The sequence below is a fragment of the Eucalyptus grandis genome, chromosome 11 (genome assembly GCF_016545825.1).
Source record: "Eucalyptus grandis isolate ANBG69807.140 chromosome 11, ASM1654582v1, whole genome shotgun sequence".
NCBI lineage: Eukaryota > Viridiplantae > Streptophyta > Magnoliopsida > Myrtales > Myrtaceae > Eucalyptus > Eucalyptus grandis.
In genome coordinates this window covers 8,345,800-8,417,888 of record NC_052622.1, presented here as the reverse complement: position 1 = coordinate 8,417,888, position 72,089 = coordinate 8,345,800, and the positions used below count along the sequence as shown (strand labels likewise).

At 40.0% G+C, this 72,089-nt stretch overlaps 4 protein-coding genes across 4 annotated transcripts in view; all 4 read right to left on the bottom strand.

Moving 5' to 3' along the window:
* The window catches only part of LOC104427137 (protein ACCELERATED CELL DEATH 6), a 17,459-nt gene extending 11,644 nt beyond the window's left edge, over positions 1-5,815 (bottom strand). Inside the window, exons 1-2 of the mRNA XM_018865661.2 lie at positions 5,688-5,815; positions 2,609-3,375 (exon numbers count right to left, since the gene is read on the bottom strand). Coding sequence (XP_018721206.2) covers positions 2,609-3,245 — 637 coding nt within the window. The 5' untranslated portion in view covers positions 3,246-3,375; positions 5,688-5,815. The remainder of the gene's footprint in view (positions 1-2,608; positions 3,376-5,687) is intronic.
* A 28,194-nt stretch (positions 5,816-34,009) lies between these two features.
* Positions 34,010-35,939, bottom strand: LOC120289711 (protein ACCELERATED CELL DEATH 6-like). The gene is made up of 2 exons (XM_039305036.1): positions 35,391-35,939; positions 34,010-34,753 (listed from the first exon to the last, which is right to left on the bottom strand). The coding sequence occupies exons 1-2, from the start codon at positions 35,937-35,939 to the stop codon at positions 34,010-34,012; spliced, it is 1,293 nt and encodes a 430-aa protein (XP_039160970.1).
* A 2,321-nt stretch (positions 35,940-38,260) lies between these two features.
* On the bottom strand, positions 38,261-38,977 carry LOC120289710 (NF-kappa-B inhibitor alpha-like). The gene has a single exon (XM_039305035.1). The coding sequence runs from the start codon at positions 38,975-38,977 to the stop codon at positions 38,261-38,263; it is 717 nt and encodes a 238-aa protein (XP_039160969.1).
* Positions 38,978-52,189: 13,212 nt separating this feature from the next.
* On the bottom strand, positions 52,190-53,474 carry LOC104427124. The gene is made up of 4 exons (XM_039305034.1): positions 52,923-53,474; positions 52,757-52,807; positions 52,358-52,599; positions 52,190-52,253 (listed from the first exon to the last, which is right to left on the bottom strand). Exons 1-4 carry the CDS (start codon positions 53,472-53,474, stop codon positions 52,190-52,192), a joined length of 909 nt encoding a protein of 302 aa, XP_039160968.1.
* Positions 53,475-72,089: the final 18,615 nt, after the last annotated feature.

Sequence of the window (72,089 nt, the reverse complement as noted above, 5' to 3'; positions counted from 1 at the left end):
CAACCAGAATGGGTGCTGCGAAGGTGAAGGGGAAAAGGATGGATTTGTTTAAATCGAAGGAACAGGAGAACTGCTCTTTCGGTGACCGCTGAAACGAGGGTGATAAACCCAGGAGTGTTGATTTCGATTTCTTGATGCCATTAATGTGAACTTAAGGGAGAAGTTCAATTCGCTTCAACTTGAGCAATTTTGCTCGATACCACGTGACGGTTATGCACTGAGGCATACTTCATTCTAATCTTAGCTTTTAGACGCGAATGTAATATCCTTCAAACAGTTCAAGACCAAGTCTACGAGGTAGATGTGGACATGTTACAGACATAATTGAGTTGAAAGAGTGACGATATAAACCAATCAAGGTTTCCACCGCTCGTACAACACTGAACTTGTCAAACATGAGTACGTAAAGAGTTACCTTTAAGAATGCATGCCATCAACATCTTGCTTCATTGTGATCAATCAGAAAAAGTCTACATCCAAGACTTACGTGTCTAAGGCGAAATTGATGTACGCGAATTCCGAAAGAAGTTCTCTCCCTCACACCATTCTCTTTCACATGTATGTTGAAGGATATGGCCAATTGCCTTATCCAGTACCAAGATTTTCATATTTTGTGATACGTCAGTTTTAAGATTCAATTATATTTTAATGATATCAAGTGTTGTTGAATGGTCTTACTCATGAAAGACTAACCGATTTTCTCTCGAAATCATTTATTAATCTTTATGAGATAGCCATTTTGCTTGAGTAATGTTTTAGAACATCTTGGCTGGATAAAAATAACGGATTCTTTTATTCGTAATCAAGATCGTTTGAAGATCCGATGGCCGACGAAATATTCTTGGAAGGTTCTATTCTTGGAAACCAAGATCCCGATATGGGTTATCCCTTTTTGGAGGAAAGGGGGATTCAATTATATTTTAATGATAAGTTTTAGAACATCTTGCACATATGCCCCTTTTGGGATTTCTAATACATGTCCAAGATTAAAATATGATTCGCTTATGTAAGCTGATCATTACATGCGTAAAATAAAAGAGACTGCAAGATTACTTCACAACTTGCATTTCTGCTAAACGTGATAATCATAGCTAAGGAAAACTATATAATATACTAATTCTAATAATCTAAAAATGTGCAATCATTTTTTGTGATGAAATCATGTATGTGCGAACATAGTCAGTCATGGGTTAACTGATTACTTGCAAAATATAAATGACCCTACACAGTCTGTATGGCTCTCATTCAATAATTAAAGGGATTCACATGAGTGGTCCTTTAATTTTTCTCCAGTATTTAATATGATCCCCGAATTTGTCTATTCAATCTAATTCCTGAAATTTTATAATTCGCTCAATGTAGCCCTTCTTTAAAGCTTATCACCACATCACATGAATTATTCTGACGTAAATTTTTTACGTCAGCGTTTATCAAGCCAAACTATGGATGTGGACTATCATGTCATATTTTTAGTTTAGCAAATCATTTTTTCCTTTTTTGGGGCTAAAATAACGACACGCGCACACACACACATATATATAAAACATATATATACAAAGACACATATATATGACATGGAAGTCACATCTAAACCACATGAATGCTAACATGAAAAATCTAATAAAGTCAAGTTAATAGAAAATTACCGTCGTATTAGCTAATGGTGTTATATTTTTAATGGAAGGACTACGTTGAGTGGATTTTTGAAAGTTTGAGCACTAGATTGAACAAAAGAAATTAGGGACCACATTGAACATTGAAGAATTTAGAGACCATCCACATTATTATCCCAATAATTAATAAAAAAAAAATTATTCATATTATCATTTAGATGACTAATAAATGAAAAATAATCAACTAAAAACTTTTCAATGGCCAATTTAACTTGTTTAACGTCTCTTGTAGCATGCTTTATCTAAATTAACAAATTAAATAAATTAATGTTAAAAGTTTCCTCAGATACATTTTCTGTGGACCGAATGGTAAAATTAAGTATTTTTCTGTTTTAATTAATTTGGAAAATTCCTTGATATTTCTTAGATTTTTCAATTAGTGAGGATGCATATTCTGACTCTACTAGGATTTGAATGGTTCTGAGATTAAACTGACAGGTAAATCCAAAACCAGAATATGGTAAATCATTTACCAAACTAAATATACTATGTTCCAAAACTAAAGATATAATTTTGTGAAACCTTCAACGAGATTAACTATAATCTAACATTATCATCAACAATGATCATTTCAAGCCGATCTTTCTCCTTTTATCAATGTTAGATTCTAGATTTTTATGGATCTTAAATATTTACACTCAGTAGTTTTTCTGGTTGAAGATCAATAATACATGAGTTCTAGTAAAATGGCGGCGTTTGTAAGTTTAAGCTGATCTATTATGTTTTAATGGGAAATAATATATTTATTAAGAGAATTATATGGCTAGTTGCGAGTACTCCCAAGTGTATCCAACTACTTTAATAAGCAGGGTTTGGAATTTTACGCGAAAACCCGTATTAGATTTGGGTAAGTGTGGAAAGTTATTGCACAGATTTGAGACGAGTTTAGTCTACGTATAGATAGACACTTCCCATAAGCAGATTTAGCTACATACCATATTGACCACGCACAACGGCACCATGAACGGGTGACAACCCTTGTATCGACGATGGTTCGAGCGAAGATGAAAATAATTCCTGAAGTATCTCAGAGTTGCCGGTGTCGAGGGCCAGGTATAGGGGAGATTTCCGTTCCGCGTTCTCCAAATACATGGGCTCCGAATCTTCTTTCCACAAAAGGCACGCCATTTCGACGTTTCTTATAAGCACGGCCTCGTGCAAAGCGGTGTTTCCACGTTTGTTTTTCATCCTCAGGATCTGGTTCTTGTCTTTTGCCTGGCGAATCAACATTCCGGCAGCTCCACATGCCCCGGCCTTGGCGGCCATGTGGAGGGGGGTATCTCCCCAATCATTTTTGCTGGCTATGCGGTGGTCGGCTACATGATCAAGCAGGAGTCTTAGGATGTTGTCCTGGCGTCTCTCAGCTGCAATGTGGAGTAGTGAACCCCTCGACGACACCTGGGAATTGAAAATGACCCATGGATCTGTTTGATCATCAAGCTTTTCAATCACGGAAATGAACTCTTCCACATCGGCGTCTTCGATAATAGCCGTCAGTTTGCTGGCAGCTGCATACAAATCTTTTGGCTCTTGCCGCACCGCGGTTTTTGGAGCCGCCAGAGCATTATTCATTCTCTCCGTCGACTCCTCCAGATTTCTTCTTCCTTCAAAGAGTCCATTTCATCCTTCTTGACCTCCTCCTTGATCGGGTTGCTCGTGCCAACGTCCTCCTCCCCTATAGATAGCTTAACGTCCATTGAGCCTAAGCCACGCAAGTAATGTACTTATTGCAATGGAACAAGGGTTGTGTAAGGAGACGTTCTATCATCTAATGCTTTCTTATTTAAATTTTTATAATAATTAATATTTTGTCCAACAAAATTTTATATAGCATCAGAACAGAAAATTGTGAGTACTTGAACAGCTCAATCACCCACTTTATCTCCTAAAGACAGAAATTGAATTCCCATATGTGAACTTAAATTAATAACAACATCCTGTCCTTGAGAGATGCCGCATTGGCTAATCAGTCGGCACATGTCTTCCCCTCAACAACTCTAGAATCTTGCAAACTAGTGGTGGAGCTCGGAGATTTTTTCAGTGGGGGCAACGAGGAAATGAAGATCTTTTTTAAGGCGGAGAAATTCTGTTTGCGGCCCTAAAGTAATAATCTCTTAAAATTGAGATTTTGCTCATCCAATCTAATGTTATGTGGTTTCGTCCAGACTTCTGCTTGTGTCAGATATCGATCCGAACTTTTTCCATGTAATTGAGTGACTTTATAACATACTTATAGCTACATAATTGACAAACCAAAAATGTCATGTGAGAATATTATTAAGTTTAAATCATGCGCAATAAGGGTAACTTAGACTCAATAAATGTGAGAAAAGTACAATTGCGCGATAGTTCCAATCATAGATATTGGGCATGATTCAATGGAAACACGATATGATTATGTAATGAAAATAGATAGTCCAAAAGTAATCCGTAAAGGTTGTTAAATTTTGCAACGCAAATGCATTTAAGAGACTGTTGTAACGTGATGTAAAGGTTTATGGATAGATATTGAAAATAATTAGGTCTTTATTGGAACACGTAACAATGTAAGTGTGTTTACATGTTAGATTTTTGAGTTCTGTAACTCAAGAATATTAATTCTAAATCAAAGACTCAGCTCAGAGTAATAAAATATGATGTTCCAAAATTATTTATATGACGGACCATTTGCTCAAGAGATTCGTCAGATGATGTGATCAAAACCTACACTAACAGAAGATTTAATCAACAGCCCAGATTGTTAGCAATGAGAAAATCGAATGGTGTGAGGAAGCGGAAAAATCTGAAAGTCGGAACGAAAAGTTGAAGCTTCGAAGTGGGTATCGGCAGTTGAAGCGTTGTTTATACTTTGACTTTTAAGCCCACAATTACAATAACAATAATATGCATTCACCTTCATCTTCAATTGGTTAACACAATCTTAAGTTGCTTTTCTTGCTCTCTCTCCAATGTAAGTTTTATATTGTAATTTTACTCCGAAGTCCTTAGACATGAGTTTAGGGTTAGAAGAAGAGACTCAACTTGTTCCCAATTTGTTAATTTGGGGCAAACAAGAGTTAGATGATGTCGTTTAGGTCAAAAAATGTTAAGTTCACATTGTTAGTGAGCCACGTCAGACTATTTATATTAAAAGATTACCTTGCCTAAATTTTCAACAATTCTTATCGGAGACGGTATTGAAGTAATTTTTTTTCCAAAGTGACATATAAGTGATCACTTGAAAATTTTTGACATAAAAGAGAGTGCCGTATGAAAGTTATGAAACTTCTAATGTCCTTTTCAAGCTAATTTTACTATTACAAAGATATAAGCTAAAAACACAATTGAATGAATATTTAGAGCTTAGAGGGAAAAAAATAATGGTTTGGTGCTAGAGGGACTGTCGTGGCTAAAAGCAAAAAATGGATTGCATTAGCTCCACACGAACTGCTCTAAGCTTGGAAACTAATACGCAGAAACTTATGAATTGCTCTTTGCAGGTTTTGTTATAATGAAAGCCCTAGTTCTTCTTGACACATTAAAAAAAAAAAAAAAAATCAACTGCAACACAATCTAACGTAAGAAGATGCCCACAAAATCAAAAAGAAAAATATAACTTTTCAAAAGAAATCACCAACTGACAATGAGAAAATCGAATGGCTTGAGGAAAAATCAGAAAATCAGAAAGTCGATATGAAATGTTGAAGCTTCGAAGTGGGTATCCACAGTTGAAGTGTGGTCTTTAAGCGCACAATTGCAATAATATTCACTTTCATCTTCAGTTGGTTGACACGATCTTGAGTCGCTTTTCCTACTCTTGCTTCCCATTGCAGTAGGAAACAAAACCTATTATATTGATATGCTAGTAACATCATCGAATAAGAGTGAACCAATTAAGAAAGAATATAATGAAAAGCGTGTGATCCAGCATCAAAGATTGAAGACGATTGACATTAACAAAGGAAATATTGGCCAATAGCAAATGAAAGAGGAAAGAAAATATCAATTATTAAATAAATAAATAAAATACATTACCTTTCAATACGAAAACTTGCTTCTTCAACGATCTAAAGGCAATGTCGACAGCGGTCGAGCGTTCGTTAATCGCAACTCCCTACCCAACTTGTTTATACAACGAAAGATGAACCGAAGCCGCGAGTTGGGCGTCCCTCGCGGTTGCCATCTTATAACACGTTAAAGGGCTCAACTTCGTGGCGAATAAATTCTCGCACACGGCTCCTTTTAGAGTTGATTCGTTTGGACTGATCCTATTCTTTGCGTAGCTTTAACGCGAATAAGCAAAATGGAATCACGTCCCAGATATTTATATAGGCCTTATGCAGCAAGCTTTGGTAATTATGTAAAGTATCATCCTTCATTTCTAGTACTATCACATACTAAAGTTTAGTAGCTATGGACGAATTATTCCGTAGTTCAGTTTAGGAAACTGACACTTATAGTTCCCATATTTTGGCCCTATGTTCAATGTTATTATTGAAAATTTAATTCATTTAATGTGGTACTTGAACTATTTCTAAATATCTAATGTAGTTCTTAAACTTTGAATTTATTTACTATAACTCCTCAATTTTTCATGGCAAAATCAAATCAATCTTTGTTACAATAATTCTATTTACGTGTAAATTAGCTCATGATTTTTGTAATAGTAAAAGTAGTTATCTCATCTACAATTGTATCGGGTTGATATTCCTACTATTTTAAATATAAGTGTTTTCATAAGGACCACTAGAAAGATAAAAAATTATTTATAAAAATATGCACTTATAATGTAAATCTTGTTCCTATTTAGATAGATAAACCTTTCAAGCTGTTGTGTTTCTTACTTTGTTAATTAAATTTGTAAATTAGGAAAACAAACACGAAAATCAATTCAATACAACTCTAAAGAAGTTTTAATTTCTAATGAAAATGCCACTAGAAGTATCATAACTTTTGTATAACACTCATTTCGTGCCAAAACTTTCCGAGCGATCACTTGAGTGCCGCATTGATAGAGCAAAATAATTATTTGCCTCTGGCGATAAATTCCGGCAATTCATCCCAAGTGACTTTTTTTAATAAAATTTATATTCTCACGTAGCTTTTCTTATGATATTAAAAAAAAAAAAAAGGAGTAGTTCAACGTGGCAATGGTTTGGCTCTTCTTGACAAAACAACGCCACTTATAAAGATCTCTCTCTCTCTCTTCCTTTTTTTCACACTGCAGACATAATGTAGGTGTGGGAAAAGGCGAGAGTTTAGAGGGGAAAAAAAAATATGGTTCGGTGCTAGAGGGACTATCATGGCTAAGAGCATAAAATGGTTCGCATTAGCTCCACACGAATGGATCTAATCCTGGAAATTAATACGCAGAAACTTATGTATTGCTATCTGCAGGTTTTATTGTCATGAAAACCCTAGTTCTCTTGTTCCCGCATAAAAGAATCAATTGCAACACAATCTGATGATTGAGCATCACGGACAAAGAAGATGCCCAAAAATTTGAAAAAGAGAATATGACTTTTCAAAAGAAAACACCAACTAGCGATGAGAAAAGCAAATGGCTAGAGGAAAAAGCGAAAAAAACTGAAAGTGGTTGTGAAAGGTTAATTTGGGTATCCACAGTTGAAGTGTTCTCCATGCTTTCACTTTTATGCCCACAATTGCAATAATATTGACCTTCATCATCAATTGATTGACATGATCTTGAGTCATTTTTCCTACTCTTGTTCTCCATTGCAAGTTTCATACGGTAATTTTGCTCCTAATTCCTTGGATACGAGTTTAGGGTAAGAAGAAGAGACTCAGTGCGTTCCCAATTTGTCAATTTGAGGTAAACATGAGTTAGACGACGTCATTTAGGTCAAATGATATTGAGTTCACTTTACCAGTGAGCCACGTCAAACTATTTATATTAAAAAAATTACCTCATCTGAATTTTCAACAATTCACATCGACGATGGTATTGAAGTAATTTTTTTCACATGTAAGTGATTGCTCAAAAACTTTTGACATTAAAGAATGCGTTGTATGAAAATTATGGTACTTCTCTTGTCCTTTTTACACTAATTATTCTACTATAGAGATATACACTAAAAACACAGGTAAATGAATATTTATAAAGACCAAAATTAAAATAATCAATGATGAGTAGATTTGTATGCTTCTATCAGTTCATCGGTAACTCAGAAATCGGGTTGGAATAGGCTAATTCAATTCCCAATTCTAAAATTTTGGATCCAAGAATTAAAGGGTCAATTCCTGACCGGCCCACTTGGGAACCGATCACCCTTACCCTCCCTCCATCCTTCCCTCCCCCATTTTCATCCTTATTTCACATTGCAGAAATAGTGAAGACGGGGGACAAGGCGAGAGCTTAGAGGAATAAAATTATGGGTCGGTGCTAGAGGGGCTATCACGGCTAAAAGCACAAAATGGGTCGCATTAGCTCCACACGAATTACTCTAATCCTGAAAACTAATACATAGAAATTTATGAATTGCTATTGGTTTTGTTATCATGAAAACCTTAGTTCTCTTCTTCCCACATAAAAGAGTCAATTGCAACACAATCTGACAATTAAGCATCACCAACTAAGAAGATACCCACAAAATTGAAGAGAACATAACTTTTCAAAAGAATTCACCAACTAGCAAGGAGAAAATCGAATGGCGTGAGGAAAAAGTGGAAAAATCTGAAAGTCGGTATGAAAAGTTGAAGATTCGAAGTGGATATCAGCAGTTGACGTGTTGTTTATACTTTGACTTTTAAGCCCAAAATTAGAATAATATATATTCACCTTCATCTTCAATTGGTTAACACAATCTTGAGTTGCTTTCCCACTCTCTCTCCAATGTAAGTTTCATATTGTAATTTTACTCCAAAATCCTTGGACAGGAGTTTAGGGTTAGAAGAAGAGACTCAACTTGTTAATTTGGGGCAAACATGAGTTAAAGGATGTCATTTAGGTCAAATAATGTTGAGTTCACTTTGCCAGTGAACCATGTCAAACTATTTATATTAAAAGATTACTTTGTCTAAATTCTTAGGAATTCAAATCGGTGATAGCATTGAAGTAATTTTTTTTTTTTTTTTTTTTAGAATGACATTTAAGTGATCACTTTAAAAGTTTTGACACTAAAGAGAGTGCTGTATAAAAGTTATGGCACTCCTAGTGTCATTTTCAAGCTAATTTTACTATTACAAAGATAAAAGCTAAAAACACAGTTAAATGAAGTAATTAATAAAGACAAAAATTTAAAACCCAATATTGAGTCGGATCTACATGCTTTTATCGGTTCACGGGTAACCCAAGAACAAGATTGGATGGGAACCATAATCGGCAGTTCAGGAACCGGCCAATCTGATCGGGAGTTACAGGGTCAGCTCCCAATTCTATGTCAGAAAATGGCCCTCCGGAGAACTGATCACCCATTCTTTCTCTCGTCCTTTTTTCACCCTACAGACATAGTGAAGGCGCTGGAAAAGACGAAACTTAAAAGGATAAAAATTATAGTTCGGTGCTAGAGGAACTGTTGCGGCTAAAAGTGAAAAATGGGTCGCATTAGCTCCGCATGAACTGCTCTAATCTTGGAAACTAATACGCAGAAACTTATCAATTGCTATTTGCAGGTTTTGTTGTGATGAAAGCCCTAGTTCTTCTTGCCACATAAAAAAAAGTCAATTGCAACACAATCTGACGTAAGAAGATAACCCACAAAATAAAAAAGAAGAATATAACTTTTCAAAAGAAATCACCAACTAGAAATGAGAAAATCGAATGGCTTGAGGGAAAATTGAAAAATCAGAAAGTCGATATGAAAGGTTGAAGCTTCGAAGTGGGTATACACAGTTGAAGTGTGGTCTTTAAGTCCACAATTGCAATAATATTCACCTTCATCTTCAATTAGTTGATACGATCTTGAGTCGCCTTTTCTACCCTTGCTTTCCATTGCAAGTTTCATTTTCATCCTCAGGATCCAGTTATTGTCCTCAACATTGGGCGCCCGCCTGATGCACCACAGCCACCCGCGTCTCATGAACGATTGAATAGGGTGGCTCTTTGAACCATAAATAAGAAGAATCTTTCCATATCCCTTATTTACCTTATGATTATACATTTTCATGCTTTAACTTTAGGTCATATCTTAATTTAAGTGTGAAGATGAGTACTATTGGAAACAATGTGACAGTGATCCTACAAAGTTTGGGAGGTTATTTGGAGTTAAATCCTCTAAATATATGCGTGTGTGTATATATATCCACAACTATAATTTATCAGACTTCTACAAAAAGTCCCTAATATCATCTTTTAATGATCCAACTAACTATATGTTTTTACATTAAGCTATCCATTTTTATTTATTCCCTGTTGATCCCGACACACTATGATTCCCAACTGCCCATAAGCTCTCACATAAAAGAAACAATTTTCGTCTTTTCCTCCAAAATTTGAGCGATCAAATAAATCCAACTTAGACAAATCTGGCAACAATAAACCAAATTCGCCTTTTTTTAAAATCTAGGTTTCGTCTTCCCCCAAGAAACGCACAGATTTGTGTTTCTACAAAGTCAACTTCAAATTAAACGTACTGAAAGTATATATAATGCATGAATGTACAACTATCTCACATTGCATCTGCATGCGCACAACCTAATCTTCATGCTGTTCTTGTTATTATAATTAGTAGCTCACAATATTTTACATTTGAACTTAATTGTTATCACAATTTCAGCAATTCAAACTCCAATCAATTAGTGCTAACCCTACCTGTACCCTCTGCTCAACTAAATAGCCAGAGACTTCGGAACACTTATTTTTATGCTGCCCCTGGACCTCACAGGTTTGGTCTCACCCCCAAATCAATGTTTCTATACAACCAACAGATATTCACCGCATAGAGGAATGGATCGCTAATCTGTCTACAAAAAACCAGACCATACCTGGTTTGGAGCTAATCGCCACCCTGTTATGGCAGATTTGGAAGTCTTGTAACCGATCCATCTTCGGTCAACAAAGACCCGATCCCTTTCAAGTTGTTGCTATCGCTCTTGGCCAAGTACGCCTACAGCTGATATAGTCTCAGCTTCGGTCCATGGAGTCGCTTCAAACCGCAGACGTCCAGATCCTAGCACCTTGTGGAGGCCCCCAGATCCAGGAGTCCTAAAGATTAATATTGATGGGGCTTTTCAGCCAGGAAGCACCACTGGATCAGTCGCCTACCTTTGTCGAGATCAAACCGGTACATTGCTTGAAGGGTTCATGAAGACCGTACCTGCGTATTCGGCATTGCAGGTCGAGGTTCAAGCCCTGAATATTTCTCTGACTCATTTGATAAACTCCAACAAGAATAGGGACCTTCTCCTCGAGTCTCACTGCCTTGTGCTGGTTGAAGCGGTTCGAGATCTTGAAGCATCACCATGGGAGATCAGACCCTTGATCGCCGAAGCTGTAGCTCTTCTCTCTCGTTTGCGTATTAGGTTTTGCCCAAGAGATGCCAACTCAGCTGTGGACTGGGCCGCAAAGGCCCAAAACAATGGTTCTTTGCCATCTAATTGGGCTTTGTCTCCCCCTGCTCCCTTGTTTGACATTATAGCTCTCGATGTTTTTCAAGCAGGATGTAAATTTCGTTTCAGCTAATGCAATGCTTCTCTTTCGTCCAAAAAAAAAAACTCCAATCAATTAAAGTATTGTGTATCGAGTATTTAAAGGAATCAAATTCCTCAGAATGATATATATATAATAAAAAAAGGCAAAAAATAATAAAATAATCTCAGTTAAGTTAATGGCCCTTCTTCAGATATAAGGACGTGACATCCTTGAAATAAGGATTTGAAAACACGTTAAGTAATCAGTAATTCTTTCTCTATTCGTTGTTTTTCAGCTGAGGACGAGCACAATTTAACAGTCACGCTGTCCGACAAAAGGCTAATAAGTACTCAGCTGCCAAAACTTTGGATTTCTTATAAAAGATGTAAGCCTACATAATGACTTTTACCATTTAAAAAGGGATAGCTTCCATTTCGGACTCTTGAACTAGGTCAAACTTCAAGAACAGAGACCTTTTCATATGATTATTTTTTCTTTTTAATTATGTAAAGAGAAGAGCAGCCACAGCACAATATGAATCAATGAAATGATTTATAGATTACTCATATTTCAGTTACTATGTGTACGAATTACATTGTTAATTCATTAACAAGATAGTGTGACACCTCTATCGGAGTAAAACAGTAAATAGAATAGCACGTTTATACTGATAGATCAATTAGTGTATCAAAAGCCAACAGAAGAATTTTATTCAGTACAGCAGCTGTGTAGAAAGTTAATTACACAAGTAGGTTTTAGAGAATGGCATGTGTAATTTCTTTTGATCAGTTGAGAATAATAATGCGGAAGACAAATTTGAGGAATTTTTATATATAATTCAATATATTATAATGAAGAGTACATCAGCCTATTTATAGGCTTTATGAGAGATTATCAAATGTAACATATATTAGTCAATATATGTACAATCAAAGGAGATATCGCATAATCCTAAGAAATATTCATAATCAAGTAGATTTCCTAAATATCTCAAGGTATAGTGAAGATGTCAACTTGAGTTTGAATGCAAGTCCAAACAATGTCCTATTGTTGAGACGTAGCAGATGAGGCCGCATCTAGTAGCTATTGATGGCGAAATTTCCAAATTTAGCTAGTCTAAGAGCGGTAAGCGGTGAGAATCTAAGGGAAAACAGTAAGGCACCGATGTGGGTAGCTTGCGAAACAGAAACTAAGCGACGTAGCCTATACGACTAGAGTTGTAGCATCAAGCGGCCTATACAGCTAGCTGGGAAAATAGTTACTGGGATGCAGCCTATGTGGCTAACTTTACTATCAAGATGCTAACTTAAACGTGGCCAATACAAATGGCATGGTTACAGCAAACGAAATAAGCCAAGCTTTGATAAGCGAAAAGTTATTGTGCGAAGACACATCTTTTTGGCAAAGAAAAGCTCAACTTAGCGACGCATTACAAACATCATAACACAACCACCATGGTGCCTACTCAGACGAGAATTGGGGCATTTTGGTGAACATTGTTGAGGGCAAGATGGATTTGTTTTATTAGGGGTGCATTGGGTATAAAGCGGAAAGAAATTTCTAGGTGTGTGAGGTGCACTGAGTGCACCAAGTTGACTTAGGAAAGGAGACTCCAATACCAAGTTGAGAATAAAAATGCGGAAGATAGATTTGATGAATTTCTATATAATTCGATATGTCATAATAAAGAGTATATCAGCCTATTTTTATGTTTTATGAGAGACTATTAAAGATAACATATATCAATCAAGATATATACAATCAAAAGAGATATCACATAGTCCTAAGAAATATTCATAATCAAGTAGATTTCCTAAATATCTTTAACATAATCTTTAGCAAAAGATCTAATCTATAAGCAGGTTTATATTTCCATTTTGAGACTGCCTGTGTAAGAAAAATGTATGAACTGGTTATAGTAAGTCATTTTAGATTGCTTGGGTGTTTTTCCCCCTACCTCATAAGAATAATGCTTTGCATGCATTTGCTAAGCTTGCTAAGAAAGTCCAAAATGAGAATGGGCTTGGCATTTCATGCATTAGAAGTAATCATGACTTTAAATCATTTTGTGATGAGTACAATGAGCACGATCTCCTTACAAACTGTAATAAAATGGTGTTGTTGAAAGGAAAAATAGGACCTTGCAAGAGATAAAAAATTCCTAGGCATTTTTGGGTTGAGACCGTAAACACCTCGTTGGGAACCATGTTTACTCGAGACCTACATTAGGCAAAACTATCAAGGATAACATTAGAGTTCCATTTGACAAGTCAATACCAACCAACATTGAAGTAAAAACAGAGGTCAGAGGAGGAGAACTACATATCTAGTCACTTTTCTACAATTTCCCCTCTCCTAGAGTTACATATTGCAACTCCTTTTTAGCTCCGTCCTGACTAGATTTCAGCGTCCACCACTCCCTAGATTATACATCAACATGAACCAAACACCAAACTCATTTATATGCATAGAAATTTGGTGACAATTGTCAATGTTAATTCGATGGAACACATAATACCACCCCTATCATCACAAAATAGCAACACATATGAAAAGCATGTTCATGCCATTCGATTTAGTGTTTCATTGGACTGCGAGCAGGATCCTTTCACTATCCCTCCGAAGCCAGATTAAGAAGTCGATTCGTCAATTGTTTACATGCACAAAAGTTGTGGTCTTAGAACACCCATCAAGTTCATCCCGGACTGCAGGTTTCATAGAATGATGTGAACACATCTTCATGGCGGCGGAACCGAATATTCACTTTGTTGCAGAACTCCACAAGTCTCGTTACAGAGAGAACGCGAATAGCTAAGACGCAACACTGTCCGAATTGACGGTCCAAGCCATCAGACTTGAGGCTCCAGCTCAATGTCGCGACGGAGCTCAAGCCCTCCAGATTTCGTTGCCGCAACATGTGTCAAGCCCTCCAGATCTTGAACTCGAGCTTGACGACGCGGCGGAGCTTAAGATCCTTAGCTTGCTGTGAATTGGGAGCCGTTGACCTGAACGGCAAATAAAGCAGGGTGATGAAATATCGAAGCAAAAAATTAAGCAGATGATGAACCGTGAAGATAGGAAGAAGGAGATGATTCATCTCAAAGAAAAATGACAAAAAAAAATAGAAAATTCAGAAAATTTACTCAGAATGACGTCGAGTAAATTTGTCCACCCTAGACATTGGAAGGTCCTTGGCATGACCTTAAACCGCAGCGCTCCGGGGGACAACCCGATAACAAGGCCCCGCGCACAGGTTGGTGCGTGCCCCCCCCTCCCCCCTCCATTGGGGACCCCGAGGGCCACACGAGGGGTATTGCCATTTCCCGGCAAGAAAAAGATAGGGTTGGGAGGCAAAATCCTGGCCTCCCGGAAAAACACATAAGAACCCGGTTCGGTCCCGAGCATGACCTTAAAAGGCCCAAGGGGACAGGAGGGAGAACCTCCCGGGGTGAGAGCCCCCACGTCCCCGTATAGCTAGGAGGTTCCGGAAAACGACCTCCCTGCGGCGGGCGCGCCTGTGGGGCTCTTGGAGTTTCCTCCCTGCCATGCTGGATGGGCAAGTCCCTCGTGTGGAGATCACACTGGAATTCTACCCAAATGAAAGTGCCGGGGTCTCGAAGGGCCCGGTGGCGCCCAACCGCAGCGCTCCGGGGGACAACTCGATAACAAGGCCCCCGCGCACGGGTCGGTGCGTGCCCCCCCCTCATTGGGGACCCCAAGGGCCACATGAAGGGTATTGCCATTTCCCCAGCAAAAAAAAGATAGGGTCGGGAGGCAAAATCCTGGCCTCCCGGAAAAACACATAAGAACTGGTCCTCGGCATGACCTTAAACTGCAGCGCTCCAGGGGGGACAACCCCGATAACAAGGCCCCCGCGCATGGGTCGGTGCGTGCCCCCCCTCATTAGGGACCCCAAGGGCCACACGAGGGGTATTGCCATTTCCCCGGCAAGAAAAAGATAGGGTTAGGAGGCAAAATCCTGGCCTCCCGGAAAAACACATAAGAACCAGGTTTAGGTCCTTGGCATGACCTTAAACTGCAGTGCTCGAGGGGAACAACCCCAATAAAAAGGCCCCGCACACGGTCGGTGCGTGCCCCCCCTCATTGGGGATCCCGAGGCCACACAAGGGGTATTGCCATTTTCCCGGCAAGAAAAAGATAGGGTTGGGAGGCAAAATCCTGGCCTCCCGGAAAAACACATAAGAACCTAGTTTCGGTCCCCGAGCATGACCTTAAAAGGCCCAAGGGGACAGGAGGGAGAACCTCACCCCTGGGAGGGAACTCCAAGAGCCCAAGGGGACAAGAGGGATAACCTCCCAGGGGTAAGAGCCCCCACGTCCCCATACGCTTAGGAGATTCTGGAAAAACGACATCCCTACTAGCAGGGCGCACCAAGGGGCTCTTGGAGTTCCCTACGAGGGACGCGGGCGCACCAAGGGGCTCTTGGAGTTCCCTCACCGCCACACTTTGGATGGGCAAGTCCTCGTAGGGAACTCCAAGAGCCCCTTGGTGCGCCCGCCGGGGAAGGCCGTTTTCCGTAACCTCCTAGCTATACGGGGATGTGGGGGCTCTCACCCCTGAGAGGTTCTCCCTCCTGTCCCCTTGGGCCTTTTAAGGTCATACTTAGGACCAAACCTGGTTCTTATGTGTTTTTTCCGGGAGGCTAGGATTTTGCCTCCCAACCCTATCTTTTTCTTGCCGGGAAATGACACCCTCTTGTGGCCCTCGGGGTCCCCAATGAGGGGGGGCACGCACCGACCCATGTGCGGGGGCCTTGTTATCGGGTTGTCCCCCCCGGGAGCGCTGCAGTTTAAGGTCATGTCGAGGACCAAAAACCTGGTTCTTGTGTGTTTTCCGAGAGGTCAGGATTTTGCCTCCCAACCCTATCTTTTTCTTGCCGGGGAAATGGCAATACCCCTCGTGTGGCCCTCGGGGTCCCCAATGATGGGGGGGCACGCACTGACCTGTGTGCAGGGGCCTTGTTATCGGGGTTGTCCCCCCCGGAGCGCTGCACTTTAAGGTCATGCCGAGGACCAAAACCTAGTTCTTATGTGTTTTTTTTTCATGAGGCTAGGATTTTGCCTCCCAACCCTATCTTTGCTTGCTGGGGAAATAGCAATACCCTTCGTGTGGCCCTTGGGGTCCCCAATGAGGGGGCACGCACCGACCCGTGCGCGGGGGCCTTGTTATCGGGGTTGTCCCCCGAGCGCTGCAATTTAAGGTCATGCCGAGGACCACTAAACCTAGTTCTTATGTGTTTTTCCGGGAGGCCAGGATTTTGCCTCCCAACCCTATCTTCACGTCGAGTAAATTTGTCCACCCTAGACGTTGGGCCACCAGCCATGTCATGGAGGCCCGCCAACTATGACAGGATCGCCACGTAAAACTTTTCAAACTAAAATGAATCGAAACAATTATATTGAAATTTTATAAAAGATTTAGATTACATCGTCAAAATTAAATAATTAAAAAGTGCATTAAAGTCCGTATAATAAATTTCGCCTTCATGCACAACGTCCCACTTCCATGTGGTCGGCGGGAGGCTAGCCACGTGGCATAATCTAATCGGCGAGAGTCACCGCTTGAACAAGCTCGGGTGGGCTCTTGCATGAGTACGGAGGTGGCCCAACCTAATTGCCTCCACCCGATTGAAGCCCCTTCTTTCTTCTCTTCAATAAGAAGCAAAATGCAGAAATCGAGCCAAAAATATTAAAAACTTGAATAAGAATAGGGAAATCACAAATGGGACAAAAGACAATGAACGTGAATATTTTAGCTTTATTAGGAATAATCCAGAAAATCGTCATACTTTGCAAAACACGTGTACCTATTTTCAAATTAAGGACAATTGAGATCATAAAGTTATCGAAGTTTTTCCTTTTAAGAAATTGTTTGATTTAGGGGGAAAAGTTAGCTTTTTCATCATATGGTTCGATGAATAATTTGGAATCTATGTCAAATTGGTTTAATTGATTAAATTGCGATAAACTAATCTACTATAACTTTTATGACTCTCATCTCATGTCTTCCCACTTCCATCTACTCTACCATTAATTAACTCATAAAGCATTAGTTGATTAATTTGTGATTTAATCTAAGAACATGAATTTCGTGCTTAAAAAATACACCAAGTCTCAGTGATAGTAGCTTTGACCTTGGTTGCTAAGCTGGGGAGAGCCTTCATTTAATGCACATGGGCGAACAGATTTGCTTACATTGGTTGAAATTAATTGACTCAAGTATTGGAACGTATCCTAGTATAAAATGGGATTTATCATATAATTTTATTCAAATAATCATTGTTTTTCTTTTTCTTTTGTTGATCTTTGTTGGAAGATAGGTGTGAATCTTCCAGATATTATTTAGATTGAGATTGATATATTGAATCAATCGAGATCAATTTAATATTGGATTTGATTTGTTGATTATATTGCTGTCTTTTTCTTATATACATTTTGTACTATAATATGATAATATGGAGCATGTACATTGAGTCTGTAAGCAATACAAAAATACAAAAAAAAGTTCCCCACATTTTCTCTCTTTTCATTCTCCTTGTCTTCGGCTTCTTGCTTTCTTTCATGGTATAAGAGCAACTTTTCCTGGCCTAGCTTCTGCGATCCTTGAATTGCTCCAGTCTTGTTTCTACTTTGATGTTGCGATCTTGATTTTGCATAACAAATCAGAACCCCGGGTAAGAATTCAAAACCCTCCTTTTGATACCATGTCAAATAACGAGGAAATCAATTCACCTATAAGCCAAGCTTCAGGTCAAAATTAAGGGTGAGCATGGTTCGAGTTGGGTTGGTCCACCCCTTAATCCAATGACTAATCCACACAATGTTGGTCCTCAATTTTTTAGATTAATGACCGATCCTATTAAGCCTAGGACCAAGGACCGGATTGATCCAATGGATTTGGTCCGGTTCCAAGGTCAACCTAGGACCGACTGATAACTTTTTTGTTTCATTTTTTGTACTTCCTGAAAATGCAACCAAGGACTGGACTAACTCAATGGGTTCGACGACAAGCGAGGTTAACGAAGAGAGGCGAGTGGGGCAAGTGTCGAGTGGTGAGTGGCACAAGTGACTAGAAGCAAGGGAGGCGAGTGTCGAGTGACGAGTTCTTTTGATTTTGGCAAATTGAATACTAAGATGATAAAGAAGACATATGTGACATCATTATTTTTGAGTTTGATTTCGATGAGATGAAATGGGCTTTTCATCGACGCTTATGGCCTTATTCTCTGAGAGGACCCCTCACAAGATAACTAGCCTATTAGGTGAAGCCGTTAAGGGATTTTAATGCAATAATCTTAAGAATTCGACTCAAAATCGACTTCTCACCTGTGCTAGTCTATAAGGGTCATTACGGCACCGTCAAAATCGATTAGAGAATGGAGATAGGTTGATTCGATAGAGGTATGTGATTAGTGTGTGGGTGATTCCACTTAATTGCAAAATTTCTATCGAACGGTACTAAACCGATTTTTCTGTCATTTTCGTACCTTGTGCCCATATTTGAAACCTCGAGATTTTCACGACAACCAAAAGTCGCCAATGTGGCTTAAAAATAATCAACCACAGGTCAATTGCACCAAAAATTCCTAAAAGCTACCCGGTAATTTAGGTCTCGCTAAAATCACGCCAAATCGAAATTAACCGCGAAATTGAATCCGATTTCAGAAATTGAAAGTTCTGTATTTTTTGTACTCCTTAAAAGGGCAACCGAAGACCGTACCGACCCAATGAGTTTGATAATGAGCAAGGTTAGCTAAGAAAGGCAAGTGGTGAGGTCAAGTGGGGTGAGCGCCAAATAGAATGAGCATCGAATGTTGAGCGGGGAGCAACAAGCCAAGCAAGCATCAAGCGGCGAGCGGCACAAATGACCTAAAGCGAGCGAGGCGAGTGTCGAGTGGCGAGTAGAGAAGTTTTTTTCGATTGTAGCAAATTGAAATTAAGAGGACAAATGAGATAGAAGAGAACGAATACTAGATAATGATGCCATAAGGTACCGTTTTGGATGCCGTGAGGACTCCTCGCAAAAACATTTTACTTCTTCGTAAATTATGACTATTGACGTCGTAAAAGACATTAAAAACCTAAATTATTAAAGAATAATGTAAAATTACTTGAATTCCTCACTAAATAGCTGTTTAATATTGTTGACATCGTTTATTTTAAGATTTTTCTATATAAAAAAATTACAAATAATATTATATATATAGTTACCATTGATTCGGGTTAGACTGACCTAGAACTCTCAAGACCGAGAACTGACCCGTACAGTGTTGGTTCAAGAATTCTAAGACTAAGGACCAAACCAATCTCCTTGGGAACTGGACCAGGACTGGCAGGGTTGGGCCGGTCTAGGGTTGGTCCACGGTTAACCCTGGACCGATGCTCACCCCTAACATTGACCCTTGGCTTTTTAAGGAAAAAAGAAAAAAAGAAAAAAAGAATGCAACACAACTCCCCGCTTCTATACATGACCGTATTTATAGGCTCAATTAATCAAGATATATAACTATTTATCTATGCATTTGTGAAAGATGTTTAACTTGTTTCCACCCGTGGACATATTCATGGCCACAAGCTTTAACTAGCTCCTATTAAGACTATAGTAGACATTTGTAAAACGTTAACCCTATCGGAGTCTTGGCCATCCTAGAACTTCAACAATGCTATCAACTGGTTGTATACAAGATCTGTGCTTAATCAAGGTATTAGTCCATGGAAATTTCCAGCACATCAATGAATAAAATAGTGACTATTCATGTTATCTACCTTCCGTAATGTAGGCTCCCCTATGGAGAGATTTCGAGCAATGGTAAGAGCAATCAAGCTTTCGTGGTCGACACGGGTGGGATTAATTCTTTTATCCAGCACAAAAGGAGTCAAAGCGGTAGGTTGTGAATACTTCGCTGCCAAGTGTAAAGGTGTATTTCCAGCATCATCTCTATCATGCATCATGATCCACAGTTTTGGATGTCTAAGTACATATCTCACTACTTGAGTTCTTCCATATTTTGCTGCTAAATGAAGAATGGCTTGTCCTCGCCTGTTATACGGAGCTGATATCGGAAGTAGCTTCTCGATTAGATCAACACAACCCCTCTTGCTCGCAATATGAATGGGAAGATCCCCATTCATGTCTTGTTCTCGGGCCAAATATTCAGTTTTTGGTCCTGAGAGTTTAAAAACTGGGGCAACATTCAAAGAAGCTGCTAGATGGAACACGTTACCGTCTCCGGAGTCGGTCATTGCAAATAGCTTCACGTTTTTCTTGAGTATCCTTGTGACTAAATCTGGGGTCAGAAGCTCCGCATTAGGGACCACATCCGCAAAAACATTTTAGGGTGGTTGGGGCTTGGTTGGGCTCAATATAAGGACATCTTCGATGTAACCTTAATCACTGCTAGGATTGATAATTGCGGATTTTAGATAACATTGCAATACTGAAACTAGTCGTGATAATTTTGATTGAATAGGATAAACTTGATCTCGCAAGCATGAATCCGCATTAAAGCCATCTCCTCTCATTTAGGACTGACCAAAATGTAATATAGACTAAATAAATCTTTTAACATTGTCATAATCATTCATCAGCATATGAAACCACCAAATGCATAAAGTTATCAACTTCAAGGAGTGCCAGCCCTACATATTAAAAGGGAAAGGAGAAGAGTCAGCGTGTACATCTTTATCCCCTTGTCCTGCTTTGAATCTCAAATCCTATCTCAAAAATAGCCTTTGACTACATGAATTAACTAAAGAAAATGCCTAAATCAATGGCCGACTGAAAACTCATCGACTCTTTTTCCCATTCCAAATCACGAAGTCTATTCTCAGACTTATATCGTGTAGTACAAAATCCTTATCAGGGAATAACAAGTCTAACTAGTGAACCATTTCAATTTTATTGTCTTCGCGTCTATTTCTCCAGCACTGCACTGTGCCTTTTTCACCATTTCCTGCTTAAACTGATTACCATTCTTAACAGCTTTCATATGCAGCTATATAGAGATTAAGATCATATTTTGCCCTAAAAAATTCATGAACCCTCACTCAAACAAACGGAGTGACTATTAGTAACCCAAAGAAATTCTACGCAGAAAGCATGATCGTAAATAACAAAGGCATTCACAGGTGCAGCCAGTCAACAGATACAAAGCTTTCTTGCAAGTGTCCAACACCACAAAAATGTGAGAAAGAGGACATACTCACATTGTTAGGATGCCAAGCAACACTTGTTACCGATGATTTGTGTCTTTTCCTGATGAGTTTACTGACCCACCTACAACAGAACGTATATTAATAACTGCTCCTGAAGAGCTACCAAAATCAGAAACTAAGTCGACTAATTACCAAAATCAGAAACTAAGTGGACTAATCTCCTGTCTTTTTTATATGTAACCATCTCATTTCTTTATGAAGTTATAGAGCATGTCAAGAACTAGTTAATTTCTATTCGGGTCTTCATTTCCATAATGCTAAATTCTTGGAGTAACTGCAGGAGGGATATTTGATTCATATATGTAGCAACAGCAAGACTCGTCGAAGTCTCCATTGGAGTTTGCACTCCAAACTCGCTGAAGAAATGAGCAAAGACAACAAAGATCAACCCCGCCCGAATACTATTTGTTCCTCTTCAAAGTCCAAGTCTTGTGAACTTCTGCGTTTTGCCATTTATATGTGCTTCCACAACTACATAAGGCTCATCCACAAGTATCACATACTCAGAAACGACCTAGGTCAACTTCAAGCAGACAATGCTTGGCCAATGCCCATACCCGAATTTAAAGGCTTTCACCATAAAAGAATTGAATTCAAATGCAGTGAACACAACTAACTTATCCCCCAAATTTGGAAAACATATCACCCATAAATCCTTGATCAGTCAATGATGACTTACTAAAAAGCACATCAGAAGAATACATGTCCAACCCAACATAAGATTGTGAAAAATAAATTAAAGAAGCAATGAAGAGGAAAAACCCAGAAATAGAAGCTAAAGCCAGTTGTTTTCTTGCTCATAGTAGCATATGCACATTGTCTTAGCCCCACTTCCAACAGCAAATTTGTTTTCTGCAGGGAAAAGAAGAAAACAATGAGAGTATTTATTAGCTCATCATACTCAGTCCATTTGACAAAAGGAAATCAAGCAGAATAAATTAGCAGCCCACAGTGAAAATATCTCGTAACATGTGAAGGAGGAGTAAAGGAAGAGGGAGAGAGGATTAGAAGGATCATTACGAGTTGGAAATATAGGGAGACCTCAAATTTGAAGTACAATCAGAGATTGTAACTAACTCACTAGTTTGGTAAATGAGCATTCTTTTTGCTTTCAGCTCTTTTTATATATAGGTCAGCACCCTTGAAGTCTCATTGTGAATTTGTCTTTACTTATACAGAAAAAAAGAACCATAAACAGCTAAACTGCAAGGTCAGAACAAGTAAGATAAAACTATGTGCAATTTTTTAACTAATTATGAAAGATGAAGAATAAACCTATTAGAGGAATTATAATTCATGCAGAAAGTTATTGGCACTTCACATTTGTAAATGGCTCCCTAGAGTCTAACAGCTCAAGTGCCATTTTAAGAACAACTGACCGAACCAAATTCTCCTAGCAATTTCAACAGAATTTTATTCTTCTTCAATACAATATAAATACTCTAAGAAGTCTTTGACAGGCAACATTCAACATCATCCTGTCTTCAAACTCAATGATGCTGCATACCTTTGGGCTCCATTGAACGCCAAGTGCAGCTCGATAGCCTAAGGATAACTAAGGTAGGTACCCACTCTGATCCTTCATGATTCCATACATATCTACATAAGAAAAAAAATTGCATTAGATACTCGAAAATATGCAGAAAGGAGGTAGAACAGAAGGTGGTGCCAATTAGGTAATTTTACATAAGAAAAAAGACTGCATTAGATACTCACGAATTTCAATCATGGGACACTGTCACTATTCTGTTTGACCCAGCACTCCAGTCTATTCCAGAATCAATTTGGTCATGTTGTGACGATACATTCCCCATTGTGAGCACCAAGAACAAAATTATTCATTTAAACTATTAATTAGCATAACATAGACTTTAGTCATTTAATCTTGTTATGTAGAATGCAAAATTAAATTCTCAAGCATAGATAAGACCAAAAGATAAGACCAAAATGAACCATCATGTACTTATTACATGTTTAAGGCAATGAAACATCAGTGGTGCATGCTAGAATCTTTCATTAAATGCTGTTCTAGAAATTTGTTAGTCGATGAGATAAGCTTTGTTAGCAAGATAAAACAAGCAACATCAAATCTCAAAGGTGCATCATCATTCACCAGTTCATTTCCTTGACATCCAAGGGGAAAGAAGACATTGTAGAGCTCAAGTTAGAATTCCAGCTTGCAGGTGATACGTGGTCATCGAATCACTGTTTAGAAATGACAGTTGACATTGTGGAGAAAGAAGTCATCAATACCATAAACTGGAGAGAGAAAAGAACAATAAAGAGACAAGCAATAGAAAAGTGGGAAAACTAAAATAGAGTGTCTTCTGGTCCTATTTCTTTAGTTTTGGAGAAAAACAAACATGGCAGGAGAATTATCATGCTGAAGACAAGAAATCAGAGAGCTCAACACAAATGCGGTTTTGCTTATCTTTCAATAAATATAGTTTATAGCTTTTATTTCTGTGCTCACATAAATAATGTTTAGTATATCGCCATCCCTGTGTTTCAGTCATTTTAATTCAAAGTCAATTACTCTTTAAGGACGAAGTACTGAAATAATGACCTTTTGGAGAATATGCGCTTGCTCCCACTTGTCTTCTGAAAGTTTGTAAATGTGAACTTCACTATTGTTCGGACAGAATACAACCACTACAATAAAGCAGATGTTATAGTTATCATTAATACAGTCTACTGATATGCAGAGACTCTAGAGGCAGGAGCATATAAAGAGATTTTACAGTTCAAAGAAATTACAGTAGAAGAAGATAAACAGAAAATCCAAAATCAGAAGAATCTCAAGGCCTAGTTTTGCATGTTTGATGACATGATGAGGCAATGAACCACATCCGTTGACATGAAACAAATTCCTCGTTTAAAATGAGACCGTGAAAGGTATGGGCTTGATCTCAAACTGAAAAGGTGCAAGGTGCAGAAGACAGATTAAATACGTAGGATTCTATGTAAAAAAATCCATAAAGATTGGTTGAAAAACATTCTAATTCGAAAAGATCATCAACTAGAAAGAATAGAGTAGGATATTGAGAATACACTAAGAAAGGTATTGACAAGGAGAAAAACTAATACGAGATTTGTCTACAATCAAGAAGCCTGTCAACCATTGACAACAACAATCAAGGCATATACTTGCCAGGTTAACTTTATTTAGATCTAGCCAGAACAGTTTAAGTCTTTAAAGAACGAGCGAGTATTAGTATATGCAAGGCAATAGCGTTAAATATTACTAACATGCATTAAACACCTAATTGACAAAAAAGTAACAATAACCATAAAAAGGGCAATAATTAGCATTAAAAAGTAATGATAACTTTTACTAACTACAAAGTGATTACACATCTTAGTAGAATCACGAAAAGCTGCTGTTCATATTTCATCTGCTCTAAGCAGATTAAGAATAGGAAGTTGTGGTGGATCCCAGGATGAAAATCAAATTAAACATCATCCTTCCGCTGTACCTATTTTTCTTCAAAATTTATTACCTCATACTTCACCACCTGGCACAAAAACCATTGCCTTTGGTCACCCATTCAGAGTTCAATATGCGTCTTACCTGGTCAAGTGGGACATTTCATGGCCCACTATTTATCTATCTAAGGTGGAGATCCTCATGAGCTGTTAGAAGTTAGACCTGCCATTCAAAATGCATTTCATCTATCCATAGTCGTTAGAATGCTTAGCTTATACTTAACTTCTCACACTGCAATTTATTACTTTGTTACTTGTTAGAACTGCCTTCAAAAACCTGAATTTGGAATCCCTTCTTGGCCCGTAACAGTTGATGAATACAAGGACTACAATACCATGATAGACACTGAATGATAGGAAAGACAGGACCACCAGGAAACACACCAGGTGAACATTTGCAGCAATCGGGGGAAAGAGATATAGAGATTTGCACCCCCTAAAATGCGCACTTCGTCATACATTGCCCTCCGTTTCATCGATCATTACCATAGACAAAGGCTTTCGTTGAGTTCGATCGACTATGTAAGCGCCGAGGTCCCAAAAGTACACAAAAAAATCAAAACACTCTCCCTCAAGCAGCCTATCAACTCACCGAGGCGTTCTTTTGCAGATATCGAGTTGCAATCACAGAAAAAAAAACAATAAAGGACTCATCTAATTCCACAGCGCATTTCCAAAACAATCAAACAACCCGAAACGAAATGCAAAATCGAGGGAAGAGCAGGATTACTGGAGCGGTCGGGACTCCAGGCGCGGCAAGTGATGCACGGAGCGAACTGGTGGACGGCGACCGCCGCCATTCTCGCCTCTCGCCTCTCGCCTCTCGTGCGCCATTTTCGGGCTTATTGGGGAATTTAGCAAAACGCACTATCCATAACAACATTTTCTTTAATTTTATTACAAAAGAGGATCTCTAATTTTTCAATGTCCTTGAAATGAAAATGGAGGATATCGAAAGGGGCGGAAAAAATAAATTTAAAAGCATTAACTTTGATATATTTTTTTTAAAAAAGCCTTTTTATTTTCATTCAAAAGAATCAATTAATCTGATTCGATTCAATGGTCATCGCAAAATCAACCATAAGGTTAAATCAAGTGTGTCATGGCACATATCAATTTGTTCAGTCCCAAACTTTTGAGAAATATCAGTCAGCGTCATAAGGCAGATAATTTTTTTTAAAAAGAAAAGAAAAAAAAACAAATTGGCGGTAACGAAACGAAAACTGTCAAATTTTTAAATTTTTGCATACGTCACGAGTGCGCATTGCGCAGGATTGAGTACATTAGCATGACCTCTATCGTTCCGGTTCACAAAATCCTTCGCATTCCCCCTTTTTCCCCCCTAAAGCTCACCGCTCGTGAATTCTTCTTATTCTTCTTCTTTTTGTTCGTGCGACTCCAAGAGAAGATTGAGCGACCCTCCACGAAGTCTCTGTCAGTCGCCATTTCCGATTGGATCGCCGGAGTCCGTACTTGCTGCATCTTCCACCTCCTCGAGCAGTTTAGCTTCTGTTTGTGCATGTCTGAGTTCGTTTATCTTTGCTCGAATCAAGTAATTGGTCGATGTCTCTAATTTTCTTGGGCTTGCAATGAGGCGAATCGGTTTGCCGAGCAAGCTTGGCTGCATCATTTTGTTTCCATCGGCATTGGAGCTACGGAAGTTTGAGAACTGGATCGGATTGTCGAGGAACATCCTCTTGTGTGCTCGTTTGGGAGGTGCATTTTGTGGTCCTGATGATTTGAGGAAATGGCGAAGTTCAAGAGACTTCTTAAATGCGCTTGTGGAATCATTAGCGGTTGTATCTAATAAAAACTTATTTAGATGTCTAGATTCGTCTGAAAAGCCAATCTGAAAAATAGAGAGATGTTGGCATTATCCATGATAAGGAAGGAGGATCAGTGTATTTAAGCATCTGATTCGATTTTCGTTAAAGATTTAGCTTGGTTTCGGCTCGATTTTAGAGATTTTTGTTAGAGATTTTAGGAAGGTCATGTGTAATGTGATTCGTAGCTCCAATGTCAACAACTTAAGTGCAAGAATTTAATGAATTAGAAATCGAATCCAGAATAGTACCTGTGAGATTTGCCTTGGAAATGTTCACCTCTTGGAATAATCGCATGATTTGTTTATATTGCTCACTAGTAAATGGTGGTGGAGATGTGGAAGAGGAGTTCTTAGGATTGGTGGCAAGCTTGCTATCCGAGGGCTTGGTGGGAGGCTGGTCCTGACGCTGTCCCTTATAATTAGCGAGAAATCCATGGATGTGAAAGCAAACATCACGGGAATGGCCTGGGATACCGTAATGGGCACAAAGTTCACGAGCACGTGATGCAGGGCCGCGTTTTACAAGGTGAATAGAAGCGGTCTCGGTGTGCTTATGGGATGGAGCCGAGAGTGGCAAGTCCATTTGAGGCGGGATGTTTCGCATGGAGCCATATGTCAACAGTATGTTTTTTGTGGAGATCCAAGTCGAGTGAATGTGGCATTGAGATTCGTCCTAAAGAATTAGTGAGTAAGCCCACACAACAGTGGCTAATGGATTCATGAGCAAAACTTGAATAACCACGTTAGAATACCTCGGGTTTAAACCCATTAAGAATTGATAAAGACGTCGATTCTCAACTTCCATCACAAACAATGTCTTTGCTTCGCAAGAGCAGTTCAGCGAAGACGTTAGTGATGTCATCTTCTCCTTGTTCAAGAGTGCATAATTTATGCTCGAGGTGGAATATTGGAGGACCATTAGACGGTGAAAAACGTTCACACAGAGCAGCGCAAACGCCCACAATAAATTCCGTGGTCAACACGGTTGGGACAAGATCATGGTGGATGGAATTCAGGACCCATGATAATATCATGTTGTTGACGCGAACCCATGGGGCATATGTGGCAACGGTTGATTCAGGTTTTGGAATATCTCCCATGACAAGACCTATTTTGTTCTTTGCGGATAGAGCAATGGTCATGGCTTGTGACCAGCTGTCATAATTATCACCCGTCAAAACCATGCTGACTAAATTAGAACCAGGGCCATTCGAGGCATGGAGGAAGGACGGATTGTCGGTCCATTCATGAGCCAATGTGTAGCTGGAGGATTCCTCAGTCTGGGAGCTTTGTTCAGACATGATAACCAATGTAAAAGAAAAAAAAGATAGTGCGCAGAAAAATCAATCAAAGCAAACTAATGAAGGACGATGGGTCCAAAGAAGAAGCAAACAGATGGCTAGTGGTCGTCGGCCAAAATCGGATGACCAAAGGCAAGAGACAGGCTCACTGATGACCGTGCTTTGATGCCATGTTTCTGAATAGAACCTAAAAAATATTGGAGAAAATTGTTTTGTGTATATCTTAAATTTTGTACATGCATTACAAGCCTATTTATAATACAAGAAAGATGTACAATAGAAAAGAATATACGAAATAACATTTCCTATTCTATATTCCAAATATCTGATCTTACTGATTAATCGGATCAATTAACTCACGATTAGAATAATTAGAATCAAATCATATCTCCTACTCTAATATGTATTTGGTTATTGGTTTTCATGAGTGTATCAAAAAGGTGACACAAATAAAATACTCCTCGACAACCCAAGATTAGTGAGCCCGAATGTCAAACTTACATATTCTAGTCGACCGCCATGGCTCTATTAGTAAAATGAAAAATCCGAGCATTGGGTCGCACATCAACGAAGGGTGCACTGGCAGAGAAAGGAAGGCCTCTAAAACAATCTAATTAAAGCAAGAGCTTCCGATATTTGCTGAAAACCGTGCGCTAATTAAGGTTTAGCATATATATAATTAAAAAGCTGAGATAATAGAACGTATCCTCTCACATGCATTTCAATTATATGATGAACTAATGACCCATTCTAAAATTTCAAGTATGTCCATTGCAATAAAGAAAATGCAACTATTTCAATTCACTTGATATCAGCATCTAAATACTTTCAGTTGTAGCGAGTGTTTATTTTCCATATTTTATTGGACGATAACAAAGCACGATAATTTATGTATATAATGATTTGACTACAATGAAAGATGAATGGTTGTGAATAAGATTAGATAGAAAGATATGCTCACATGAAAAAAGAAACTTTTACGAGTCGATAAAAAATAAAACGAACTGATTTTGTAAAGTAATTAATTGTTTATCAATGATTTGATCAAGAAAAATAAAATAATTTAATAAGAAAAACTATTTCAATCGAGAAAATCAATTCTACCAAAGTAAGAGCATACTCACAAAATAATATTTTGAATTTATGACTTCATATATATGTGAATACCATTATTAGTTGGGGTCTGGCAAATAAAATGTGAGCATGACATCTTCTTCAAAGACTACGATAATAAAATGCATATAAAATAAGATAGATATTATTGGTACTAATTGTATCATTGGACCATAAAATTATGGAATTCAAATTACTAACCCTAAGTTTGATTTTTATATAATAAAAAAATTGAGAACGATAGAATAAATCATTTAGGTTGGGATTTCATTAAGTAATATTCTCAAAAAAAAATCAAAGAAAAAAAATATAAAATAAAATAAATACATCAGTGGGTTGATTTGGAAATACAAAAGAACCAAAGTACAATTTGAAGCTTTAGAAGATAAGTGGAAAAACAAAAGATAATTCCATTAAAAAAAAAAAAACTGATATTTGTTTAGGAGAAACGGAAATTGATTTTTTTGAAAAAAAAAAAAAAAAAGGAAGAAAACACTAGTGCTGCCTTGGAGAACGTTAAGGGCCCGTTTGTTTTCGTTTCTTTTTTTTGTTTTTAAACAGTTTTTCTGTTTTTCTGTTCTTCAAATAAAAAGAAACAAACGCGTTTGGTCGCGTTTTTGTTCCTATTTTGTTCTTTTATTCCAGAAAACAAATATAGAACAGAAATAAGAAACAAAAAATTTGTGTTTCTTATTTTGAAACACAATTGAAGAACAAAAGAGAAACAAAAGAGAAACACTCGTGTTTCGTTTCTATTTCTTGGTTATTCCTTCGAACACCGCAGCCTCTCCTCCTCCATCTTCTCCACCGCGGTCTTCTCCGGCGCCTCCCACTCTCCGGCGCCGACAGCCGCCTCTGTCTCGAGACCATCCGGCTTCTCTACCGTCGTCCTCTCCGGCGCCGACAGCCGTTGCTCCTTCACCAGGTGAACCTGCTCACTCCTCTTCTTCACCGATTGACAAGGCCCTCGCAGATCTGGGCGATGGCTGGTCGAGCTCGAGTCGCTCGAGCCCGACCAGCCAATGCCCAGATCTAGGCACCGTTGCTCGCCGATTTGCGGCAGCGGCTCGTCCGCTCGCTCGAGATCCGGATGAGCATGCTCGCCCGTGATCCGGCGAGCAACGGTGCCCTAGATCGAAAGCTTGGCCGAGCCCCGCTCCGCTTGCTCGCCGCGAGCAAAGCAGGCTCGCTTGCTTGCCTGCTCGAGCGAGCGGACGGTCCGCGCTCGCTCGCTCACAGCTCGCTCGAGCGTGAGCAGCAACGAGCGTTTGCTCGCTTGCTTCTCTGCTCAAGCGAGTAGAGCAGCAGGCCCTGCTCGAGCTGCCAGCGAGCAGAGCAGCGAGCGTCTGCTCACTCGAGCGTGAGCAGCAGCGAGCGTTTGCTCGCTTGCTACTCTGCTCGAGCGAGCAGAGCAGAGCAGCGAGCCCTGCTCTGCTCGCTCGCTGCTGCTTGTTCATCCACTGAAGTTGCAGATTCAACCGAGGTAAGCAAAACGAAAATCCTTTTAATAGCATCCGATGAGGCGAGGGCTTCTGGTGTCGAAATACACTCTTGACAATGAAAGTTCGGGGCCAGGATGCATTGCAATCTGAAATGATTTTTGAACTTGGATGGGCTTTGTTCTGCAATTTCGTATCTCTGACCTCTTTGCGCATATGCCTGAAAATGAGTTTGTATATGTGCTTTTTGGTGCTTGATGCCTTCATGAGAGTTGAAGATAGTTCGATTAGCTTTCCAACGAGCTATAGTACGTCCCGATCCGAGATCATTAGCTACCTGAAATCCTTTTCGAAAGTTACGAAGGGATTCTGGAAAACTGATACATAACAGTTTACTGTTATACATTGACTCGGCCTTGTCTGTTTTCCGATTCTCTACTGAATTTGTGCTTCAAATTCCTGGATTGGTGCTTCATGAAAGTTGCTTGAACTATCCTTGGCTACAACATACAGATTTTTTTAGATTTTCTGGAGTTGATATGATTAGAAAAATGTTCATTAAATCGTCCTTTTGTCCTGGCTATGGCTTGGTTGTTGTTTGTCTTGGATGAACTGTTAAACATGCTCTTTTAGTCTTGAGATCTCTGTGAAAGTAACTGTATATTCCATGGACTTTTCAATAATATACGGATTGCATCAATTGACCTTTGTTCTCCCTATCAATTGCATACTTGAAACTATGCTGCAATCTGTCAATGTTGCTGAAATATTGATCGCTAGAACAATAGGTTCAGCTTACTGTTTTTTGTGTGTGTGAGTTTCTCTGTATGGATTTTGATTAAGATGTTTGATCCTAACACTCAGACCTAAAATTAGCTGCTTTGTTCCTCTTTTCGGGTCTATCCTATACATACTGTTAATGTGAACTGAGAGTATTTCCATGTGATTGAGTTTCTACTGATATGCTGGAGCTGGTCCCTTCTGTGTAAATCACGTGATATGAACTGGTAGATGATGTTATTAGGACTTAATGTCTTCTAGATAATTGTAATAGGCATCTCAAGCTTTAAAATGACATATTGCATGCCTGAATCGACCATCATTTGCCATGTTTAACATTTTTTTTTTCTAATCCATTCTGAAATCTGGAATTTGCCTTGGTCAGAAATGCATATTCTGTTTTTGGGTGGGCCTGATTGTCTGCCACTTTCCTACGACCTTTTGAGCATAAATTTTGAGGGTGATAATATCAAAAAAAAGTAAATCACGTGTGGGATGGTCTTGCTCTATTGTTCTCTTTTTTTTAGCAAAGTTCTGTTGTTTGATAATTGATATTAGATATCCACCATCAAACCAATTTCCAACATTAATCACTTTACCCAGTAGCTTATTTGTGTTCTATCGATCCAAACTCTGTGTTTTTGTTTGTAAAGACATCCAGAGTTATGTTGTTCTTTAAGCTTGGCTGATTATCTTGTTACTCGTGTGCAAGTTGACACCATTGTCAATGAATCATCTCTTTGAAGAGTACATGGTACAAGTGCCAACATGTGATGCTTGATTGTGCATAATTTTTAGAGAGCTGGCGTGGATTCAATGGTTCCATCGTCCTGCTAACTTCGATTTGTGGCTCAATGCAGGAAGCAGAATCAGCAACTGTTGAAGCAATATCAAAGCCGAAAGTTGGAAATGTATGTTTGGAGAGGACCTCCAATCTATTTGATAGTATTTTTGCTTAGGACAAGGATTGCAAATAAAATGGCGAGGGATCATAATATGCCTGAGATTTCATGACTTTGTGTTTCCGACTTTTGTAATTTTGTTTTTAAGTACTCACTTATCAAATTCAATGTGATGAAGTTGAACAATGAACTCTATTACTTAATTATTGTGATGTTATGTATGAAAGGGTTTATGTAGAGATCTATAAGATATTCCTATTTTAGCTAGCTCTTATTGTACAAATTTTACTTACGAAATTTTGTTCCAAGTATACACATGATCATGTTCAGAATATTTGTCTTCACGCACCATGAACAAAATTAAATTGATGAGCATTTCATTAAAGTGATAATGTAATACCAAGTTTATACTTTATTTAAAGAAAAGGCACGTGACAAAAATTTGGTACAAAGTTTATTTATAAAATTTTCCTCAAAGTATGCACTTATAACTATGTTCAAAATGTTTGACTTTACTCACCATGAACAAAATTAAATTGATGAGCATTTTATGATAATGAGAATTCAAAACCAAGTTTACACTTTATTAAAAAAAAAACAATTGGGACAATTTTGGTATAAACTTGAAAAAATTTCTTCCAAGTAAGCAAATATGATCATGTTTAGAATGTTTGTTTTCACTTATTATGAACATAATTAAATTGATGAGTATTTCATGAGAATGATAATTTAATACCAAGTTTACATTTTATTAAAAAAAAACACTTGAAAAACAAATTGGAACAGAAATTTTTTGCAGTTACCAAACATGTTTTTGTTCTTTTTCTATTCCAGAAACATAAAATTTGTACAGTTACCAAACGTGTTTCTGTTCTTTTTCTATTTCAGAAACAGAAATTTTATACGCTTACCAAACGCGTTTTTTTGTTCAAAAATTGTTCCCCGGAACAGAAACACTTTTTTTCTATTTCTGTTTCCTGGAACAATTTTTAAACAGAAACGTTACCAAACGCACCCTAAGCTTCCAAATCGAGAGCCATGCCGATAGATCTCGACGGCACAGTCGGTCCATCACCGAGAGTCTCAATGGTGAGGTCGATATCCCGACGGCCATGGATGAGTCAACTGGGACTGGTGGTTGGGCTCAACTGGGACGCTGGGGAAAATGGAGTATACTATACAAGGACGATGGCAGGCAATCTAGACAAGCGATTTCATAAGAGACGAGCTTCTACATGTTCAAAATTAGAGATTTGATTTTCAAGCGGGTAAAACGGATGAAATGACCCACTCATCCATTCAACTGCGACAGCATGTCGCATGACACACGTATCATTATAATGTTTCGTTAGATTACAATGTAGTTATTTTAACAGCTTGAACTATTTAGCCAAAAGCATAATTTAGTTCAAATACTTTAATACTCCTCTTTGCGAGTAGGTCAGACTTTGCTGCAAGTCTAACATATGAGAATATACAACATAGGAGGTCTGAAAAGGTTTGAATTAAGAATCTTATGCTTTGATATATGTGGAATTATATCCAACTATTCTAATAATATGAGCTATTGAAGGAAGGGATGGTTGAACTTAAATACTTCAACGGTCATCATTAATGTAATGCAATAGGAAAGCAAATATAGAATAAGCCAAATCCACCGAGGCAAATATATATTTGTTTCTGCAAATCAATCTTTACCGCCACCACCCAGAGGCGGACTAGCAGAGGTCTTGCTCCCCGTTCTGTCTTCTTTTGAGTCATCCGAAATGAGCGTCCTCTCAACTCGTAAAACATAAAGGTACCAGGGGATACACCTGAATATCAGATTACGGATAGGAGGAAGGAAGGGGATCACGATGCGAGAGACTAACATTAATTCATCATCCGCCTCCGTACTTACATAACCTGTGATGATGAAGACGAAAATAGATCCGATAATTGATATCGTGGTGGCAAGCCAAGGGAGTTTGCCAACGGTCAAGTTGACACCAATTAAGAAAGCGCAGGACATTGCCGGGAGTGACATTTTTAGTAGCCCTTTTGCAAGCTTGAAGTTAACTAATTTTAAGTCACCTTCACCCTGGTATGCTAACATGAAGACAACGACCGAGGTCATTGAGCAGAACATCGCGAAGGTGTTGCAAATCACGAATTCCTGGAACTTTCTATTGCCCAGCATCGTAGCCATGCCCCTGTCATCTTTGGATGCCATGTCTGAGCTGTTCAATCCTCCAGGAACCGCGAAACCAGCTGCGAAAGTCACAGTGGTCACAAGCGTTGCCACCACCAACAAGGTTTCGACAGCCTCTTTCATATAGGCAGGATTTGGCAAAATGCTGCCCCTGTACACTTTGTCCCGAGCTTCTGGCTTAACTATGAATCGATCTGGTCTCTCAGCTGACACGGTCTTCAACAGGGAGAGTACTATGCGCTGAGATCAGAAAATAGATGAGAAGGGAAAGAAACAACAAATTGTTAGCGAATTGGTAACAGAAACGGACTCTGTAATGCTCATTTAAAAGGGAACTGTTATTTTTAAAGATGTAGTGTCTGCTCATTTTGAAGAATTAACACTATAGTAACAAGTTCATTGCAAATGAGAAAAGAGGCACGAATGAAACGTCTATGGTTCACCTTTGTCATGGGTTGACTTACCGATAATGTAACGAGATTATGCCATGTTTAGAGGGGTCAAATTTGCCGCCTTGACCCCTGGCATTTTTACAAAAAGGAGATTGCAACATTGACAACCCTGATCTTATTTATAGGCTCAATTAATCGAGACATGTAGCAAATTATATCAGCATTTATCAGAGATATTCAGTTGCTTCTAACCCCGGACATATTCATGGGCAAAATTTAAGTACTTCCTATTATGGCTAAATTAGAGACTTGTGCAATATTAATCCTAGAGGAGTCTTGGCTATTCTAGAAATTCGATTGACACTCAATCCCGTTGACTACGAGACTAATGACTTGAATACGAGATCTGTGCCTAACTAAGGTATTAGTCTAGGGAAATTTCCAGTAAGTTGATAAATAAAATAGTGACTGTTCATGTTACTAACCCGCCGTAATTCTTTTGGTGGGTGATGTGGAACACTGTCGACAACAGCCAAGCATTCGTGGTTGAGAAGGGAGGGGTTCATTCTTTTATCCAGCACAAGATGAACTAACGCGGCGGGTTGTAAATACTTCGTTGCCAAGTGTGAAGGTGTATTTCCGTCATGGTCTCTTTCATTTATCATCTCCTTCAGATCCGGATGTTTGAGTATAGATCTCACTACATCTTCTCTTCCGTATTTTGCTGCCACATGAAGAACGGTTTGTCCTTTCCCATTTACCCACTGTGACACCGGATGTAGCTTATCGATTAGTTCAACATGACCCATCTTGCTCGCAATATGAATGGGAAGATCCCCATTGTTATCTTTTTCTCGAGCCAAATATTCGGTTTCTGGTTGTAAGAGTTCGAATACTTCAGGCACATTCCAGAAAGCTGCTAAATGGAATACATTACCACCTCCGGAGTCTCTCATTGTGAAAAGCTTCGTGTCCTTTCTGAGTATCTTGCCGAGTGAATCTGGAATCAGGAGCTCCAAATTAGGGACCACCATCCGCATAAACATTTGACAATGGCTAGGGCTTGGTTGGTTTTAATGCATCTTAACTCGGGATAAGGGCATCTTCAACGTAACCTTAATCACTATTAGGATTTATAGTCGTTGATGGGGAATTAGATTGCAATGGTGAAATTAGTGGTGATAATTTTGATTGAATAAATCAAGGCTTTGAAAGGTTTATCTAACCCATTTTTGGTTCAAAAAATAATGGCTTTTCAATCTATGAATTTCAAAGTATTGTGAGTTTCCTTTTCTAGCATCATGGAACACAATATGTGAGACTTTAGATAAATTTCGAAAAGATCCCATTTATGTATTTTGGAATGACTTGAGACAAATTTCAGACCATTTTCTTCCAAAGCAATGCGACATCAACATGTACTAAGATTTTACTGTAAAAATCTTACTAAATGACATGGCAAATTATATGACATTTCCATCTTATGAAGTGTCTATAGAGTCCACAAATATAATGTTAAGGGAAAAACAGAAACGACATTTAAATAGGCAGGGCAAGATCGAGAAGAGGAGAATGGTCTTTTCCTATTATGTTCGTCAAATTCTGGCAAGTATAAAGCAAATGTCAACTTCTTTGTAAAGGTGGGCACCTATTAAGCTCAATAAAGAAATTACATATTTACCAAACCTTTTGAGTAAAAACTAAGTAAAATTTATTTTAGAGTCGAGCGGAATCCACCCAAGTCAGAGGATGTGGCACCACCATTACACACACACACACACACACACACACTATATATATATATTCTTCACATATAAATTGAACTCTTCTGCGTTTCATGGATTTGAAAGTTTGCACATTCAAATTAAATCAAGGTAAAATAATATCATAAAATAATAAAAAAAGGCATAAAAGCTTTGTATGAATTTTTAGGCACCACATTGATGTGGACAAATACAAAGATGGATGAATTTTTCCTAAACAGGAATATAATTCTATGTTGAATTTTGATGTCTACCTAGCTCATGAATCTTTGTACTTTCACAATCTTGATAATGTGAAAGTCTCATTCTCAAAAATCAAATACACATATAATGTTCTTATTTGCGTACGGATACATACAATAAGTCTATAGAAATAATATGCACCTAATGATTCACTATTAACATTTAAGATTTATTTACTTTGAAGTCGTAAGATTTTAGGTTGGGATCGAGTACACATGAGGACCTTCTGTATTTTCTTTTTTGTGATTTCTAATGCATGTCCAAAATGAAAATGCGATAGGACACAAAATTACGTGCATAGAGTAGAAGAGGCTGCAAGATTAGTTTCAACTTGCATTGCTTGGGATGTGTTATCAACATAGCTGAAGAAACTATATTATATATCAATCTGAATAATCTAAAAATGTCTAATGATTATTATTAGATGAAAGCATGTATGTATGCATACGTTGATTTATGGATTAATTGACAATTCGAATGTGCACAGGACTTATCGCCCCGAGGTGCCTTGCCCAAACCGAGCAAATTTTCCCGGACTAGGCAAGAAGATACAGGCAAGAATTTATGCGGGCACGGTCTAACGTATATCAACTACAAGTAATGCATTAGAAAGTAGATTTTCATGAGACATAACTAAAGATATTACAATTATTCACTTAATCTACAAATTCATGATTAAATTGAAACATGTATTATTTTATAGACTTTGCAAACATAATAGTCTTTGGGCTATTCTAAGAGTAACAGCATATTGTGAGTTACACACTTTTGAGGGAATAAACCCATAACGATTAATTATTACTTATTATTTATTTATTTTTGTGATTCGAATAGGTTATTATTTTTACAATACATTAAAACTATCATCCAATCATTTCTGTCATTTTATTACCTTGATGAATTTCATTTAACATCACATTGATTCATCATTACAATTATATGACTATACAAAAACTAAAATGAGATATCTTTATGAAAAAATAAAAATAGGATAATTATGATAAAACTTTTAATAGATGTATATACTCGAACAAGTTAAAGATAAATAAAGAAGTGTGGGTTCAATGGACTTTCCCCATAAGCCCGCCCTCTGCCCAATTCCATTGGGGAAATGTGAAATGGGACAGATTTGGGGCAAATGCTCGAATTCCTATAGAGTCTGGAATGTATTTGAGCTGATCTATTATGTTGTAATGGGAGATAATTTGTTTATTAGGAGAATGATATGTCAGTTGCAACTTCTTCATGGGTACCTAACTACTTTAATAAGCAAGGTGTGAAATTTTATGTGAACACCCGTAACAGATTTGGGCAAGCACAAAGAGTGGTTGCACAGATTTGAAATGAATTCAGTCCACACATCTATAGATATTTCCCATAAGTAGATTTAAGTACATACCATACTGTTTACGTGCAACGGCACCATGAACGGGCGGCAAGCCTTCTATTCTTGATGGGTCGAGCGAGGGCGAAAATAAAACCTGAAATATCTGGGGGTCGCGGGGGTCGCGGGGGTCGCGGGGGTCAATGGCCAGGTACAGGGGAGATTTCTGATCCGCGTTCGCCAAGTACACGAGCTCCGAATTTTCGTTCAACAGATGGCTTACCAAGTCAACGTTACGTATAAGCACGGCCTCGTGCAAAGCGGTGTTTCCATGATTGTTCTTCATCCTCAGGATCCAGTTCTTGTCATCCACGTCGGGGAGGTCTCTTGCATGGCGAATCAGCATAGCGACGACTCCAAATGCATTGGCCTTAGTGGCGATGTGGAGAGGGGTATTCCCCCAATCATCTTGGGCGGCAATGAGGTAGGCATCGACACGATCAAGCAGGAGCCTCAGGATGTTGCTCTCGCCGGTGGCTGCTGCAATGTGGAGTAGCGAACCCCTCGACAGCCCCCGGAAATTGAAAACGGCAGACGAATCAGCTTGACAGGCAAGCGTTTCGATCGCGGAAATGATTTCTTCGACATTGGCGCCTTTGATGACATCGGCTAGATTTTTAGCAGCTGCATACACTTTTGCTGGATCTTGTTGCTCCTCTCCTATAGATACCTTTACGTCCATCGAGCCTAAGCTTTGCAAGTAATGTAGTTATTGCAAGGTAACAAGGGTTGTCTAAGGAGACAATATATTAATTTAAATATGAAGTAACGCATTTAAACTTTATAAAAATTATTATGGTCCTACAAAATTTTATGTGGATCTGAACATTAAATTTTTCTAGTTTAAAAATTGTTTCACAAGATCGCTTTGCATGAATAACTACAAATTATTTGTTATAATAATTTTAGTGCAAGAAATTAATAAGACGCCACGGGTTTGCTTGGTGGTTCGGCCTGAGGTACCTCCTCTTAAAAAAGAGATCGATAAAGGTGTTTCACTTTAAATTCTAAAGACTATGAGTGCTCGCACAAAGAATCCTAAAAAAAATAAGTCAAAGTGTAAATTAGAGGTACGCCCTCAAAAAAGTCAATTCATGAAAGAGAGGAGCCACTTAGCCAATGCTTGTGGTACTGGTAACTGCTGTTTGCCACCACCACTAGGCGCGTGTTTAGTAGGTCCTTCGTTTCGTCCTGTTCCGTTGGGCCAGAGATTGATTGACCCAGGAATCAACTTTTCGGCCGGAGGATGTAATATGTATCGCCGCACATACATCCTCCAGTGGTGAGGTGTGGAGGCAAAGTGCAAACTAAATTTGCGTATTTACCAAAACTTTGCACGATCTCGTGCAAAGTGCATACTAAATTTAGCACGGTCAACTTGTGGTGTGGTGTGGAGGCAAAAAGGAGTGACAAGAAAGGACACTTGAGCTAACTTGAGAAAGAATGGTAGTCCTCATGCAGTTAGGAAGCCAGAATATTTTATTGATATACTATTAACATCATTGAATAGAATGAACCCAATTAAGAAATAATAAATTAAAAAGTGTGTGATCGAGCTTCAAGATTGAAGACAATTAGAATTAACAAAGGAAAAATTAGACAATTAACAAAAGAAAAACGGAAGGATATATTAATCATTTTGAAAAGGACATACCTCCCTATACCGAAACGTTCTTCTCCAAGATCTAGAGGTGATATTGAAGGCAAACAACTTGTACATCCCACAAAAGACGGACCAAAGCAACCATTTTATATTATATAAAGGGCTAAACTTGTTGTAGAATAATTCCACGTACATAGTTTCTTTTTTGCTTTGAGTCCCTTTAACTGATCCTATTATTTGCTTTAACATGTGCCCAAAGGATCACGGTTGCCTACCATACAAGCAAAGAGGCTTAGAGAATCAGTTAGTCCTTTTAGAGCTAGCTTTGGTAAATAGGAAGCTGCGAATTTGGTAACTTATTAGTTGCTCCACCACCATCATACTATTCAACTTTGATGGCCGCCAGTAAGATTTTACATGTTCCATTCAGTAATCATTGACAAATCGGCCTATAATTTACTTTATGTATCACTAGAACTCCACTTAGCAACCTCGAAAGCTTGAAATCGTGTATCAAAAGACCAGTTTTTGCAAGTCTATAGGTCCCAATCATGAGAAAGTATGTCGTGCCAACCACATAACCACGTGGCTAGCCAATTAATCACATTGCTTGCATAATACGAATTTCATAGCTCATGACTCACGTACACGAAGGCGACAGGCACCTTTGAGCTTATGAAATTTTTCAATTGGCTTGTGCTTTTTGGAACATTGAGAAGGAAATTTTCAATACTTCAGGATTAGTAAGAATAATCCATTATGTAGATATCATCACTCTGTCATGAAAAACCTTATATTTCGAAAGAAGCTTGTATCCATTTTGAAATCCGAGAGAGGGATTAACATCAAGAAGTAGGTATTTACTTTATATTTTTCCTAGTATCTATTGAGTAAATGGGACAGATTTGGGGTCAAATTCTAAAAACCCTAAAGAGTTTGGGATGTATTTGAGACTTGTAAATGCAATGTTCTAACTCTATTGGGAGCGGGATGATCTAGAGATTAATTTGACAGGTAAATCCAGTGGCATGAGTGTAGAGCGTAGCATGAGCCGAGAGTAAAATAGTGGTCCCCATCATGTAGGTATAGGAGTCTAAAAAGAGTGTAAGGGACCTTGTGTATGAGTGGGGTCTTTGAAGGTGGTCGTCTAGAGTGTGCCGTGGGCGTACATGAGTGAGTGACGTGAGAGTGGCGTATGTGAGTGCGAGAGTTCATTGTATACTTACGATGCAATTAAGTGTTATTGTAATATTAAGAAAGTGTTTATTATAGTCACGTTTTCACAATTCAACAGCAAATTTGTGTGACGGCTTGGCTAGGCATAGCTTTTCTATGGAGAGAGATTGACGAGACGTTCCACTTGAAACGAGAAAAAGATTATAGGTGCTCGAACCATTTATTCATCAAGTATTTCTAGAGCCCCGAACACCAAAAGATACTAAAAAAAAAAAAAAAAATTAAAGAATCAAAGTATATTTATTAGAGTTTCTTAAAAAGTTTCTTTGAGAGAGAGGGTGCCTAGCAAATGGTGGCGGTGAGCGCTGCAGGATCGAGCTCGGAGACGGTGGTGGACAATGATTGCGCCACGGGGACGTGGCAGTAATGGCAGAGACAGCTATGAGAGAGAGATACTGGGTTTTTGGAGTTGAACAAAGACGAACACAGGCTACATCTCATGTACAACTCTCAGCCTCCTAACAAAATCCGGTCCTTGACAGAATGCTGCATTGCCTAATCAGTCGTCACACGTTTTCCCCACGACGACTCTTAGAATCTTGCAAACTAAGTAGATCGAGGCACGTGTTTAGCAGGTCCTTTATTTAGTCCAGCTTGAAAGGGGCTGGAATTTGATGGCCCCCAGGAGTCGACTTTTTCGGCCAGAGAATAGATGTATCGCTGCTCATGGGGCGATCGTGCAGACTAAAGTTAGCGCTGTCCACCGGTGGGGGTGCAGAAGCAAGGAGGAGTTCAAAGAAAGGACAGTTTGAGGTAACTTGAGAAAGACTGCTAATCCTAATACAGTAGGAAACAAGGCTGTACTGTTGATATACATTAACACCATTAAATAAGAGGCAACTAACTAAGAGAGAATATAATTAAAAGCCTGTGAACCAGCATCAAGATGGAAGACAATTAGAGTTAACAAAGGAAATTAGACAATTAGCAGGAGAAAAAGACAAGGGTGGTAAACCTTGATAATTTTCAAAAATACATGCCTTTGAATACGAGAACTCGCTTCTCCAACGATCTAAAGGAGATGTCGAGAGCGGTTGAGCATTTGCTAATCGCAACTCCCGCCCAACTCATTTATTCGACAAAAGATTAACCAAAGCGGCAGGTCAGCATTGCCATTTTATTATGCATTATAGAGCTAAAGTTCGTGTTAATTGTATTCTCGCATATGCTTCCTCTTTGCTTTGAGCTGCTTTAGCTGATCCTATTCTTTGCTCACCATAGAAGCAAAGAGGCATAAAGGAGTCGCGTGCCGGAGGATTCAGTTAGTCCTTTTGTAGCTAGCTTGATTAATTATGTATAGGCTAATCTTTTTGTAATTTAATTTAATCAAAATTTTAAATAAGAATACAAAGTGATAACATTTTCTTAAAAGATGGCTCAAAATATAAATTATTTTAAATAAGATTCTGAAGCGGCCGACTTAATTTCAAATAAGGCTTCAAGCTCACTAACCAGCCATATTTTTGCCCAGGCAAGCACATGTGACTAATGTGGCAATTGATAGAATAATTTGAAGGCGAAAACACAAACAATCTACTCAACTCATACTTTAATCACGAAAAAGAAGGAGACAAGTAGGAGAAACTCTCAAATGAACTTGAACTTCTATTCTACACATTTTTCTTAATCTTTTCTCTTTTTTATCTTATAAAATGATGACAAGACTAACTTATATATAGATTATTTAAATAGCTCATAAATATCTCTAGCATTTCAAGGAAATACATCCCTTGAATTTACAGAACATTGAACTGGACATAAAAGCATGAATCTAAACATAGATGAACATTCTACATGCGTGCAACACATTCATGAATTTGTCTAATTAGTTTTCTCGCGTTTTGTTCGAGTTTTCTCTCTCGCGTTTTGTTCGAGTTTTCTCTCGCGTTTTGTTCGAGTTTTCCGTCATGTCTTCCTTTCCCTTCGCTCCTCCCTTGAATTCTTCCATTCATTTGCATAACGGATGTTCATCGTCATCTTCTTCCCAAATGCTTCTCATCATCTTTCCTTCTCTCCGCATGTGCAATTCCGACCATCCCCTTTCGCCATCTGAGTTCTCTCACGGGTCTGCTGTCCACTCCCATACCCTTCGATATTTGTTCTTCCTTCTCCGCATGTCGATGATCTGAAACATGTAACCCCGCAACTTTCAATTTCGATCTTTGGTTACCTAGTTTATATAGAGTAGTGTGCTTTGGTTATTCTCACCATGGATGAACGGGATGATACCTCCCGCACTGCTTCTCTTTGCAATCGCCTTGGTCGACTATGTTCGGAACAGGGAGTTGGAGGTTTGGGATGATATCCCCGCATCGGCCAAACTGCAGGATTGTCGCCTTATCTTGGTGGGTAACATTTTCACTAACCCTTCGTGAATTTATCCGCATTTCATGTTGCGATGAAGAAAGCCTGGCGAGTGGATCATGTTGAAATTACTTCAGCGAGATCTTTTGGATTATACATAATTAAATTTCGCACCGAAAGTGAAAAAAGACGCACTCTGGATGGTAGTCCTTGGTTGTTTTCTGGACAATTGGTTAACCTCCGACCATGGCAACCTAGCACTCCTTTACAACATTATGACTTCGGAAAGTGCACATTTTGGGTGCATGTTATTGGCTTACCTCGGAATGGACTTCTCCTCCTATCTTGCGCTTGCAGTATCCCGATAGGTAAGGTTCGGGATGTGAAGACAGATATTTCTGCCAGGATTAGAATTGAATTAGATTTGAAAGAACCCTTAAAAACAGGGAAACTTATCTCGTATTCTTTGGCAAGACCACGTGGCTCGACTTTCGATATGAGCGATTGTCCCATTACGCTACTCTTGTGGAAGGTCAGGGTCATTACGCGGTTTCTTGCCCGGACTATCCTTATGATGAAGCCCAATTCGATGGTCGGGATACAATGACCTATGGACCCTGGCTCAGAGCTGAACTTAAACAAGTTAGCCCCTATTGGGATGCCTTTTACCACCCAACACTCTCAGCTGAGCAAATGGAAGAAACAGTACCTGAAACTCCTTCTCCAATTCAGCCTGGCCTTCCTGCTCTTCCTCCAATTCCTATAACAGTGGAAGAGACAACGCCTTCAGTTATACATCAAGGGACATCCAGTCTTTGGAACATAACAACTTCCACTACTACTACAACGGACTTAGTTCCTGCAGCAGTCAAGATGAAACAACCTCAGATTCCTTCCATGGATAAGCATCAATCGAAAAGACCTAAGATTCCTCGGCCTATGCCTCTTGGTGGTTCTACCAAAAAACCAAAACGATACTCGCCATATGATGTTAAACTTACCTCGTCGGCAGATTTTGATGAGTCTCTTCTTCTGGATGCCCCTGTTTTGGAGGCAAATATCCCTGATCTTCGGGCTTTGGCGGCTGGCCCTAAACAGCCACCGAGTTACAAATGAAACTCTTGAGTTGGAATTGTCAGGGATTGGGCAATCCCCTGACAATTCAAGCATTAAAGGCTATGATAGCCTATGACAAGCCTGATATAGTGTTTCTAATGGAAACAAAGAATGATCAATTTTTTGTTAATCGGTTAAAGCATAAGTTTAAATTTACTCACTCTTTTGTGAGGGATCCTGACGGCCTCAGGGGTGGTCTTGCGCTTTTTTGGAATGACAGTTTCGATGTTACTCTTGTACATTCGGATTCTCACTTTCCGGATTTCATTGCTCGTGATCTCGGATATCGCCTTCCACTCATATTACTTGCTTACACGCCCCTCCAACGTATCAACTTCGCCAGAACTTCTGGGATACCATACGAATCCTCCATGCTGCTGCTCATTTACCTTGGTTATGTCTCGGTGATTTTAATGATTTCCTATCTCCATGGGAGAAGATGGGACAGCGACCTGCATCCACTTCTCGGATGTCATCCTTCCGGCATATGCTTAATGATTGTGAATTAATAGAACTACACAGCAAAGGATGTGAATTTACCTGGTCCAATAATCGAGAAGGGGATGCTCTGGTAAAGGAGAAGCTTGATCGGGTGTTCTGCTCATTGGAATGGCTGACATCTCACCCTTCGGCAGAAGTTTTTGCACTCCCTTCTGTTGGCTCCGATCACTGCCCACTGTTGTTGGCCTCTCGTTCAGTATCTGTCAAGCGCGCAAAATTTTTTCACTATGAAGCATTCTGGAATCACGATGAAGAGTGTCATCACATAGTAAAACAGGCATGGGACAACAGTTGTACCTCCTTGTTATCTAAATTACAGGCAGTTGCTACCAGGTTAGCAAGTTGGAGCAGGGGCCGATTCACTAATGGTCATCAACGCATCTCACACTTACAATCTCAACTGCAGACCATTATCAATAGAACATCATATCAGGATGGAGATAGGGAGCAGGCTAATGCTCTTAGATGTGAAATTCAAAAAGTATGGATTCAAGAGGAACAATTCTGGGCTATGCGTTCTCGTATACAATGGTTAAAATGGGGCGTCGAAATTCCAAGTTTTTTCATGCATACACTATGCAAAGACGGCAACGCAATCGAATTACAATGCTATTAGATACTAACCAGCAAGTGGATCCGTGAACCGGATCGCTTAAAAGATCTAGCACAGGGCTTCTTCGCTCAGCTTTACACAACTCAGGGCTATCGGAATTTCCGTCCTTTCTTGGCACAGTGTCCTTCGGTAGTAACACCTGATATGAATGCATCCTTACAGTGTCGAGTAACTGAGGAGGAGATTTACCTAGCCACTTGCCGCTTAGGAGCTTGAAGTCTCCGGCCCGATGGTCTCCCGGCCTTTTCTATAGGCATCATGGCATGTTATTAAAGATACGGTTATTCAAACAGTTCATGACTTTTCGATATCGGTATTATGCCAACAAGACTAAACAGAATACAGTCATAGCCCTAATTCCTAAAGTTCAGCATCCGGAGAGTATAGAGCAGTTTCGTCCTATCAGTCTTTGTAACTTTGCTTACAAGATCATTTCAAAAATTATGGCCAACAGACTCAAACCATGGCTATCTACTTTGATTTCCACAGAGCAAGCAGCATTTATCAGCAGCAGACAGATACAGGACAACATTATGGTGGTTCAAGAGGTTATGCATCAATTCAAAGTTCGAAAGTGTAAGAAACGTTTCCATCTTATTTTCAAAACAGATATGCAAAAAGCCTATGATAGGGTTGAATGGGACTTTTTGGAAGCATATTTGAGGCATTTGGGTTTCCATAACAGCTGGGTTACTCGTGTAATGGCTTGTGTAACAACAGTCTCCTTTAGTATTCGGTTTAATGGTGAACAACTTCCTTATTTCCAGCCTACTAGAGGGTTGCGCCAAGGTGATCCCCTATCTCCATATCTATTCATTTTACTTGCCAATGCCTTATCTGCAACTATTGCTCAAGCTGTGGATATAGGTCACATTAAGGGGATTCAATTTAATAGAGACTGTCCAAGGTTATCTCACTTATTTTTCGATGATTCAGTATTTTTCCTACGAGCCACTATTTCGAATGCCAAAATCTTGCCAATCTACTCCATCAATATTGTTATGCCACAGGCCAGCTCATTAACAGAAACAAATCAGGTGTGTTCTTTAGCAAACATTGTCCTCTTTCTTTACAACACAACCTAGCACAAGAACTACGGGTTCCCATTCTCAGTCAATATGGAAAATACCTGGGCATTCCATCTGATTGGGGTCGTTCCAAGAAGGAGATGTTTTCCTGGATCCTGGCAAGAGTCAATACCAAGTTAGCAAGTTGGCAGGACAAATTTCTATCGAAAAGTGGCAAGGAAATATTATTGAAATCAGTTATACAGGCCTTACCGCAGTATGCCATGTCTATCTTCAAGCTTCCGCTGTCTCTCTGCAGATTGATTGAAAAGAAGATCTCCGCATTCTGGTGGAGTAATCAACAAAGTCATTCAGGCATACACTGGAAAAACTGGTCAGAATTAAAGCTATCTAAAAAATCAGGGGGGATGGGGTTCAGAGATTTAATCAATTTCAATACAGCAATGCTTGGAAAGCAAGCATGGCGTCTCTATCAGCATCCTCATGCTATCTGGAGTCAGCTCTTTAAAGGGTTATACTTTCGATTTTCATCCTTTCAGAATGCCTCCCCAGGACATCGTCCTTCTTGGGGATGGCAGAGTTTATTAAAAGGCCGTGAAGCAATTGCTCCTAAACTATGTTGGTTAGTCAGGGATGGATCGAAGATAAACATTAGAGATGATACTTGGTTACCACAAGGCAGAATAGGAGGCTTACCGAGGGAGGGAGAACCACGGCTTGTTGCTGATCTTATTGATTCCCAACTCTCTGTATGGAAGTCCTCCTATGTTACTGAATTCTTCGATGGTCCAACCAGTTCAGCAATCCTAAACACCCCAATCAATCCGTCTCTCCATCATGATCAGCTGGTTTGGACAGAGACTCCTTCTGGTACCTACACGGTAAAGAGTTGTCATCATTATCTATCTCTACAATCTCAGAACCCCATATCCAAGCCCTCTCCCTCTTACACTAACCCACCACTGTTATGGAGGAATATATGGAAGATGCATACAGCGCCAAAGATTAAAGTTTTTCTATGGTCAGCTTGCCAAAACGCCCTTGCTACAAAACTAAATCTCTTTCGGCGACACATCATCCCTCATCCCATCTGTTCTTTATGCAATCATTCTGAACCAGAAACAATTGAGCATCTGTTTCTTTTCTGCCCTTGGACTACTGCAATCTGGAATCATGAAGATATTCAGGTAAATGTTTCACCTACCTCAGTTACTCGATTTGATGCCTGGATGGTTGACAGAATCTCCCTCCCACACGCGTCTCCAAATCTTGAAGCGATCGCTCATATCCTGTGGGAGATCTGGCGTCACCGCAATAACGCTATCTTTCGTCAAATCAAGATGGATCCTCTCCTGGTGGTCTCTGATGCTCTATCTCAAAGCTCTATCTTCAAGGTTCTTCAACCCCTGCCAAAAAGGATTCACACTGCACAGGCGAGATTAGATCATCGCTGGCACCCACCAGCAAAGGGCCTTATCAAATGCAATATAGATGGGGCTTTTCGCCCAGATTCAACCAATGGTTCACTGGCTTGTATTTTCAGAGACGACAAAGGAATTTTGAAGGATGTACTCACCAGATCTGTGTCTGCTCAGACGGCGTTCCAAGCCGAGATCTACGCCCTTATCTCTGCTCTTCAACGGATCATCCAGAAGGGACTTTCTCTTCAGCACTTGGAGATCGAATCTGATTGCTTGCAGCTAGTGGAAATCATCCGATCGAATCAACGACCGCCGTGGAAGGAACAGCACCTCTTCGCAACTCTTCAAGACCTTCTTCAGCGTTGCCCTAACATTTCGCTTCATCATATCCGACGAGAGGCTAACCTAGCAGCTGACTGGGCTGCGAAAGCCCACAGGGACCAAGGCCCACCAACCAACTGGCTTCTCTTTCCCCCCCCTCTTTTCCTTTCTATTCTTGCTTCGGATGCTTCGGCGATAGCTTGTATGACTCTTTAATTTTAATATAAGTTATCTTTCGACCAAAAAAAAAAAAAAAAAAAAAAAAAAAAAAAAAAACAGAGGCATTTTTGTCCGAGCAAATTTCGTCATTCTTTATCTTTTTTGGCTCTTTCTTCTTTTCTCTAATTTTCTTCTCTCCTTTTCTGCTTTCTTTTTCTTTTTCCTTCTTCACCCTCGCAACTCCATCTTCTTCGTTCTGCATTACCTCCAGTCTGTGACGCCTTTCAGCCTTCCCACCGGCAAGCTTGGGAGATTTGCGTCCTCCCGAAGGGGATGGGAAGACCGTGACGGCGATGGCAGCACCGCACAGCCACTGGCGAGGGTCCAACGTCCCTAGTAGGGCTTCGGCAAAGCCGCCGCCGCCGCCAATTTATGGCTGAGACAAACGTACTTTGCGTGTATGCTGCTAAGTTCTTCCTCTTTATTGACTGGTTACAACACCGATTACTGTCACGTGACCTGAACTACCACCTCCCCGTCCACGTCGACGATGAGGATGGGGAATTTCTCCTTTCTTTCCATGTGGTCGGCGTACGGCTAGCCACGTGGCATCATCCAATTAGCGAGCAGTCACTGCTTGAACAAAGACCCCTGTGGGGCCTTGCATGAATATGGTGGTAGCTGGTGGGCCCTTTCCACCGCCCAACCTCAGTGCCTGGCTCCAAGTTAGTCCCGTGTTACGGGTCGCAGGCGAAGGGGAGCAGATGCAGGTCGGTGCTGCTCCGGTGCCGGGTCGCAGCAAGAACGGCGTCTGGAGTCAAGCACGGTGAGCGCGACGGTGGCTGGCGGAGCTTCGGGCTGGTGTCGGGTCGGAATAGACACCGGCGGAGCTCAGGCGGAGGGAAACGCGTGCGAGCGCCGGCAGCAGCGGTTCGCGGGTCGTCAAGTAGAGTGGCGAGGCGGCGGTGCTGGTTCAGTGAGAGGGACAACGGCGACTGGCGAAACGGCGGTGGCAACCGGCGCACCAGCGAGGGGATCGGGCAGCAAGCATCTCCGGTGAAGGAGTTCCCTGAAGAAGACGATGCAGCCCTTTTCTCTCCTTTTCTTCTTTTTTTTTTTTTTTTTCTCTCCCTACCTTACCTGTCTCTCTCACGTCACTTTCACGTCTCCCTTCCCTCTGTCGCCCTTTGCTGACTTTTCTTTTTCCAAAGAACCGAAACCCTCTTCCCCTTTCTCTCTTTCTTCACTTTTGGACTTTTTTGTTCTTTTTTCCTTCGACGAAGAAAAGCCCCCCTCGGTCTCAAAGCTTTGTATCCTCTATTTATAGAGGAAAGACTCGAATTTGTTTTTGCTGGTGAAGATTTGCACATATTCGCTCAACCGTTCAACAAATTAGTGGCTCCAAAATCAAAAGACTGTTGAAATTTTGAATTTTGAAATGAGGCAATTTGGTTCAATTTTTTTTTAAAAAAATTTCCCTCTACAACCAAATGCTCTATTTTTATTTTCTAAAAGATAAGTTAAATTTTAAAATAGATGTCAACACATTCTATATTACGTAAGGGGCTAAACTTCTTGTAGAATAAATTCACGTACATAGTTTCTCTTTTGCTTTGCATCCTTTTATTGCTTTGCATCCTTTTAACTAATCCTATTATTTGCTTTAACCTGTCTCCAAAGGATCACAGTTGCCTAACATACAAGCAAAGAGACTTAGAGAATCAGTTAGTCCTTTTGAAGCTAGCTTTGATAAATAGGAAGCTGCGAATTTGATAACTTATTAGTTACTCCACCGCCATCATATTGTTCAACTTTGATGGCCGCCGGTAAATCTCCACCGCCATCATACTGTTCAACTTTGATGGCCGCCGGTAAGATTTTACATATTCCATTGGCTTTTCAATTGTTACTAGGATCATCCTTCATACCGCTTATTACCACATATCAAGGTTCAGTAATCATTGACAAATCGGTCTGTAATTTACTTTACGTATCGCTAGAACTCCACTTAGCAACCTCGAAAGCTTGAAATCGTGTATCGAAAGACTAGTTTTTGCAAGTCCGTAGGTCCCATCATGAGAAAGTATGCCATGCCAACCGCATAACCACGTGGCTAGCCAATTAACCACATTGTTTGCATAATACGAATTTCATAGCTCATCACTCATGTACACAAAGGTGACAGGCACCTTTGAGCTTATGAACTTTTTCAATTGGCTTGTGCTTTTTGGAACATTGAGAAGGAAATTTTCAATACTTCAGGATTAGTAATAATAATCCATTGTGTAGATATCATCACTTTGTCATGAAAAACCTTCTATTTCGAAAGAAGCTTGTATCCATTTTGAAATCCGAGAAAGGGATTAACATCAAGAAGTATTATAAGTTTTTTGTTGAAGAATCTGTTTTTATTCAGGGAACAAATTTAGTTTCTTCATTGATGATTTGATAAATATTTGGAATCTATGTCGAATTGATAGATAATATCATTTGACTGAATTTCGTTAGAAGAGAGTAGACTTTCTTCATTTCTCTGATATAAGATCTCAATTGGTCATGTTAGAGACAAGAGGCATTGGGGTTTACTTATCCGGACGTAGTCATGCTCTGCCAAAGCAGCTATGCTAATGGAGCACAAAAGTTTTCAGATATGAACCGGAAAAAGGAAAAGTTTGGCTAGACCGATTGGATTGCGATTAAGTAATCTACTATAACTTTTAAGACCATCATCACCATTAATTAACTCTAAGATGTTGCTTAATTAGTTGTCAGATATAAAATTCGACCGCAAGCAGAATCCTTCGACATCCCTTCAAGCCAGATTAAGAAGTCGGCTTGCTGTTCGCATATATGCACATAATTCTAGGTCTTCAAACCCTTACCAGGTTCATTCAAGTTTCGCTATGCGGAAATTCCTTTATGCTTGAGAGAAGTGGGGGAAATGAAAGGGCGCAACGAGTTGGTCTAGAATTCAATTTTTGCAACGGGTGAAGAGGAAGTTTCTAAGTATTCTTCTGGTTTTCTTTGCCAAATGCTTGACTTAGAGAATAGGTGATGAGAATTATTCTCTTTACACATGGACACATGAGTGAGTGTGCACATGTATCGCTATGACATTTTGTGAAACTATGTCCAACTATTTTTAAAACTCAAAAATTTGGCATGGTTTAATAGAAAGCAAATGGGACCTAAAAAAGTTCGAATTTACAATTTACTGCTCTAATATCACTTGAAATTTTATAAGATTTTATCTAACTGTTCTAAAAACTTAAACCATTAGCGGAAGACGGGGTTTAATTCAAATATCTTAGCAGTAACCGCTAACCTAACGCAATAGGAAATCGGTCTAATAATGTAGCCAAATACGCCAAGGCAAATACATATTAATTTCTGCAAAATCATAGACAAAATTGAATGATCAAATGAAAGCCCTCATGTTCATTGCCGCCAACTCATCGATCATTCGATTCACCGGCACCATCCGAAGGCAGACTTGCAGAGGTCCCGCTCGCCGTTCCGTCGTCTCCCAAGTCAACCAAAAGGTATGTCTCAACTTTCCATAGATAAAAGTAAGCGGGAACAAGCCAGTACATCAGACGACGGATAGGACGACTATGGCTCCGAAGGACTGGAGGGTACTCTTAACGATTTGGCACCTGAGATAATGAGGATGAAAACGAGTCCCAAATAAAAATATGGTGTTAGCAAGCCAAGAGAGTTGCCAACCGTCAATGTGACGCCAGTTAAGAAAGCGGCGGACATCACCGGGATTGCAATTTTTAGCGACAGTATCGTGTGCTGGTATGCAGCTATTGCCATGTAGACGTTGTTTTGCTGTGCACAGATGAGGTTGACTGCCGCAATCATTGAGCAGAACATCGCGATGGTGCTGCAAATCACAAAGGCCTGGAACATTTTCTTGTCCAGCATCGTAGCCATGCCCCTGGTCATCTTTGGAGGCCATGTCCGAGCCGTTAAATCCTTCAGGAACTGCGAAACCAGCTGCGAAAGTCATGGTGGCCACAGGCGTTGCCACCAGCAGACGGGTATTGATCGCATCCTTCATATGGTCCATATTTGGCTACTTTTCATGGGCATCGAATAGTGTAAGCGCTTCATCTCGAGCTTCCGGCCTTAGCGCGAGTAAGTCTGCGTTTACAGCTGAACCTTTCCCAAATGACGTGGATTTCAACACCGTGACTGTCAATTGCTGAGATAGGAAGCAAATGAAGAAAAACAGAACAAGCTGTTACCATAACGATAGCGGGAATGAACCCTCGAGTACTCATTTAAAGGCGAAAATAATGACGATTTATGTTACGTACCTTACGCAGCGTATACTCCCTTCTGATGCGATATTGAGCAATGTCAAGAGCAGTCAAGCATTCATGCTTACGAACGAAGAGGTTGATTCTTTTATCCAGCACAAGAGGAATCAAAGCCACGGGTTGTGAATGAATCGCGGCCAAGTGCAAAGCTGTATTTCCAGCATAATATCTATCGCTTATCAGCATTTGCAGTTCCGGATGTCTGAGTATATATTTCACTGCCGAAGCTTGTCCATATTTTGCTGCGGCATGAAGAACAGTTTGTCCTCGTCCGTTTAGGAACTCTGATATAGGATATAGCTTCTCGATCAGTTCAACATAACCGATCTTGCTCACAATATAAATGGGAAGATCCCCATTCATATCCTGTGCTCGGGCCAAGTATTCAGTTTCTGGTGGCAAGAGTTCGAATACTTCAGTCTGATTCGTGTAAGCAGCTAAATGGATTACATTACCACTTCTGGAGTCAGTCATTGCAAAAAGCTTGATGTTCTTTTTCTGTATCTTGGCCGCTAAATCTACGATCAGGAGCTCCAATTTGGGGACCATAATCACAACTAGGATTGATAGTCGCTGATGCTGGATTAGATTGCAATGCTGAAATACGTTGTGATAATCTTGGTTGAATCAATCAAATGCTTTCAGAAATTTATCTAACCCATTTTCGAGTTCAAACAATTGTGGCTCTTTCAGCTGTGAATCTCAAAGGCGTTGCAATTTTCCATCTCTAACACAATGGAACATGACATGACGACCTTAGATAAATTTCGAAAAGAACCAAATACTAAAACAAACTCTAGCATGAATTACTTTCCTTCTCTATGGCTTTTTTCCTTATTAATTTTCATTGCACTATGCTTACTTAATCTATGCTTAGTCATTATCATTTAGCAAGCTTTTTTAATAAACACATAACGTTACTCTTTCATATTATACTGGTACATACACGACTTGTGACATTACTTTGTATAATGAGAAGTGGCAAATCTCTCTCACCTTTATACTTCTAAGGTTATCCTTGCATTACGGTATGGTGAAATAATGTAAATTGCATAAAATTTTTGTATGTCCAACTACTTCATATGAATCAACTAGATAGAAAATATGTATAATTTATCACAACATATGACAAAGTTCCCCCTGCTTTTGCAGCCAAAATAAGAATGCGAGTTGCATGTGCAGACCCTTATTTGAAACTAAGTTTTTACTTCATTTCTCTTATTTGATACAAAGTTCACTCTCGAGCCCTCTTTCAAGAAAACGATCTTCTTTTAGGTATTTACTTTAAATCTTTCCCAATATCTATTGAGTAAACGGGACAGATTTGGGGTCAAATGCTAAAAACCCTAAAGAGTTTTGGACATATTTGAGGTTTGTAAATGCAATGTTCTAACTCTATTGGGAGTGGGATGATCTGGAGATTAACTTGACAGGTAAATCTGAAACCGGAATATGATAAATCATTCACCAAACTAAATTTCACTCTATAACAACACTACACAGTTTTTTGAAACCTTGTAGAAGATTTATTGGAATCTAACGTTATCATCAACAAGAATTATTTCAAACCTATCTTTCTGCTTCTATCTTGTTAGATTCCAGATTTTTATGATTGTCGAGCATGAGTATTTGCACTTCGTAGTTTTTCTAATCGAAGATCAACAACACATGAGTTTTAGCAAAATGACTTGGGATGAGACCGGTCATGACGGATGCAAAAAGTTGTTGCCCATAAATAGATATTACCGATAAGCAAATTTAGGTGCATACCATAGTTCTTGCGCAGGATGGCTCCATGAACAGGCGGCAAGCCTTGTATCCTCCACGGTTCGAGCAGGAGGGAAAATAAAACGTTGTGTATAGCGGAGTAACTGGTGTAGAGATCCAGGTACAGGGGAGATTTCTTTTCCAAGTTCATCCAGTACACAGGTTCTGAATCTTCGCTCAACAAACGACGGACCATGCCGACGTGATGACAAATTGCGGCCTCATGCAAAGCGGTGTTTCCATGTCTGTTTTTATCCTCAGGATCAGGTTCTTGTCCTCAACATTGAGGAGGTTTCTTGCCCGGTGAATCAACATTGCGGCGGCTCTAGATCCTCCGGCCCTGGCGGCCGTGTTGGGGGGGGCGGGTGGGGTGGTGTGGGGTGGTGTTGGAAGGAGTTATCTCCCCGATCATCTTGGGCGGCTATGAGGTGGTCATTGACATAATCAGCCAGAAACCTTACGATGTCTTCCTTGCCTGCGTGTGCTGCGACGTGGAGCAGTGAAGTGCCCGATGGCTCCGGAAATTGTAAATGGCAGACGGATTGGTTTCTCAGCAAGCCTTTCGACCACGGAAATGAACTCTTCGACAGCAGCGGTACGGTTGATGACATCCGCCAGTCTTCGAACAGGTGCATACTCTTCTGCCGGATCTTGTTGCACCGCGGTTCTCACAGCCGCCAATGCATTATTCATTCTCTCCCGTCGACTCCTCCAGATTTCTTCTTCCATCAAAGTATCCATCTCATCCTTCTTGACCTCCTCCTCGATCGAGTTGCTCATGCCAACGTGCCCTACTTCTATAGATAGCTCCATCAAGCCTAAGCTATGTAAGTATCGTTAGTTGTTGCGAGGAAACAAGGGTTGTGTAAGGAGCCCTCACATCATTTAACCAGTAAATCTAATTATTTAAAAAATTTATAATGATCAATAGTGATCCTATAAAATCTTATGTGGAATCGGAACAAAAAATTTCGAGTTTCAAATTGTTGTGCAAGATCATGGAAACATGCCTGAATACAAACTATTTGCTCCGAGAATTGAAGTGCAAGATATTAACAAGACGTCACAAATGTTGAGGAGAGCACCGCCACTCTCTCTCTCTTTTCAGAATTTTCTAGCAAAAAGCCATCAGTAAAGAAAAGCTGCGCCACTTCTAGACTTCTCCAAAGAAATCTAGTTGCCAAACTGTAATAGGATGATATCTGTAGAATACTGTAGAAAGCCAGCAAAGTCGGTGAATGCACCGACCTTCCATCCTATAAATAGGAGCAACTTGCTCCTTGTGTAGGTGTGAGTAAAGTCCAACTAAGAGGGTGTGCGTGGGTGTGCGGAGAGAGGAAAAACGTTGCGTTGCAGTGGGTGGCGTTAGTGTAGAGCGTGGCATGAGCAGAGAGTAAAATAGCGGTCCCCATCGTGTAGGCATAGGAGTCTATAAAAAGAGAGTAAGGGGCCTTGTGTATGAGTGGGGTCTTTGAAGGTGGTTGTCTAGAGTGTGCTGTGGGTGTATATGAGTGAGTGACCTGAGAGTGATGTGTGTGAGTGCGGGAGTTCATTCTATGCTTATGATGCAATTAAGTGTTATTGTAATATTAAGAGAGTGTTTATTATAGTCACGCTTTCGCAATTCAATAGTAAATTTGTGTGGCAGTTTGGCCGGGCATACCTATTATATGGAGAGAGATTGATGAGATGTTCTATTTGAAATGAGCAAAAGATTATAGGTGCTCAAATCACTCATTCATGAAGTAATTCTTGAGCTCCGGTTACACCAAAAGATACTAAAAATAAATAAAAAAAGAATGAAAGTATATATTAGAGTTTCTTAAAAGGTTTCTTTGAGGGAGAGGGTGTCTAGCAAATGGTGGCGGTGAGCGCTGCAGGATCGAGCTCGGAGACAGTGGTGGACAACGATTGCGCCACGGGGACGGGACTGGGGACATGGCAGTAATGGCAGAGACAGCTATGAGAGAGAATGGGTTTTGGAGTTGAACAAAGACGAATAGAGGCTACATCTCATGTACAACTCTCAGCCTCCTTACAAAATCAGGTCCTTGACAGAATGCTGCATTACTTAATCAGTCGTCACACATTTTCCCCACGACGACTCTTAGAATCTTGCAAACTAAGGACGTGCATGGAAACGTTCCAAAGAAACGTTTCTGAACACTTCTGTACGGATTTTGTTCCCGTGAACAAAAAAGAACAGAAACGCGTTTGGTTGCGTTTCTGTTCTTTTTTGTTTTTTGTTCCCCGGACAAAATAAGAACAAAAAAAAAAAACAACAAATTGTTGTTTCTGGCCTTGAGAAACACTTCTTGGACGTCCGAAAGGAACAAAAATGAAAAGAACAAATAAACAAAAATTGTTGTTTCTCCTTTGTTCGTCCTCCTTCGTTCATCTCCTTCGTTCGTTCTCCTTCTCTCTGGCGACTCCTCACTCGGCCAACTCTCCGGCGACTCCTCACTCCGCCGAAGCCTCGCCGGAGCGTTGCCAGGCCCGGCGAGGCCGAGCGTCGCCCGGCGCGGGCGAGGCCGAGCCTCGCCTTGGGGGTCGGCGACACTCGGCCTCACCGGTTTGGGCGAGCCGTGCTTGCCCAGCCATGGCGAGGCTCGGCCTCGCCGGATGGGCGAGCCCGAGCTCGCCCAGCCAAGGCGAGGCTCGGCCTCGCCCAACCACGGCGAGGCTCGGCCTCGCCGAGGGCCGAGCGAGGCCGTGGGCAAGGCGAGGCTGCCGGCCCCGTCGGCCGATTGCCGGAGGCCGGGGACCCGGCCGAAAAAGAAAAATAAAAAGAAAGGAAAAAATGAAAAATAAAATAAAAATGTTTAAAAATTAAAAGAAACAAAAAAAGAATAAAATTTACCAAACGTGTTTCTATTCATTTTTTATTCCCGGAACAAACGTTACTAAACGCGTTCTTTTGTTCAAAAATTATTCCCCGGAACATAAACACTTTTTTTGTTTCTGTTCCATGGAATAAAAAAGAACAGAAACGTTACCATTTGCACCCTAAGTAGATCGAGGCACTCGTTTAGCAGGTCCTTTATTTAGTCCAGCTTGAATGGGCCTGTGATTTTATGGCCCCAGGAATCGACTTTTTTGGCCAGAGAATAGATGTATCGCTGCTCACGGGGCGATCGTGCAGACTAAAGTTAGCGCTGTCCACCGGTGGGGGTGCGGCGAGTTCAAAGAAAGGACAGTTTGAGGTAACTTGAGAAAGACTGCTAATTCTAATACAGTAGGAAACAAGGCTGTTCTGTTGATATACATTTTTTTTTTTTTTTTTTTTACTAAAGGTAAAAAATATATTACCTTTACCAAAAAAAAAAAAAAAGTATATCAACAGAACAGCCTTGTTGATATACACTAACACCATTGAATTAGAGGGAACTAACTAAGAGAATATAATGAAAAGCACAGTGATCCAGCATCAAGATTGAAGGCAATTAGAGTTAACAAAGGAAATTAGACATTTAGCAGGAGAAAAAGACAAGGGTGGTGAATATTGATAATTTTCAAAAATACAAACCTTGGAATACATGAACTTGCTTCTCCAACGATCTAAAGGCGATGTCGAGAGCAGTCAGGCTTTCGCTAAACGTAACTCCCCGTCCAACTCATTTATCCGACAAAAGATGGACCAAGGCAGCGGGTGAGCATTGCCATTTTATTATGCATTAAAGAGCTAAAGTTCGTGTTAGTTTAATTCTCGCATATGCTTCCTCTTTGCTTTGAGTCGCTTTAGTTGATCCTATTCTTTGCCCACCACAGAAGCAAAGAGGCATAAAGGAGTCGTGTGCCAGAGGATTCAGTTAGTCCTTTTGTAGCTAGCTTGGTTAATTATGCATAGGATCATCTTTTTGTAATTTAATTTAGTCAAAATTTCAAATAAGAGTACGAAGTGATACCATTCTCTTAAAAGACAGCTCAAAATACAAATTATCTCAAATAAGAAAATAATATAATGAAAAAGTGTGTGATCCAGCATCAAAGATTGAAGCCAATTAAATTAACAAAGGAAATACTAGACAATTAGCAAAACAAAAGGGGAAAACATATTTATCATTTTGAGAAATACATACCTTCCAAAACGAAAACTTTCTTCTCCAACAATCTATAGGTGATATTGAAAGCAGTTAACTTGAGTATCCTACGAAAGATGAACCAAAGCAGCCATTTTATATCACGATAAAGGGCTAAACTTGTTAAATACAATCCTCGTACATAGTTTCTTTATTGTTTTAAGAGTTTCTCTAACTGATCCCGTTCTTTGCCAAACACAGAAGCAAAGAGGCATAGAGATTCTCAATTAATCCTTTTGCAGCCAGCTTTGGTAATTATGCCTACGATCCCCATCTTGCCAAATATTTTCACATACTAAAGTTTTGTAATCATGTACATATTATTCCATGTTTTAATTTACGTGTTGCTGAAATGGTACTTGACCTCATCAAAAGCTAGATAGTATGCATCGAAAGACCGGTTCTTCCGCGAGTCTGTGGGTCCCAGTTACGAGAAAATATGTTCTGTACCGATCACACAACTGAAGCGAATAACCAACCAATTAAACGGCTTGCAAAATATGTATTTTTTATTAGATATGCTGAATTTAAATTTCGAAACTTTTCTTTTTTATTGGCTTGTCACATCAATTACTATTGGTGGTGGCCGGTGGGCGATTTTCACCCGATCTAAGCCCATACTTATTCTCTTCCGTAAGAAGTCAGATGTAGAAATCGAGCCGAAATAATTAAAATTAAAAATGAGCCTAGAGGAAGTCACAAGTGGGACAAATAGACAGTGCACGTGAATATCATAACTGATGACTCGCATCCGCGAATGTTCAAGCGTGAGCAGAGATGATTTTGGGAATATTAGGATAGAAATTTTAATGCATCGAGAGCAACAGGAAATAATTCATCTGCATATATATCACCGTTTATATCCAGAAAACCGCATGTTTTGAAAAAAAAAAAAAGTTGCACCTTTTTTCAAATCAAGGATGATCAAGATAAACAAGTTATCCAATTTTCCTTTTTCTTTTCAGAAATTATTTGATTCAGAGGGGAAGAATTATTTTTTTCATCATATGACGAATAATTTGGAATCTATATCCAATTGGTTAGATTGATTCAATAACAATAAAGTAATTTGTTATTACATTTATGACTCTCATCTCATGGCTTCATACTTCCATCTATTTTACCAGTGATTAACTCATAAAGCGTCAGTTGATTAATTTATCACTTAATCTGAGAACAAAAATTTGGCGCTTAAATAATAAATCTAGTCTCAGTGAAAGTAACTTTAGCCTTGGCGGCTAATCCCTAGAGAGCCTTTATTTAATGCATGTGGACAAACTAGTTTGCACACATTCGTTGAAATTAATCGACTCAAGTATTGGAATAACTCATAGTATAAAATAAGATTTTGCATCTAATTCTACTCAAATAATCCTATTTTCTCTTCTAATCTCTAATCAATTGTGTTAAAATATGTCTTGAGTTTAAGTCCGAAGCGAAAAGCTGTTTTTTTGAAAATAAATTGAAATAAACAGAGATGGGTACACAAATTAATCTTCTGGACGTCATATTCTTAAAGCTGGTCAACAAATCTTGGAAGCAGTTGACCGAGGCACGTTTACTTCTTCTGGAGTTGGACGAAGGAAATAAAAAAGGGAAAGTCAATCTTTTACTTCCCTGTTGACCGAATCTTGGATGATTCGGTTTCTTCATGCATGCATTCCGGCGGTGGATTAAAGATTTCCTTAAAAGGGCTTGCTCGTGGGATTTCTTTTACGTAGCATCGTTGTTGATACGAGCATTGAAGCGCCGTTATTCTAGTGAGTGCTTGACGGGTTTTTCGTTCGTGCAATTACATCCAAGAAGTTTAGTGTTTGTAGTTGATTAAATCTTAAGGTAAGAGTTGCGTGTAATTTCTCCGTGAGATTGAGAGATTATTTTAGAGGAATTTCGGGGCTAAATACTGCGTGCGTTATTGGGTGTAATTGGGGCTTGGGAAATACCGAGAGTGTTTGAGTGACTCGAGTGTGTAATCTCCTTGTATCGCTTGATCTATAGTGAAATTCAATGCTGCTCTCCCCGTGGACGTAGGTCTTTACGACTGAACCACGTAAATCCGATGTCCGATTTAATTTTTTTCTTCTTTCGTTTATATTTTGTTCGATCGCTCATCCTATCGCAACAAGTAGTATCAGAGCAAGGTTTGGCTAAGTTGAAGCGAATCGATGGCGACAGAAGAAGTAAAAGTCAGAATCAACAAATTTGATGGGAAGGATTTCAGTTTTTGGAAGATGCAGATTGAAGATTATCTTTACCAGATGAATCTGCACTTGCCTTTATTTGGGGAGAAACCAGACACGATGAAGCAAGCTGATTGGGATTTGCTGGATAGACGAGCTATGGGTGTTATTCGGCTAACGTTACGTCGCGTTTAACATCCTGAAGGAGAAGACCACTGCTGATTTGATGCAAGCCCTGTCGGATATTAATTAGGCCTTGTTTCCTTTTATTTCTCCTTTTTTTCATATAATAAATAATAAATAACAAAAACAACAAAAAAACAAATAAAAACAACAAAACAACAAAAAAAGAAAGCGAAGCCTAGCCCCTCCCCTCTTTTTCCCTTTTGCGTGGGCCCCTAGGCTCATTTTCTTTCTTTTTTCTCGGCCCGGCCCGCACAACCTAACCCTTCCCCCTCCTTCTTCCTTCTCCTTCCTTCTTCTTCTCTGTGCCTCTATGCATCACGTGCGGTGGCCAGCGACGCGCTCAAGGGCAACCTACGGTAAAGAGGAATGGAGGTAGGCCGCCGGAGGAGAGCACGACGCGCACGCGCCTTCAATGCGCGCCTTTAATGCTGAGATGAGACACCGGTTCGGCCGCGGGCGTCCGTTCGGCGTGCGAAGACCGACGGTCGAAGCCCCGTCGACCGGCAGCCCTCTCGCCTATAAATAGCGAGGCACCACCTCCGTCGAAGGACACATGAGGCCAGCAAGCTCAGAGAGGTTCCCGAGAGACTTCGGGGAGCTCAAAGAGCGAGCAAGGCGGAAATTGGGTCGTGAACTTAAACCGACCTCCCTCCGAGAGACTTCGGGGGAGGCTGGCGGCGAACGAGCCGGAGAAGGAGAGAACGGCGAAGTGAGGGACCTCTGGTAGCAAGCTTCGAAGACCTTCCCCGAGACACTTCGGGGAAGGTTTGAAGGCAAGCCACCGGAGATCTCAGATTTGGCCAGAGAGGGAGGGATCTGGTCAAGCCGGAGGGTTTGGTTCCGAGGGAGTCCCAGATTCGGAGGAGAAGAAGTCGGAGAAAAGGAAGGATCGTTTGGACGCCAGATCTGTAAAGGGGGAAACATCTGTGAGATAAGTTCCCGTCGCCATCGTCGTTCGCCCCCACACCATCGCCATTCGATTGTTGCCACTTGCCATCCGCCCCAACTCCACCGCAACCCCGACGCCGTCACCTCAATTGAGCCCATACGACAGCGCCTCAAGCTGTGCTGCCACTGTCGCCTTGACCAAACCCAGACGCCGTCTCTTCAAGCTGCGCCGCTGCGTTGTGTCGGCGCGGGGCCGAGTGATGTGATGAGCCCTACTCACGCCATCCCCGTCGCTACTTCCCCTCTCGAAACCTAACCGCCGCCGTCCACCACGTTGCCGCCGTCGTCAGGCGCCCCGCCGCTATCCGGTGACGCCCCCAGTCCCTCCACCTGCGCCGCAAACGGATGGAGAAGCCAGCGAGCCCGCATCGGGTCGAGCCGGGTCGGGCGTGGTTCGCGAAACCGGGTAGCGTTTCGCGAGACCTAGGCGGCCGGGAATCGGGTCGGGCGCACCTCACCCAGGTAAGGTTTCAGCTAGCTTAGGCCATTCGCGCGTGGGCCGGGCCTTCTTTTAGAAAATAGATCTATTTGGGCCGGGCTTGTAAAAAACAAAAGAAAAGAGAAAAGACGAAAAATCTGAGTCGGGCCCGTCTGCGTTCGGGTCGCCGACCCGGGTTGGACCCAATCCGCGGATCCGACTCGGGTTGGTTTTATTTTATATTATATAATATTTTAATAAGAAAATCGAAAAAATAATTTATTTTCCAAAAATATTAAAAAATGTTTTAATTTCAGAAAATCGAAAAATAATAAAAAATGATAAAAATATTTTATTTTCCAAAAAATCAAAAAAATCAAAAATATTCCATATTTTCCAAAAAAATGCCAAAAATCCAAAAAAAAAAAAAAAAAAAGCCGAAAATTCATGAAAAAGCCAAAAAAATTCAGAAAAAAGCCAAAAAGACTTGTATTTTTCCAAAAATATCAAAAAAAATCCCAAAAAATCCCTTTTGTGTCCAAAAAATTAGAAAAAGACTCAAAAAATGTTTTTCCTCCCAAAAATGTATGGAAAATCCCTCGAACATCCAAAAAACCTCAGGGTTTAAACAAGATTAGGTACCGAAATGGCATTAGTGATTAACTAGTGTAATCAAGTCCCCGATCCTAATTTCTCACAGGTTGCGCGGGAGCGAGTATTTCTCCCGATACTTCGCTTGGGTTTCTAATCGACCCACCCCAAACCGATTAGTGGCGACTCCATTTTAAAATTAATTTACGGGTTAAAAATTTAGACTATTAAAGTCGTGAATTGGTGGACTTGGGAGAGTCCGGGCATAATTAAATTCAGCCGGCGCCATTTAGCCTCCTTAGGCGCTCGTACTCGAATGCGGGCGCCGAAAAAAAGAGAGGTCGCGACAGCTTGGCGACTCCGCTGGGGACTTTGAGGACTTAGGCCATTTTATCTTCGTTTAAATGCTTTACTAACTTGGGTTTTTTTCTTTTGTGCAGGGTAATAGCTTAAAGTTTTTTTTTTCTGTTAAAATAAAATGTTTTGTGATTATAAACTGCTGTGCATCCTTAAATGTTTTAGCACTACATGTGGCACACACAACCCGGCCGCCGGACCTGGGCCACCATAGGATTTCTAGAATGGTGTTAAGAAAGATACGACCTCGAACGCAAGACTGCGATGTAGAGGTTGCCTTTCTTTTCCCTGAATTTCTTAGCCGAGGTTAGAAGGATATTCTGCTAACGCGAGACTGCGACGGGCGGATATCCTTTTAATCTCAACAAACATTCTCAGTTAGAAATCGAGCCGCACATATCATGCGCATGTCTATGTGATTGCCATCAATTTTCTTATGTGAAGTAAGTTTTTATTTCATGTAATTTACTTACCTTCCTGTATATATTGAGTGGTCCATGATTAGTCTAGGATTTAATACCACGGTCATTTAAATTTGAAAGTAATTGTTATAAAGTTAAAAAAAAAAAAATTTGCAAAAAAATTACTTTCAGTTGATGTTTTTATTCTCAAGCATGTTACAAAATTCTTTTCCGCAAGAATTTTCATTTGCCTCAAAAAAAAAAAAAAATGGGATAGAAACCTTTTTCAAAATTTGTTGCAACTCATGCTTTCTTCGCCTTTCAAATTGAATATCTTTTTAGCTCATGTTAACATGCCACGTGCCCTTTTTCAATCCATATTTAGGAAATCCTCTACCTTTTCGTGAATAAACAAAAATAGTAGGATTAGGTTGTCATCATGAACTGACTCCCTATTTACGCCTTGTATTCACACACGTTTGTTTACTCATGACTAGGTAATCACGGAACGTCAACGTTCGCCGATCTAGACTCGTTCAAAAGCAAGAGCAAGAATGGCCAAAGAAAATGTACCAAGCCGTATTACGGTCATGGAAAGTGAAATGAAGCAAGTCTTCAATGTGCTTCAACAACTTTCAAAGCAGATAGACTCCATCCAGGGCAAACTCACTCCCACCCCGGCCTCAATCAAGGTATTGTTGCCACAAACATCTACTAGGGGTGATCAAGGTGGAGATACCGACGATAACATGCCCGAATTGGAGGATGATCCGCACCCAACCATGATCGAGAAAGCTAGGCTAGACAGGTTTGTCTAAAACGAGCATGACAAACGCCTCGAAAAGCTTGAGGAGAAGCTGAAACAACTGCAAGGCCTCCAAGATCCTACTTTGACGGACCTCTCCATTTATTCCAATGTCAAAATGCCGGAAAAATTCAAAATGCCTGAGTTTGAGAAATACGATGGCACGACTTGTCCTAGGGCTCATCTTGTCCTAGGGCTCATTTGCAAATGTACTTGGTTCGAATGACCCAATACGTTAATAATGCACCATTAATGATCCAGTTGTTCCAATCAAGTCTAATAGAACCTGCCCTGAGGTGGTACATTACAAAGAACATGAATCTCCTCGAAACATGGAGCGAAGTGAGTGAGGCATTCCTCAAGCAGTATAAGTTCATAATGGATATTACCCATTCTCGTGAGGATCTTGAGCGTACCGAAAAGAAAAAGCACGAATCGTTCAAAGAATATACTATCCGATGGAGGAATCTGGCCACCGAAATCAGTCCTGAACCAATCGATTTCGAGCTGAGAAAGATGTTTATCAAAACCCTCCCTTATGAGTACCGCAATCGAATGGTAACCACGATCGCCGAATCATTTAATCAACTCATTCCAGTAGGGGAGCAAATCAAGATAGGGTTGAGGGATGGTTGGTTCACTGAACCTACATCCACAAGCAGGTTCAGCATGAAAAAGGATAAAGAACCCCTGGTAGATGTCAATGCGACCTATAATCATTCTCCAACAATTCAGACAAATGCAAGATAGCAACAGACCACCAGCCGTCAACCATCTCAGTGTTACAACAACAAGAGACAATTTACTCCTCTTCCTGGAACTCCATCACAGGTACTAGCAATCCTCCGGAAGAAGAACCTCCTTTCGATTGAGCCAAAGCGACCCAACGCTGAAAGTTTTTCCAATTATGACCCGTCAAAGATATGTGACTATCACATGGAAGAAGTGGGGGCATTCGACGATGAGTGTTTCGCCCTCAAAAGTCGAATCCAGAACCTGTTAGACACTAAAGCTTTCTCATTCCAGAGCAATTTGCTCCCTGATCACACAGACAAAGTAAATGCTGTATTCAGTTCTGAAGACAGTCAAAGCAGAAATGACAAAGCACATACTGTTGACATTCATCAAGGACTGGTGAAGGTCGGGTATTATTCAGGCAATGAAGTGCCACCCTTAGCAACAGAGAAAGAAGGGCCAGATGACATGACCAACATGTTTGGAGACCTTTTCATGGACACCATCAATGAAGGACCGCAAGGGAAAATGGGTGTAGGCCCGCTCGAGTAGAACCCTTTTTAATTTCCTTTCGTATTCCCCTACGTGGGAACTTGTACCTCTTTCTTAAGTGTGGCTTGTTTTTATTTTCAACATCAGTTTCGCTTGAGGAACTAACTTTTAAAAACATTTTTCCAAAATGTAAATCCACCTATTAAATAAAGTTGAAAATATTTTGAGAGCATGAGGCGGTATCCCAAACCAGCTGGTGATGCTATCCAACCATGAAAAAGAAAAAACATCATCCAAGGAGAATATTGAGGGTCGGGCTTCCTCATGCTTTTTCTCCCCCAAAGACGTATTTTGAAAATAAAAAAAAATATTTCATCACCCAAAAGCTTTTGTCAAAACAAGATGATAAATTTAAGTACGTTTGTCTTTCTGACTCACTCACTTCATGTCTCAAAAGATCATTCCCGTCCCCTTTGACTTAGTGTGACAGGGGGCATTTGAAGCTAGTGCATCATGTGAACTCACCGAATTCAATGACACTCTTCCAAGAAGACAGTGGGGGCAAATAAAATATCATCTCATATCAAAGAAGGTAAGTTTTATTCTCTGAATATAATTGTGGAAATGATGTCCTCTCTCTTCTGTTTATAGGAAATGAAAGATCATACGTAATAGGTACAGGCATACGGTTGAAATCAAGCCATCCCTAGGAGGTCTGTGCACTCCATCTCGCTCCTGCCCAGCTCCTTCTCAAGCCGGAGCAGTATCTTCTTCCCTCAACGTGCCCGCGCAACTAAATGCTACGGGAGGAAATCTAGACAGTTGAGACAGCCTCTAGCCCCTTATTTCAAATGATGACTAAGGGCTTAGAAACCTCACTTCGTGCTCCAGACGCATGCTCTCCCAAGAAGTAATTGCCATAAGAGAATTGGAAGTTTTGATTGTCCATCTCAAGAAAAATTCCACAGAAGGAAGGCGTTGATCGTTGAAGATGAATCAACGACCAACAATCATGCATACATGGTCACAAATGAGGGAGGCCAATTGAAGGAAGCATTGAACTATGCCAAGATAAAGAGGCCGTCATCGACATTCAAATATCTTTAGGAGCTAGCACAGACAAGCTTTGGAGAATAGTAATTTGGTATCGTTTCCAATACTCCCCACTCTTTGAATTCACTTTTGACATATTTTCTCCTATTGACATGAAGCATAGGATTCAAGAAACAAGCTTAATGGTTAATTTGGGCAAATCAAATTATCCATATCGATTTACCTAACTTGGTATGAAAGGAAGTGTCATCCAGAGCTGGTTCGGTTAAATAAAAAAAAAAAAAAAAGCACCCTATGGACACCATCGGCGCCTCTAGCCAAGTGGTATCCGGGAAGAAGCAAAAAGGTCCGAAGTCGGGGGTTCGAATCCCTAACGCGGCAGTTAGCCGCTTGGTAAAAAAAAAAAAAAATTTTGCTTCTCTTGCACTTGCAAATTATGAGAGAACAGGTGACCTAACAAAGTGAGGGACATAGGACTTCGTGTCCCCATCCCACTTCAGGTCCATCCAATCATCTGCAAACCAGTGAAGGGTAAAGTTGTATCGCTTCCAGTTATTCAACTCTTGAAAGAGTTCATGACTAACACATTCCCTCTTGTTTGTTGCAGGATCACCTGACTGTCAAAAGCAAGGATAACAAATCAATGAGAAGCATGTCTTGTTTGTTGCAGGATTACCTGAATGTCAAAAACAAAGATAATAAATCAATGAGGGGCATGACAAACTCTCCTAAGCGAAATGGCGTCCTGAGTAATTACCAAAGCAAATGACAGAGATCCTTTAGGCCTCAACTCACATTTGATTTTGGCCAGACTAATTGATCTACTTGTACATCTTCTCTTCTACAGGGGCAAAAGCAGAAAGGCCCGTCAAATCCATGATCAGATCCCCAACCCTGGCTGATCCTTCTTATGTCATGTCCCTACTTAATAGGGACAACCGTCGACGTCCATTTATGAATAACCCTTTTGATGTTCAAAATCTAACATATTCGGAAACACCATTATGTTAGCCCTTAAAGTTGTCATTAGGGTCTTTTTTGAGTCAAAACCATTCACTTATTTTGAAGAGTTCAAACTCCATCATATTCGAAATGTTGCATATAAATTATGTATGATGATTTTGCCTATCTAAGTCACTGATTCCACTGAGGATTATTAGAATAGACAGCTAAGTGAAGAATACAAGATTAATTAAGCATGCTAGATGAGGCGCGTCAGGATGATGAAAGGCAAGCCATATCCTATACACAGTCCCCCCATCTATACACTTGTGAGATGAGTGCAGAAGATTCCATGACTGCAGGGTAAAGAGTTCTCTCGCGAATGGTACGATAACCAAAATAGTGAGAGGCATTCCATCGCTCACCCCATTGAGCCCCATACACTGGTAAAGCTTCTCTCATATCCCCGTCAAGAACCACCCCACACTGGGGCAGATCGGAGGCAAAGTAACATCACGAGGTGAGAAGAGAGATAGAAATTTTCTTGCTCGCACTTGCATCAATCTTCGGGTGTCCTTATTGCATATGAACACTCACGTTAATTTAAGTGTCCTAGAATGACGAAGAACAATTCTTTCTCTATGCACTTGTATTTATTGTACAACCCAATTGAGTCTGTAATTTCACCCTCACAAGGAGGCAAAACAGAAGTTACTGCCATTTAAGTAGCATAGCCCAGAGCGCCTACTGAAGATGAAGACTCAAGAGTCTAATAGCGGTGCTTCGGTTGAACTTGCCTAGGCCAGTTCCTCCAACGACAAGAATGAAAAAACATGGGCATAAAAAAGCAATGTACCTGGTAAAAGCAAGGTCAATGCCCATAAATGAAGAGCTGGAATAAAAATAAAGGCATGAAAAAAATAGTGTGCCTGGTAAAAGCAAGGCTAATGCCCCCCAGTAAAAAATGCAGCCAAGAAAATGTTGCTGTTATGGTCCATAGAACCTCCATTTGACAGTGAGAAGAAAGACTGGTGACAAATGCCAAGGCAATCACCAGCTCTTACCTTTTTAATCATGAATCAAGCCTACATTGTATCCCATTGTAAAAGTCTCTTCAGACTAGGGGCACTTCAATTAACGTAGGATTTCATATGTCTATAAGCATCACTCGAAGAAGTACGAGCAAGACTATTCTATCTCTTTTCACAGGACTCTTGACTTGCAAACCCGGAGATGATCGTGCGGCACTTCGTTCATGAGCCTTGACCTCGACGGTCCCATTTGATGAGCCATTGACTAAGTCTTCATCACAATTTCAACAAAGACCTCTCACATTGGTAAAGTCGTACTGTTTGCGAGAATACTCGGACTCCTGCTGACATGATGACAGTGAGAAGTGTGGTCCTTATAAATCCTGCATCAATTGTCAGGATAGCCTTTTCCATGAGAGAGAGAGTGGAAAGTCCTTTCAGACTGAAAGTCTCTCATCTGGCATGCTCAAAACATCTACATTTGGAATGAAGGTTGTCTTTCAAATTTTCTCCAGTGGAAGTTGGATGATGCCAAAACTGACAAAATTGTCGTGCATGTATCTCATTTAAACTCATGAATTTACTGCATATACAATCATGTGTGCATACTGTGCAAATAGCAGACATACTCTTAGAGATCAGAGATATTGCCAGGTAAGCATATCTCTATCCCCATTTGCCTTAAGGTACTTATAACTGTCCAGGTACTCTCTTCTTGACACTCGACCTATTTAAGTCATCCCTTGAGTTTGGGTGCTTGCAATTGTCTCAGTATCCCGTTGTCTTTGAGTACCCACCACTTGCCGGGTAATCCCTCTTAATGACACTCGACCTGTCCAAGTTGTCCTCGGAGTATTAATACTTGTGACTGACCAAGTATCCATTTATCGTTGAATACCTACTACTGTCTAGGTATCCCTATTGTTTTTTAGTATCGGTCACCGTTCGGATACTCCCTTTTTCTGACACTCGACTTGTCCGAGTTGTCCCCAGAGTATTGATACTTGTGACTGACCAAGTATCTCTTGGAATACCTACTGCTATCTAGGTATCCCCATATCATCAAGTACCCACCCTTGTCTAGGTACTTCCTTTTCATGACACTCAACTTGCCCGAGTTGTCCCCAAATAATAGCAGCTGTTCAAGCATTCCACTGCTTTGTGTGCCTGCACCTACCTAGGTATGCTTTCTTACACTTGGACCAACTGAGTGGTCCTAGGTTATATCATTAAATACTTGTGTTCATCCAAGTATCCTAGTACTTTGTACACCTGCGGCTATCCAGGTGTTCCACCTCTTTTTCGTTATACCTTAGTTTGGATCTTGGTATTTCGAACCCTCTTAATCCAATATTCATCTCACCTAACATTGAGTGTCTATTGGTTAAGTCCCAAAATTCTTGACATCTCAGTCTGGATTTGGATGTCTCGAAACTCTTCGTTAAGCATTTCACTCTGGATGTGAATGTTTTTCGATCTTTTTCATTATACTTTAGTCTGGATCTAGGTATTTCAAACCCTCTTAATCAAATATTCATCTCACCTAACATTGAGTGTTTATTGGTTAAGTTCACAAATTCTCGACATCTCAGTCTGGATCTGGATGTCTCAAAACTCTTCGTTAAGCATTTCATTCTGGATATGAATGATTTCCAATCTTTTTCGTTATACCTTAGTCTGGATCTAGGTATTTCGAATCTTCTTAATCCAATATTCATCTCACCTAAAATTGAGTGTCAATTTGTTAAGTCCCAAAATTCTTGATATCTCAGTCTGGATCTGGATGTCTTAAAACTCTTCGTTAAACATTTCACTTTGGATGTGAATGTTTTTCGATCTTTTTCGTTATACCTTAGTCTGGATCTAGGTATTTCGAATCCTCTTAATCCAATATTCGTCTCACCTAACATTAAGTGTTTATTGGTTAAGTCCCAAATTTTTTGACATCTCAGTCTAGATCTGGATGTCTCAAAACTGTTCGTTAAGCATTTCATTCTGGATATGAATGCTTTCTAATCTTTCTCGTTATACCTTATTCTGGATCTAGGTATTTCGAACCCTCTTAATCCAATATTCATCTCACCTAACATTGAGAGTCTATTGGTTAAGTTCCCAAATTCTTGACATCTCAGGTTGGATCTGGATGTCTCAAAATTTTTCCCCATTTAGGTGACCGTAGAATAGTACGGGTCCTGGGAAAGCAGTCTCTTTGTAAAGTCATGTTACTATTCTAGCCGACCGTAGAATGGTACGGGTCTTGGACATGTAACACCAACTATCTCGAGTTACTCTACCCTTATTCCAGGTAAGTTCCTTTTATCACTGGCATTAGCATTTCCATGCATCATATAAATTGCATTTAAAAAAAAAACAAAAACAAAAAACAAAAAGGGATCCATAGTCTCGCCAAAATATCATCCATTGCATGTTCATGGTCAAAATTTAGGTATCATATTGTCTTTGAATGCAACCTCTACGAGCTCACCTTCAAAGAGGGGTAGCTGTTGACACCTAAATTTTGACTAATCATGTAGTAATTAATTGCATAGAAAATTAGGGATTAATCTTTAACTCTTTTAAAAAAATAGTAAAATTGCATTTCATGTAGTCGCATTTACATTGGTACTAAGAGGACAACAAGAAGCAGGGGCTCGCGGTCGATTGCATGCACAAAAGGATGGTCCGTTTTTCGCTAGTCTGAACACGCATAAGAGAAAAAAATGAGGAAAGAAGCTCTCGCTCGTCCATTGTCTATTCCTCATTAATGCGTGGAGTGCGGATTCGGGAGAAATCTTCAAAGAAGCAAAAGCAGCCCATAATATATTATATAATATACCCATGTTGTATTATTATAATATGCCCATAATATTATATAATATGTCAGCTTTGGTGGCACCAAGAAGAAACCTCCTCATTAATGCATGCACATACACGCACGAAATGGGACAGGCGCCTGCTAGAAATTTCCTTGCTGAAGAACAAGGGGGAGCAAAAAGAGGAAAAAAAAATTCCATTGTGAGGGCTTCTCCTTCGGTCAGACAAGGGGGAAAGAGAAAACAAAAGAAAAAGTTACATCGAGAGGGGAGCTTCTCCTTCGTTCAAAAGAAGAGAGAGAGAGAGTCTCGAGAAAAAAGAAGGTGAAGTCAAAGAGGGCAACGAGAAAGAGAAAAGAACGTGAA

Coding starts and splice junctions, on each gene's coding strand:
- LOC120289711 (XM_039305036.1), bottom strand. CDS start 35,939: ATGGTGGTCCCTAATTTGGAGCTCCTGATTCCAGATTCACTCGGCAAG. Junction 34,754..35,390: donor CACCAAAAGAATTACGGCGG/GTTAGTAACATG, acceptor TTCTGATCTCAG/CGCATAGTACTCTCCCTGTT.
- LOC120289710 (XM_039305035.1), bottom strand. CDS start 38,977: ATGGACGTAAAGGTATCTATAGGAGAGGAGCAACAAGATCCAGCAAAA.
- LOC104427124 (XM_039305034.1), bottom strand. CDS start 53,474: ATGGTCCCCAAATTGGAGCTCCTGATCGTAGATTTAGCGGCCAAGATA. Junction 52,600..52,756: donor CATTTGGGAAAGGTTCAGCT/GTAAACGCAGAC, acceptor TGACTTTCGCAG/CTGGTTTCGCAGTTCCTGAA. Junction 52,254..52,357: donor AAAATTGCAATCCCGGTGAT/GTCCGCCGCTTT, acceptor TCATTATCTCAG/GTGCCAAATCGTTAAGAGTA.